Genomic DNA, 72,089 nt, shown 5'->3' with positions numbered 1-72,089 from the left:
CAAAAAAATCAGGAAAAATCATGATTAAATAATAGAGATCCAGATGAACACAATGCAAAAATTCTCATGAAAATTGGATTTAAAATGAAGGACTTATGAATTTTGTAAGATAGTGATCAAAAATGAAATAAAAAAATAAAACAACATGAAATCAATGGGACAAGGGGCACGGCCGGTGGCGTTTTTGTAATTATTTGAACAACTAAATGAAACGCGGCGTATTGGCTCATGGCTGGAAATGTTTTGATTGGCTGTTGGCTAATGGAACAGTAAAAACGCATGCACACCACGTGAACAGGAAACGGAAATGGCAATGAAGACCTAGGGTTTTGGCTACAGTAAACTTCATCTTCCTCAAGAAATCGTGGAAAAAATTTGTCACAAAAATGAGTAATAAGCATACCATTCGATACATCTAACATCAAGCATCACAACTACAACATCTATAATCATTGAATCAAGCTATCAAAGAAGAATCAAGCAAAAATAACTTTGAGCATCAAACTTAAAAATCAGATTTCTCACTCATCACTCAATCATTTTCATGGATTCAAAGTTCATAGTAATCAGCACGAAGAAATCTTTATAAAGCATATCATGGTTTTGAGAAAGGAGAGATTCGAAATCTTACCAACTTGGAAGTGCAGTTGTGATTCAATGGTTCTTTGGACATAAATGCTCGAAACAGATGAAGGTTCAAGCTCCAGATGATGAATGGTTAAGATGTTTTGGCTCAGCAACCTTGCCTTTAGCTCAAATCAAAAATTGCCATTAATGGAGCTTGGAGAAACAGAGCTTGAAGATGCTGTTAAAGCTGGAGATTCAGGCTTGAAATGTGCTCAAAATGGTGAGGAATGATGAAGCAAACAAAGGCCAGGTCGAGGTCCTTGCAATTTTTGGTCGAAAATCCAAATGAAGGAAAATGTGAAAATGAGAGAAACTGAGTTTTTCTGTTGGAATGAGAGGCTGCTAGGGTTTCAAAATGAGCAGAAAATGAGCTAATATACTTCTGTTTATGATTGGTTAAGTGTATGTTAATCACAATTTGGTTTAATGGTAAGTTTTGCTAATTGACCAATTTGCTCAAATGGTGAGGTGTAAGAGGCTGCCGCTCGAAAATGGGCTTGTAACACAACCAAAATATCATTTCTGAACTTATTTGAATGGCCAAAGTGGTTAAAAATGTTTAATTCAAAAGTTCACTTTTGCACCACACTTGAAATAATTCAAAGCCATTCCAAAAATGCCATTTTGATCTATGATGTTTTGATGAATGATGGTTACATATTTGGAAATAGGAGGTCAAATGTGACTTGTTGCAAAAAACCCCACCCAATTTGGCCAAATGGTTTGAGAGATATGGCCTTTTGAAGTTCAAAAATGTTTGAGATTGATTTGATCATAACTTGCCAACCATACATGGGAATTGAGTGTTCTTGGACTTTTTGGAAATGGGAGAACAAGATCTTCAACTTTCATGTTGGGCAAAAATTCATTTGAAGCTTGTATCATGATGTAAGTTTAGGATCAAGAAGTTTCCATTTTTGGCAAATTCCAATTACAGGTCAACTTTCTATTTCTGGAAATTTCTTGTCTGACTTTATTTTCTTCACTGTGGATGCTTGACATGATGTATGAGGCTTGTATAGACATGAATGAGACCTCTCAGACCAAATTCCACCATCAAATCACTGATTAAATGGACAGTTGACCAAGTTTGACTTTCTAGGGTTTTGGAGGACTGAACCACCTTCTGATGAATTCCAAACCCTAATTCCTTGAGATCTTGATCCAAAATGATGTCACAACATATAAGAACTCTTGATGATTGATCATGGTGCCCAAATTCTGCAAGAATGGCCACCATCCACTGCTTAATGACTGATTTGACTGTTTGACTGTAGATTGCTTCATCTGCAAGTAACATGGTTAGGTGACAATATTTTTGTACTTTTTGGTTAGTAAACATATGAAAAGAAAAGATATACAAATGCAAAACATGCTTGGTGATCAAGAACCACACTCACAAGGCAACCCACCCACTAGGAGGGAAGCTAGGGCATGCAATGATCCTTGAGGCCATGAGATGATATGATATGGGCCATGAGGGATCTTAGGGCCCAAAATTGGGGTCTTACAGATGCCCCTATTTAAGGTCATTCTAGCCGGAGAAGTGAAGTTTAGAAATCTTCATCTCGACGCGGTAGAATGGGCTTAAATAACAGTAATGAGACAAATTTTGGTCCCTAAGAGACCTCATGATGCAAATGTATGCATGCAAAAGACACAAATTCTGTGGGGAATATGATTCACACAGAAGAAAGGACGATCCATCGGAGTAATACACTCACCAGGAACAGAGACTCTAACAAGATTCTAGTTGGGGATAGTAAGAGAAAAAGAAATGCGTGAACAAGACACGACTCTGATTAGGGAATACAAAAATCAGACTGGAGACCTCACTGGGGAGTGAAGGACTCACACTGGGGAAAAGAAAATTCCGAAGGAGAATAAATCCATTGGAGAGACACAAGCTGACTCCTGGGGAGAAGCAAAAGAAAACTTCACTGAGGAAGCACCAAAGAAATGAGATGTTACCGGTATAAGGGTAACAAACTCAGGAAGAATGAATATCTAAGACCGGTATAAGGGTGAGAGATATCAATCAACCAAGCATCTGAGAAAGACCTGAAAAAGGTACATAAACTCAGGAAAGTCTGACTCCACAGGGGACCAAAGTCACAATAGGGAGCAGAAAGGAAGGAAACCAAGGATACCGAGGTATATAATAGGTGACCGACCGAAACGTGAATTGGTACATATGCCAAAACACTCATCATCCTGAAGAAAGCTAGAACAACAGACTTGTTTATAGGATGGATATTCAATTCCACAAGGAATATGAATCTTACTCTGCGGAGAAAACAATCAAAAGATTAATCCAAGAGTGCATGAGACATATTATTCATTACCGGCAGACCGTGAATAATATACTCGAAAGGAAGAGACACCAGGGATACCGAAGTATATAATAGGTGACTGACCAAAGACGTGAATTGGTATATATGCCAAAACACTCATCATCCGAAAGGAGGGCTTGAAAAAGCAAATCGACTTACAGGATGGACATTCGAATCCACAACGGGAAAACGAATCTTACTCAACTGGGGACACAAACCCAAAGAATGCATGAGATACAATATCCATTACCGGCAGACCGTGGATAAGAATACTCGCATGAGATATATTATCTATTACCGTCAGAACGTAGATAATAAACTCGCATGGTAAGAAACACCAGAGATACCGGTTACTGGGTATATAATAGGTGATCTACCGAAAACGTGAGTTGGCATATATGCCAAAACACACATCATCCAAAACACAAACTGGTTAAAGGATGGATATCCGATTCTACAGAGAATACGAATCTTGCTCAGCTGGGGAAAATCCACAAAGGATTCCAACTAAAGAGCGCATGAGATATATTATTCATTACCGGCAGACCGTGAATAATATACTCGGAAGGAAAAGACACCAGAGATACCGAAGTATATAATAGGTGACTATCCAAAACAGAGAGACAATCGATACCAAGCATCCGGGTAAACGAAAGACAACTCAAAGGGATAAATTGCAAGCATCCGGCAATTATCCAACAACAAAGAAATATTCGATTCCGCAAAAGGGAAATAACGAATCTTACTCAACAAAGAAAACACAACAGGCTTCGACTGAAGAGTGCATGAGATATATTATTCATTACCGGCAGACCGTGAATAATATACTCGCATGGAAGATTATCCACAACCGGTTACTGGGTTAATAAAGGATAAATCAACCGAAAAGAAGGGCATCGGGATACCAAACTAGGTATATAATGATGACCAATCAAAGGGAGCAACAGACATTACCAACAAAGGGGGTAAATGAAAGAAGACTCGCTGGGATGCATTGATGACACTCAATGATCCGGGGAACACAATCACTGACAAAAGGTGAAAGGACCCGCTGGGGATAAAATTGCTAGCATACGGCAATTATCCACAAAAGACTTGCTAGGGATATAAGTGCTGATCTGAGCAACTTATCCAAGCAAAGGAAAATCAACATCAAATACTAGATGAAGATAACCACAAGGGAAATTGTCATCGGTTGGGATGAACAACGAAGTTAACTCTGCAAGTGGAGAAAACAGGGTTTATAACTACCGATTTGTAAGTAGAAAAAAAAAACCGCAAAGATAGGACTTACGACTGCTGGTTTGTAGGCAGAGGGCCAAAAGGGTGGAGATAACCACAAAATTAGGGTTTACATCTACCGAATACGGGGTAGAAGACCAACAACTCCGCGTGGGGATAGAACAAATCACAAATCCGCACGGGAAACCAAGATAGGGTTTATAACAAACCACAAACTGCTGGAGAGCAGGAAAATAGGATTTACAACTACCGGTATGAGGGTAGAAAACCAAAAACTCTGGCTGGAGAATAAAAGGTGTATAACCACAAATTCTGTCAAGAAAGCCAGGAAACATAGGACTTATAACTACCGGTATGAGGGTAGAGGCCCAAAACTACTCCGCTGGGGAACAACCCACTGGGAAGCACAAGACATTTGACAAGTAGCCAATTCGGGAATAATCCGAAAAGACGGACTGAATCAAGACATGTCCTAATGAGGATGTAACTCAAATAGGAAAATCCATCCCAATATATGTGTTGGGAGGAAACGGAAGAAACCGTCATCCACGAGGATATATCTCAGTGGGGAACTGCAGAAGGAAAGGCAACATTTTCTGCTTATGGGCTGACTCTATATGGAGAGATTTTAAACACCCGACATCTGCTTGGGGAGATCTACAAAGAGATCTATATCACCCAAAAGCAGGGAACAACAAACAAAGGATATATGGCAAGAAATGCGACATGAATATCTGAATGTTTATGAATATGCATGAATATGCGTGATTTATGTTTGATGAATGCTGACAAAACAGACAATTTCTAACACAACAGGTTCAGGAACCAAACGTCCGGTATTATACTTCCAGGGGAAAACCAGCTGGAGAGCCAATCTGCGGAGATCTACATGCTGAGAAGCAAAGATCTGCGGGTACTGCTGAAGAAGCAGAGGATCAGAGATATCAGGAAACAAACCAATCTAGGTACAGAAAGTCACAACGGGCAAAGCAGCCACCAAGACAAATCCGTAGGGGAACAAGAGAAAACCCAAGATATCTGCAGGGGGTCCCAGTGTCAACAAAGGGTGCGTTGCACAAGCACGAACTACTGTAGAAGCAACTCCACACAACTCCGCTGGGGAACAACCCACTGAGGGAGAATGATATCATCCAAATAGAATCTAACTGCATAAGCAACTCTACTGGGGAAAACTGTCGGCTACTCTCTTGGGGAACAAACCACTGAGGGAGGACATATCAAACAAGTAGATTCTGCAACAAACCACTCTACTTGGGAAGAATACACAGCGAACTGATCACAACAAGTAGATTCTGCAATATAAGCCAACTCTACTGGGGATCACAAACAGTCAGGAAATCAATCCATTCTCGGGATGCTAGAGCCATCATCCAACCATACTGGGGATTGAAAGAGTATTCAACAGGCGAAACCGCCACAACAAACAACTCTGCAGGCTACGCTGAGGAAAAGATGGATGAAAACACTGGGATATCAAGCCAATCAACCATTGAATAGAAAAATAAATCCTGCTCTGCTGGAGAGACAACAAGCACTCTGATGGAGAGATAGCAACAAATCCGCAGACGACTGCCGGGGAAAGGGTAAAGTACTGGGTATCAAACCACTGATTCACCAAATCTTTAAAAAGAAAGCGATCGTGCTGAGGAAACAGACAATTCCGCTGGCAACTGCACTGGGAAGAGTGACAACAACTCTGTCTGCGACTCCGATGGGGATATCAATAACAGCTCTACTCATGACTGTGCTAAGGAGACAAATAAAGTCTGGGGAAGGCGACCCACTGGAGGAAGTGACGGGGCACCAAGATGATAAACCATCAACCGCCGAAACTTCTACAAGAAAAAGCACCCATGCTGGGAAAGATTGCTGCTGGAGAAAACAAAGCCTTCAACAACATTCTGCTTGTGACTATACTGGGGAACAACCCCACCAACAATTCTGTTTGAGGAACAACCCCGACAAAGATCTGAAGAAAGAAGATACAACCAAACCAGGAATATGAACAAATGTCTTACCTGTTGGAAATCATGCCACTCTCGGGAGAGCACTGAGATGTTCTTGAGTATCCTTTCAATCTTGTGAATGTTCACTTCGTTTAAAACAGTATTTTTTTGAAAAATTTAATTTGTTTAAAACAATGATATTTTATCAATTTAAAACATGCAAAACATTTGTTGAATTGAAACAAATAAGAGTGCAAACAATTGGATAAAAAGCTCAAATTGATTTGATGGAATGGTAGCCTGCAAATGGCAAGACTCCATAGATCTGTACAAATTTGAAATCAGTGATATATATTGGAAGAGGGCTATATTGAACATAATGATCCTTCCTCTACCAATTTGAATCTCGATGTATCCGAAGCTTCGGTTGACGACGAATCGAGGGTCTGCTGACGAAATGACGACTGGTGAACAGAAAGTCTTGTCAGGATGCAGTTACTTGCCAAATCCCTAATTTTTGCCTGAATTACCCTTGCGGGTTCTCCACCGAGACGCTCATTTTTGCCTAAGCCGCCCTTTCAGGTTTTCAACTTAGCGAGCTATTCTGTTTTTTCATTTGCATATACTTTTTTTTTAGGCAAAGTATCTCTTGACTGCATCTGAATTCACAGGACGAGTGAAATCCTCCCCATCCATTGTTGTAAGCATCAAAGCACCGCCTGAAAAGGCTCTCTTAACAACATATGGACCCTCGTAGTTTGGAGTCCACTTGCCCCTGGAATCAGGCGCGAAAGACAAGACTTTCTTGAGCACGAGGTCACCTTCTCGGAACACACGGGGCTTGACCTTCTTATCAAATGCTTTCTTCATTCTCTGCTGATATAGCTGACCATGGCACATGGCAGTTAATCGCTTCTCTTCAATCAAATTCAATTGGTCGTAACGACTCTGAATCCATTCAGCATCAGTCAACTAGGGACTTGAGGGTATACTTTTCTTCTTTCCTTTGGAAAAATTTTGAAATTTTTTTTCCTGATTTTTGACTTTTCTTCTTTTTCACCTTTTTTTTTTTTGATTGCATTTGCAATGCCCCAGTTTGACTGTTTTGCTGATTCTCAAGATACAGCTGAATGAGCTCCTTTTCGTGCTCAAGAAGGCGGGTAATCTCGTCAGGAATCCCTTTCAACATCATCTTCCTCTGCTTCAAATACAAGGAATTCAAGATTGGGAGATGGCGTTGGATCATTATGTTCAATGGGTTTTAGGATCAACCTGCATAATGATTTTGGTTAAGGAAAAACTTTAGAATTTAGACAAACAAACCATTATGCAGATGAAAAATGTTTGCTTTTATTCTTGTTTTTATGGGTTTTTTGTGATCACTGATTTCATGCAAAAAGCAAAAAGTGAAAACAAAGGAAAAACAAATGTTAAACAATGTGAAAATTGAATGAAAACATCATTGTATATATGCTTTGCCAACAATGTCATCACTTCTCCTTTTGGCATGGGAGAAGGGTTTTAAACAAAGTGAACAATTTACTCTGATCTATGGATGACTGTAGGAACATCTACAGCGACCCAATTGTGGCAGACACCACCAGGAATAACAAAATTGTTCATATCTTCTGCGTCTTCTTCAATGATAGCAGCAGCTTCCTCTTCTTCAGGTTGATTAGCATGGATGAATCCTCCACTTGTGAACAAACCTTGCTCATTACATGCCCCAGAACAGTAGCCAATGCCAGCCCGGGATCTGTTGTCTTCAAGTTCAAGCACTTTCCCTAATCCAGCAACTGCACCACATTCAATGGCCAGCTTAGCATCTCGGTAGGAAGTGAATGAAGGAGATTTCTTCTCGATTGGTTCATCAATAGATAAAGCTTGGAACTGAGTTCCAACTTCATCCTCTGCGTCAATGTACGAGAAAGAAGACAGATGGCTAACCAGGAGAGCCTTTTCTCCCCCTACTACGACCAATTTCTTGTTTTTGACAAACTTCAGCTTCTGGTGTAGGGTGGATGTCACGGCGCCAGCCTCGTGAATCCATGGTCTGCCTAAGAGACAGCTATATGATGGGTGGATATCCATTACTTGGAAAGTAACCTGGAAATCACTTGGTCCAATCTTGATTGGGAGATCAACTTCCCCAATCACGGTCTTGCACGACCCATCAAATGCCTTCACAACAACCCCACTCTGCCTCATGGGAGGACCTTGGTATGACAATCGAGAGAGTGTGGATTTTGGCAATACATTTAAAGAAGATCCAGTGTCCACCAACACATTGGACATTGCATCAGATTTGCAATTCATTGAGATGTGTAAAGCCATGTTGTGGTCTCTTCCCTCCTCAGGGAGATCAGCGTCACAAAAGCTCAAAGTGTTGCAAGCGGTAATGTTTGCAACAATACTATCAAATTGCTCAAGGGTGACGTCGTGATCGACATATGCCAGATCCAAGACTTTCTGCAGAGACTCCCTATGGGGTTCTGAATTCAGCAGCAGAGAAAGAATAGAAATCTTGGAGGGCGTGTGTAGAAGCTGGTCTACAATATTGTACTCACTCTTTCTGATGAGCCTCAGCATCTCATCAGATTCTTCATCAACAATGCCACTTGGGCCAACTGAAGAAACAGGAGTCTTTTGTACGGATGAGGAGGGTTTGGCAACATCAAGTGCCGGATTCTGAACATTCACAGCAGTCCCAACCGGGCGCTCAACAGTATCAGAAGCAATAGGGGCTTTAGCAGGTGCAGAAAATACACGACCACTTCGGGTCAACCCACTTACATCAGCGATAGTGGTCACGGAAGTGGAAGGCAAAGGCACTTCGACCCCATCCTGGACAGCAACAGGATTATATCTGAATGGTACCGCTTTATCAGATGAATAGGGCACAGGGCCTGCAGGCTTAATGATCAAAGAAGGGGAAGCCTTCGGCTTGTTGCTATTATAGCGAATAACAACCGGTTCTGGCAGCTTGAACACTGGTGATATGACATTCACTTCAGGCTCGACTATATCAACATTGCGATTCTGCAGAATCTCAATGGTACCTTCATTCAACAACTTCTGAAGTTCTCGGCAGACCTGATCACAACCCAAGCGATTAACCGAGCAAACACGGCACTTGTCGTGGTTATGCTCCAAGTAGCTGTACTGACACAGCATCCGATGTAATTCAACCAACGACTGCCTGATATGGCTGACATATCTGACCTTGTACTTCCCAAGGCATTCCTGAATCATATTCACAGATTTCCCATGCGCAGGCAATGGGTTCTTGGTGACGTTCGGGCTTGAGTCCTCAAAACTCAGAATTCCACTTCTCATAAGGTCTTGCACCTTAGTCTTCAGTGGGAAGCAATTTTCCACATTGTGGCCCGGAGCACCGGAATGGTAGACACAATGCTGGTCTGGTTTGTACCACCATTGTGGGTTTGCAGGAATGGCAGGAGGATCCCTGGGAGAAACCAATTTCCTTTCCAAAAAGGAAGGATAAAGCTCTGCATATGTCATAGGAATTGGATCGAAGCTGATCTTCTTCCTATCATAATTCATGTTAGCTTGATTGGTTGTACTTCCACGAGGCTGGTAAGCCTGTTGTTGTGGATGTTGTTGTTGTTGTTGGTACTGCGGTTGTTGATATTGCTCCTGATGCTGATATTGTTGATGTTGATATTGCTGAGCATTATCTTTAAAAACAGGTGCTATATGAGCCACCTGGTGCTGATGACCGGCATGTCGTGCAGGCTTCCTCTGAACAGAGGGTCTTCTGTGTTTTGGATGAGATTGCACGGCATGTGCTTCGCCTTCTTTCCTCTTGAACGCCCCATATCGTTTAGAGGAAGAACCATCATCTTTTGCCAACCGTCCTTCTCGGACACCTTCTTCGAGACGCATCCCCATGTTCACCATCTCGGTGAAATCAGAGGGAGCGCTTGCTACCATCCGCTCATAATAAAATGAGCCAAGAGTCTTCAGAAAGATCTTGGTCATTTCTTTCTCTTCCAGCGGTGGAGTGATTTGAGCTGCCAGCTCTCGCCATCTCTGGGCGTACTCCTTGAACGATTCCTTGTCTTTCTGCGACATGGACCTGAGTTGATCTCGGTCAGGCGCCATATCGACATTGTACTTATATTGCTTGACGAAAGCTTCGCCAAGGTCGTTGAAAGATCGGATATTGGCACTGTCCAGGCTCATGTACCATCTAAGCGCAGCACCGGATAGACTGTCTTGAAAATAATGAATCAGGAGTTGATCATTATCAGTCTGAGTCGACATCTTCCTGGCGTACATGACCAGGTGAGCTAGTGGACAGGTGTTCCCCTTGTATTTTTCAAAGTCCGGGACCTTGAATTTGATCGGTATCTTGACACCGGGAACTAAGCAGAGTTCGGCTGCAGACTTGCCGAATAAATCTTTACCACGGAGGGTCCTCAATTCCTTTCTCAGCTCAAGGAATTGATCGTTCATGGCATCCATCTTTTCATGAACGTCTGAGCCCTCAGATGGCTCAGAGTGATAGATGGTGTCGTCTACCCTGGGCATGGTATGCACGACAGGAGGAGCGGGAACAGGGACCGGGCTAGATGCCGGTATATGAGCAAATGTTGGAGCTGGCAGATCAGGCATAAAACCTGGAGGCATCCCCCAAGGAAAACCGGGAGGCATAGCATTGGGCATATGGGCGCTGACTGGCACCGTTGAAGTAGCCACTTCGGAGATAACCGTCCTCTGAGCAGGAGTTGCTGGCTGTTGAGCAGGCTGATTCTGAGCCGCGAGGAGTTGCTCCATCAAAGCGCCAAGTCTGGCGACCTCTTCCTTCAATTCTCTGTTCTCTTGTTCCAATTGCTCCATGACTCTTGCAGAGTTGACCCGCGTATAATACCGGTGAGTCAGCTTGTCTTCAAAATAAATGAAGAACAGAGGTTAGGACAAGAAGACCAGAAAAGGGGTACCTGTTTATGCAAAGATGATGCATGAAATGCTTGTGCAAATGCTTTGTTTTCAAGGAACCCTTAGGGTATTATTTGCAATATTTTGAATATTTAAACATTTTAATTTCTCATGGAAAATATTTCATTCAATATATTGAGACAAAGAAATACAGCATTTTTGATTCATTACAAAGAGAAAAGGTAAATGACATCCTATGGATCCCTAGAAGCTCGGGATGCTGGAAGACGAGAAGTGCACAACTTCTTGATCTCTCTCTCATAGGCAGCCTCCATATCAGCTTTCTCCTTTGCAAGTCGATCATACCTCCTCTTCCAGAATTTGGATGACTGAGGAAGCAGAGAAGTCCAAGTGTCGTTCGAATCATCGATCACTCGGTGCTCTAGGAACTCGATCATAGCATCCTTCTCCTTGAGCTGCTGCAGCAATTCCTCTCTTTCACGGATCCAAGCACGCGAAAGGTCTTCTTCTCTCAACTCCTCTACACGTTGGGTAGGGAGGGTTGAAGGCCCAGCCACATCCAACGGTGTAGGTCTCGGATGATCGTACGGCATCAGGTAGGTGGCAGCTCTCTGTCTGACCCAAGAGGTGTATGGCTCCAAAGCAATGCAGTTCTTTGGACCCAACTCGTTCCTACTCTTCTTGTGAATACTGCGCCAAGCACGGACGAATCTGGCTTTCAGGCCTTGGGGATCTTTACCCTCCTGAAAGAACACACCTTCTAACAGAATGCTATTAGGTTTATCCTTTAGGGGGAACCCAAGCTGACGTCGTGCGAGAATAGGATTGTAGGTAATCCCACCACATGTGCCAAGAAGAGGCACATTAGGGAATTCACCACAATAATCAATGATCTGGACGGTATCATACACGCGATCATACCAGGTGATATCATCATTGGTGAGAGACATGAGTCTCTGAGACCACCGTAGACATCCCTTGTTCTCCTTGAAAGCAACTGTCTGCGGCAAGTGCGAAATAAACCACTTGTACAGCAGGGGTAAACAGCAGACAATAACTCCTCCACCCTTTGCATTCCTCAAATGCAAAGAGACATAGGCATCGCCCAACAAAGTCGGAACGGGATTAAGAACTGAGAAGATCCTAATGGCGTTCATGTCCACGAATTTGTCGAAGTTGGGAAACAGCACCAATCCATAGATGAGCAGCACGAATAGAGCCTCAAAGGCATCCTCACTCATGGCCTTCCCATAAAAGGTAGCTTGGGCAATGAGGAAATCGGAAGGAAAACCCTGAATTCCGCCTTTGGTAGTCAGATTAGCTCTAATCAGATCTTCATCTATGTGCAACAGACTAGCAATCTCTCGAGCAGATGGAATACTCTCTAGGCCACTGAACGGCACTTGATCCAGAATCGGAATCCCAATAAGATGAGAGTACTCCTCCAAAGTCGGCAACAGCTGGAAGTTCGGAAATAAGAAGCAGTGATGCAACGGGTCATAAAACTGAGCCAAGAGTGCTCATCAAACCTTCATCAACCTGAGTGGTGAGCAGAGGCAGAAGCTTCCCATAGCGAGTTTTGAAACCCAAGGGATCTAATACATATGATGTCAGATTCCTTAACTCTTTTACGTCGGGTTGTTTGAAGCTGTACTTCTTTGTATGCCTTTTTGGTCTTTCCATGTCTGAAAATTTTGCAAATAAACCCTTTAAGTTCCTTGAAAATTTTCTTTTTCTGATGACATGAATGCGGATGAATGCGTGAATGTATGAATGCAACAATCACACTCAAGGATCAAGCAAGGCACACCAAACAAAGGTCGTGGGAAAGCTCTTTGTATCCCTAATATCAATCATCCATTTTGGTGGATTTAGGTTTTCACCTTATCGACACCCAAGTTCCATTGATATTAACGGTACATGAACCGGTTCTAACATCCTTAATATCAACCAGCCGCTTTGGTGGATTCTAGGTTTTTACACCTGATCCGGGATCCATTGATATTAACAATGTTTGAACGACTCAACCACGAATCACGGGTTTGTTGAGAGTCACGAGCATGGGGTCTCGGTTGAGAAACACCCAAAGGGAGTGTACTAGGGTTTAAACCTGCCAGACATGTTCTATCAGAGGTTCCCATAATCATCGTTCCATCTTTCGAATATTATCGGAGGAACGAATACTCGTATTCCAAGAATATTCTCAAGAGAAACTCTTATGAGTGTAGTATCGCGTAACAATCGTATCAGAACTTACATCTGAACGACCTCCGCACTACGTTCCTAAAAATAGGCCAAGATGGTTTGGTAAACTAAGGTCCTTGGCTTCTGCGGAACATGATTGAAAGAATAATGCCTAACCACAAATAACTTGTGTGACATTATTAATCCAACATGACCTCCACCAAGTGAATGGACTCGCAAGTCAACTGGCTAAGGAATACTCCACACCAGTCAACAAGACTATGCCATTCTCCTATCCTAGAGAGCACTCGAGTTCGGGTATAGAACTCATCTCACAGATCACCAAAGCAAACAACAATTGTATATCAAGCAATTCAAGCATTGCAATCAATACAGTGATCCCAAATTGTACAAAAATATGTCATATAACAAATAACAATATAGCACAACAAGGGTGAAAAGTAGGCAATACCACCAAGGATCGACTTATTTCCCCAGCAGAGTCGCCACTTTTCTGTAGCGGTGTATTCGTCGCTGTATGATTTATCGATTAAACCATAAGCAAAGCATACAATGAAATTTCGATTCGCCACCGCACTTTTATTTATCCAAAGGACTGGCTAAAAAGCGAACAAAAGCCTAAGAAGTTTTACACGTAGAAAACTAATAAAAAGATCAGAGAGTCTGGGTAAGGGGTAAATTACGCAATGGGAAGGTGTTAGGCACCCATCACGTCCTAGGTACTCCTAGGGAGCCCTTTTCACACTTGTTGTATAAAATTGTTATTTGTTATGAAATATTTATTGTGCAAACATGATTGGGATGATGAGAAAAGAATATACAATTTAATTATTTTTGTGTTCGAACGGATGAACCCGTTGCCTACGTACCTTCCATCAAAGGTAAGGATCAAAACGCCGTAGTTCGGCTAAAAGACTTCCAAAAGTTGGTGGATTCAATTTTAAACACAAGCCCTAAGGTCTTACGTTATCCACGGGAGAAAACTCAACCTTATACAAACAACAAGTCCACCATGTGAGAATAGCTTCAACTTGCTAGTGAGGGGTTAACCCTATAATAAGCAAGGAAGACTTACAATTCAATCAACTAAGGACAAATAGGTGAGATTAACATCAACCAACTAGGATAAATCAAACCTATAGCTCATGTATGAAAAGATTAACAATGGACAAAGACAAAACAATTGAATGGGTGAAGTTAATTGATTATGATTATGAAAGTGGAGTCAAAGTATGATTAAGACTAATTCAAAGAAGTATTATGAAATGGAGTTTGGAAAAAAGTCAAGGACTTGGGTCCAGGTTTTTTAATTTGAAAGCATGAAGATGTTTGCACAATATCTATATCAAGTTTGAAAGTAATGTGTGAAAAGGTTTAGGACATAATGGGGATGAATGGATGAAGATGGATTGTAAAACTTCTTAGAAGGTTCACCTCTTGAAATCATATAGAAGATGATTCAAGTGTGTCCTTTGGAATAAGCAATGGATAATAACAAACAAACAAAGAAGAAAGTCAACAAAAGCGGATACCGGATGCCAATCACTGGGCTTATACCAATCTCCTAAAACAGAACTGGATATCAGAGGCCACTCTATGGACTTACACTAATCTCCTCAAACAAAGAAATAAAAGTGGATACCGGATGCCAATCACTGGGCTTATACCAATCTCCAACAGCAAAAACAACATTTGGATGTCAGATGCCAATCTATCTGGGCTTACTCTAACCTCCACAGTATGATCCTAGGAATACAAATGCCAAATTACACGGACTTACAATTGTATCCTCACATACAAACAAACAAAGCAACATGTGATCATAGGAAAGCAAATGCCAACTTACAGGGACTTATAATTGCATCCTCACATACAAACAAACAAAACATGGATGTCAGATGCCAATCTATCTGGGCTTACTCTAACCTCCACAGTATGGTCCTAGGAATACAAATGCCACATCACAGGGACTTATAATTGCATCCTCACATACAACAAGCAAGAGCAAAGAAGATATGAGTGACCAATGAGGTCTTACACTCTATCCTTCCATATCATAGGAGCAATGGCCAATGGATGGTCTTACAATTGTCCTCAATGGGTAAACAACAATGATAAGTCATAAAGACAAATGAGATGATCATGCACTAATGAGCAATTAATGATGATAAATGCATAAAGCATGCAAGCAAACATGTGCATATGAAACAACAATCAATCAATGAAAGCAATCACCACATACTATAACCACACAATGAGGCTCATACAAAGGGTTAGGCATTGAAGCCAACTGGAATAGGTTAAAGGTGCTCTTAACCTTGCCATTGAGGGGCTAAGGTGAAGCAGATGAAAGGAGATGAGGGGTGTGCCTCATTGCTCTTATCCCTGGTCAGGGAGAGCATTTGAATATCAGAAGGTGTGGGAGTTCAGAAAGTAGGAACTCTCTCCACATATTAGACTCTATAGATCTTGGGTTTGGATCTCAATGCTACAACCATGTAATGGGAGCAAGGAGAAGACTCACAGAATAGTAGGAGATAGGTTACATATCTCTTTGATCTACCAATTGCCTTATTTAAAGGACTTTTCCTGCTTGGGACAAATGTAAACACACACAAGCATTGCCTCTTAAGGAGGACTTCAGACAGTTGCCTGGCCAAGTAACAGGCCAGGTCTTCCAGACTACATGAAGAAAAGGGATTATACCTTAATGCAAATTTCTATAAAGCAAAGCAAAGCAAGTTCAAAGAACTAAGCAACTAAGGTACCTGAAATAGTCAAACAGAATCAGTACACAATTCAAAAGTTAAAGCAAAAGGAGATAAGGATTAACAGTCAAAACAAACAGACAAATGTGCAATGCACAAGTCTCAAGGCATATGAGCCAAGCAACCTACAAAACAAAGAGGTTAGCTCATGATAAACAATCAAGCTTAATCAAATTTGTATGATCTCTTTGGAGCATTGTTGCTTAACCTGAAAACATGAAGTCAAACATAAGCAACAGGACCACTAGGACAAGCCTAGGGTCAAAAGGGGATGAGAAAGTCAAAACAGCAAATGAAATTCAACCAAAACCAAGTTTAAACAATCAAGAAGCAAAATCAATTGGTCCCATGTTCATATCATTCATCAATATGATTTCATAAACAAATTAGGTTAAAACATGGCAAATGAAAGCTCATAGAAGTCAACAGCAAGACTCAATTCAAAACCAATCATAAACAATTCAAAAACTTATCAAATAATTCATGATCAATCAAAATCCATAACATGACATGCATATCAAATTTCAGCTCATTTGGATCATGGGAAGTTGGTCAATAAAAATCAGAAAGTCAAAGCAAGCTTAAGCATGGTCAAAGAAGTCAACCAAACATGCATCAACTTGAATAATTCATAAAACAGTGATAGCATATGAGAAATGAATGGGATCAAAACCATGACAAAGCTTAAGATGTCTACTAATCACATGTAAAATTTCAAATTCATCCAATAAATTATGAGAATTTCACAAATGAAATGGGAACAAGTGTCACAAAAAGTCAACATTTGACTAAACAGGGGAGAAAATCTCAAACAATTAGGAAATGCCACAAATAATTCCACAAAAAATCACATGTAAACTAGACATGCTCAAGTACATTCATGCAAAAATTCAAAGCAATTTGAGTTCAATAAGCATGGTAATGAAAATCATGAAGTTAGACATCAATGGTGTGACACAAATTGCCACACCCTAATTCAAAAAATCATAACTCACAAACCAGATAAGATAAATTCATAAACTCTACACCAAAATCACCATGAATGTGTCTAGTTTATGCACAAAAAATTTCAAGGGCATTGGATAATGCATCATCATTTCACAAATGATTTGGCAAAGGGTACAAAAAATGGATACATGAATAAAACCCTAATACCAATTAAAATCCCCTCATCAAAAAAATCAGGAAAAATCATGATTAAATAATAGAGATCCAGATGAACACAATGCAAAAATTCTCATGAAAATTGGATTTAAAATGAAGGACTTATGAATTTTGTAAGATAGTGATCAAAAATGAAATAAAAAAATAAAACAACATGAAATCAATGGGACAAGGGGCACGGCCGGTGGCGTTTTTGTAATTATTTGAACAACTAAATGAAACGCGGCGTATTGGCTCATGGCTGGAAATGTTTTGATTGGCTGTTGGCTAATGGAACAGTAAAAACGCATGCACACCACGTGAACAGGAAACGGAAATGGCAATGAAGACCTAGGGTTTTGGCTACAGTAAACTTCATCTTCCTCAAGAAATCGTGGAAAAAATTTGTCACAAAAATGAGTAATAAGCATACCATTCGATACATCTAACATCAAGCATCACAACTACAACATCTATAATCATTGAATCAAGCTATCAAAGAAGAATCAAGCAAAAACAACTTTGAGCATCAAACTTAAAAATCAGATTTCTCACTCATCACTCAATCATTTTCATGGATTCAAAGTTCATAGTAATCAGCACGAAGAAATCTTTATAAAGCATATCATGGTTTTGAGAAAGGAGAGATTCGAAATCTTACCAACTTGGAAGTGCAGTTGTGATTCAATGGTTCTTTGGACATAAATGCTCGAAACAGATGAAGGTTCAAGCTCCAGATGATGAATGGTTAAGATGTTTTGGCTCAGCAACCTTGCCTTTAGCTCAAATCAAAAATTGCCATTAATGGAGCTTGGAGAAACAGAGCTTGAAGATGCTGTTAAAGCTGGAGATTCAGGCTTGAAATGTGCTCAAAATGGTGAGGAATGATGAAGCAAACAAAGGCCAGGTCGAGGTCCTTGCAATTTTTGGTCGAAAATCCAAATGAAGGAAAATGTGAAAATGAGAGAAACTGAGTTTTTCTGTTGGAATGAGAGGCTGCTAGGGTTTCAAAATGAGCAGAAAATGAGCTAATATACTTCTGTTTATGATTGGTTAAGTGTATGTTAATCACAATTTGGTTTAATGGTAAGTTTTGCTAATTGACCAATTTGCTCAAATGGTGAGGTGTAAGAGGCTGCCGCTCGAAAATGGGCTTGTAACACAACCAAAATATCATTTCTGAACTTATTTGAATGGCCAAAGTGGTTAAAAATGTTTAATTCAAAAGTTCACTTTTGCACCACACTTGAAATAATTCAAAGCCATTCCAAAAATGCCATTTTGATCTATGATGTTTTGATGAATGATGGTTACATATTTGGAAATAGGAGGTCAAATGTGACTTGTTGCAAAAAACCCCACCCAATTTGGCCAAATGGTTTGAGAGATATGGCCTTTTGAAGTTCAAAAATGTTTGAGATTGATTTGATCATAACTTGCCAACCATACATGGGAATTGAGTGTTCTTGGACTTTTTGGAAATGGGAGAACAAGATCTTCAACTTTCATGTTGGGCAAAAATTCATTTGAAGCTTGTATCATGATGTAAGTTTAGGATCAAGAAGTTTCCATTTTTGGCAAATTCCAATTACAGGTAAACTTTCTATTTCTGGAAATTTCTTGTCTGACTTTATTTTCTTCACTGTGGATGCTTGACATGATGTATGAGGCTTGTATAGACATGAATGAGACCTCTCAGACCAAATTCCACCATCAAATCACTGATTAAATGGACAGTTGACCAAGTTTGACTTTCTAGGGTTTTGGAGGACTGAACCACCTTCTGATGAATTCCAAACCCTAATTCCTTGAGATCTTGATCCAAAATGATGTCACAACATATAAGAACTCTTGATGATTGATCATGGTGCCCAAATTCTGCAAGAATGGCCACCATCCACTGCTTAATGACTGATTTGACTGTTTGACTGTAGATTGCTTCATCTGCAAGTAACATGGTTAGGTGACAATATTTTTGTACTTTTTGGTTAGTAAACATATGAAAAGCAAAGATATACAAATGCAAAACATGCTTGGTGATCAAGAACCACACTCACAAGGCAACCCACCCACTAGGAGGGAAGCTAGGGCATGCAATGATCCTTGAGGCCATGAGATGATATGATATGGGCCATGAGGGATCTTAGGGCCCAAAATTGGGGTCTTACAGAATCAAGCAATAATCAACAAGAAAGTAGCAGTATGAAGAGCAAGGCATCAAATAAAGATGGCCACATCCAAGCAAGCAAATCCATATCTAATAGTCTTCTTTGTCTTCTCATGTATCAGATTAAATATTCATTGATCAACTCAGAATAAGACATTAGGCACACGATCAAAATAACATTTGCATCAAGACCATGGAGCAGATGAACTCAAGTAAATCCAAATACTTGCATCAGATGAAATACCCAAATTACAATAACTTAGTCTCAAAAATGTTGGCATTGGCCAAGTCCTTTTGCATATGGAATGTTGCCTAATTCTAAGTCCAGAAGTTCAGATCAAACCCAACAGTCCACATAAACATTTTTTAGGGTTTTTGTTGTTTATTAAGTATTTTAAGGTCCTAAGGAAGGAAAAAAAGCCAAGTTTCCACACAATACCATGAAATATGGGAGACTTAAAATGTCACTTACTAGAATGTTATGCCTTTAGGGTCAAATTTAGCTCTATGTTAAGCAATCACAATTGGACTTATGTAGAAGTCGCAACTATCTGAGGTCGGGCAATGAAAATTTAGGTGCTAATGCATGTTAGAGATTTGGTATAATGAACCAAACTCCTTAAACATACCACACACTAAAAAAAGATCAAAGGGTGGACCTATCTCATCCATACTTGTATTGGTTCATCTAACACAAGGTTATTGATGAATCAATTAGCCTTAGGATTTTGAGATTTCATTGGTTAATAGAAGGGATGGAAAATAATGGGATTGAAGATGAAGAGGGGAGAGAGATGAGAGAAACACAAATTGGTCATGGGAGGAATTTTATCAAATTAAAATCATTCATTCATTTTGGGAGATAAAATGTACATTTCATCAATCCCCTAAATCCAATAATTTTAACTCAACAAAAGTCAAATCAACCTTGACCAAGGCCCAAACACATAGTCAAACATCACAAGTCAATAAAAATGGCTCAACATAATTTTTACACAATTAATCAATTAAAAATCAAATAAAAAATGCATTTAAATTCAATTTAATTTGGTCAAAACCTAAAATCTCTTCAAAATACCAAATAAATGGCCAAGAGATTTTCCTAGGTCAAACAAGGTCAAAGGACCTTAGACAAAAAAATTCATGATTTTTGAAAAGTCATAAGTATTTTTGAACAATTAAAATTATTCAAAAAAACAATTAATTCATGAAAAATATCAAAATTAATCCAAAAAAATAATTTTAATTCTGAAAATGAAAGAGGAAAATATTTAAAGATTTTTGGTGAAAGTCACATATTTTTTGGATTAAAAATGAAATTAATATGAATTAATAAGCTAATTAAAATATAAAATCAGAAATTAAATAAAATGAGAAAAAACAAGGGCCATCAGATCTCCCAAATTAATTGAGATGGCATATCTGATGGCCACACGCGCGCGTTTCACCATGCACCCAAGTCATCTTAATGTATGCATGGTAATGCAAAGGAATGGTCCAAATTATAACATCCAAACATGATTAGATGGCTAGGAGGTGTGCCAACACACCACCGGAGCTAGGGCTTCGGTCATCTTTTCTGGTGACCTGCACCGGACTGGCCCAAGTTCATTTCAATGGAAAATGATAAACAATGACATTATTTCAAAGAGAAAATGCCCAGGATCACGAATCTGACCTCAATTTTCTCCAATTCCAAGTATATAAAAAGATACAGGGATTTGAATTTTGAGGATCATGAACTAAGTTGCTTCGATTTGACCTCAAAGCAACTCAATCTTATTGCCTACATTGGTAGGAGTTAAGGAAACCAAAAATCACAAAGAATAGTGAAGAATTGAGAGAGAATCGAAGAGATGAAGTATCTGAAAAATCACCTTCGAGTTGATTCAAATTCACTTTATCTTGATCTGGATTTGCTTTATTTCTCTTCCTTTTGCTTGCTTAAACCAATTGAGATGAAAAGGGAAGTGAATTTCTGGAGTTTGAACTTCCAAATAGAAGATGAAGTTCAAGCTCGATTTCAAAAGAAATCTTCAGAAATTCTATGCAATTGAGGGTATGGATTGGTATGGCAAAGCTTGGGCAAGGTCATGATGAAGTTTTGATCACATTGCTTCTCTATTTATAACCAATGCATGTGTTGTTTACACACTTCCATTCAAAAGTTCAAAAATAGAAAGCTTCTTCATGAGCTAGCATGGGAGTGCACAAAGCCCAAACAATCATTTTCAAAGGTACCAAATTATGCATAGGTCATGCTGAAAGTGTTGCATTAAGCCATGCATTGTTGAATTGAATTGGATCATGAAATTCTTCCGAATGGTACCTCACATTGCACCCATGTGCAAGTCCTTCAATTTTGATCCAAATGGGTTGATCTTGGACTTTTTGGAAAGGTGAGATAAAGGGAAACAACTTTCATGTTGAATACTTTTTCATTTGAATCTTGGATCATGATGAATTTTGAAGTGGAAGTTTGGAAAATCAAACATGTTTAAAAAATTTCTAAGTACCAAGTCAAATGTTCATTTCTTCCACCTTGAATAACTTTTTCTATGGACTTAAAATGGAAACCGTTCTTTCATAAAAGTTGTAGATATTTCAAACCTCTTCAATTTGGTCACAAATCTGACCTCATTTGGATTCGGCATGAAGGAGTTATGCATTTTAGAAGTTGAGGAAAATCACTTGTTCAATGGTAGTGGCCCAAAATGACCTATAATGTTTCCTCTTGGAACATGCATTTGAAAGTTGAATTTGAACTTCCTCCAAACATAAAAGTTAAAGTAGACGTCTTGAATTGGATCATGGAATTTTAATGGCTTTCATATCATAAATATTAAGCAAGTTATCATCTTTGGAAGTTGATCTCCAAACTAGGGTTCAGACAAAATGACCTATAATCTTTAAACATGAAAGGTGTTTGGATTGTCACTTTGAGTAACTTATATCTTGGAATCATTTTCATATGACAAAAATTATAGGAGATAGGGTCTAGGGAATTTCAGTTTTGACCAGTTGACTTTCTCTAGTCAACCACCATGAACCAACTCGCAAACTTGATATTCTATGGATATTTGGGACTAATGGAGGATCATATATGCATAATATGATGTAATATTAAGTATCCCTTGAAATACTTGATCAATTGATGAAAAACTTGTTGAAGAAGTCATACAAGATACCCAGATGAATTAGGGTTTCCAAGGCAAACAAACTTCAGACTCTTGATGAATTCTTGATCAACGTTATATGTCAAGATCATGGGGATCCATATATGATGTCTAGAGTAAATGTAAACCACCTATTGATTGATCTCCTTGCATTGAGGGTCTCAAACCCTAGTTATGAGCTTGATTAAGCATGGGTGAACACACACACTACCTACAAAAGTAACAAACTATACATTGACATATTTTTGGTATTTTGGTTAGTAAATAATAAAAACAAAGTATGATACAATCAAAATTATGCTTGGTGATCTCTCTCAATGCATGTCCAATGAATGAGGGGTAAGGAGGATGCCAAGGTGTGATCCCAAAGCCAATGCATATGATGAGATAGCATGAGGGATCTTAGGGTCAAAATTGGGGTCTTACAGCTGCCCCTATTTAAGGACATTCTAACTGAGGATGTGAAGGTTAAAATCTTTGTATCAACTCAGTAGAATGGACTTAAATAACAACATATAGAATGTTTAAATAATCTTTATGGGGAAATATTGCCATAAAGGAAAAGAATCCGGAGAAACTGAAAATCCACAGAAGCATAATGCATTCCATAAGGAATACTCAATGGGGAAACAGAGACTCTGGGGATAAAAAGTTGTGTGTAGGCCAGGCTACGACTTAAAAAATTGCTGGAGACACAAGGGGATTCCATGAAAATAGATCAATGGAAGGACTCGACCGGGGATAAAGAAGAATCTGCAGGGGGAAACGGGTAAATAAGAACAAAGCTGAAATACTCGAACCAAATAGTGGATTGGTGACTTCACTAAGGAAATACACACTCAAACTCAACCGGGAAAGAAAAATCTTCAACACAGGAGTACCAAAAGTACATTATCTATTACCGATTACTGGGTAGGAAGATAGCCTACTCTGACCGAGAGGCATCCGTTACCGATTAGGGTAAATATATCAAGGATGACTCGTTGAGGAAAAATGAGGTGTATTCATTACCGGTTACTGGGTAAGAATAGCCTACTGGAAAAATATCAAATAGGGCTTACAACTATCAGTTACTGAGCAGAAGACCAAAGAAAGAGAATATTTGTCACTAGTTAAAGTGAACATATCAAGGATAGACTCAGAGGAAGAATATCTGTCATCAGTTAGGATGAACATATCAAGGATAGACTGCCGGGGAGAAAATAGGAATTATATCTATTAGTTATTGGATAGAATACCAAAGAGAGAATATTTATCACCGGTTAGAATGAACATATCAAGGATAGACTCAGCAGGGGAGAAAATAGGAATTATATCTATCAGATATTGGATAGAATACCGAAGAGAGAATATCCGTCACCGGTTAGGATGAACATATCAAGGATAGACTCAAAGGAAAAGTAGGATTTACAACTATCGGTTATTGGGTAGAAGACCTCAAAGAGAAGAAAACCTGTCATCGGTTAGGATGAACATATCAAGGATTAACTCTCTGGAGAATAAAATAGGGATTACGACTACCTTTTCACTGAGTAGGAAACTGCAAAGAGAGAATATCCGTCATTGGTTAAAATGAACATATCAGGGATAGACTCAAGGAAAAATATTTGTCATCGGTTAAGATGAACATATCAAGGATAGACTTCCTGGGGAAACGTAAAACAAATCCACTAGGGAAAATAAGAGGAAGGGGGTTACTATTACCAGGTATTAGGTAAAAGTAAAGTACCCGCAAACCGAAAAGAATATTACCAGTTACTGGGTAATAAACTTTTGAGGGACCAGAAAGAAATGGTCAAACAAAGACTCGATCCGATGAAGATATAACTCAGGGGGAGTGGTTCCATCCAGACCAACAAATGGGAAGGAAACTGAAATAATAATCATCCATGAGGAAATAACTCAGTGGGGAATGAGAAAGGTCAAATTCTTTCTGCTTAAAGGGCTGACACTCTACAGTTGAGGGAGGACAGACGCACCAAATCTATATGGAGAAACAATATCACCATAGCAGAGGATCGGAAAATAAGGAATCAGATGCAATATCATGCATGGTGAAATATCTGATGTATGAATGTGTATGTATATATGATTGATGATTGTGCTGACAAAACAATCACAAAGGATACAAAATGTCACTGGTTTGAATCATTGTTACAACACTCGGCTAATCTCGACAGAATGGAAGCACCAACTGGAGAAAAAAATGTTGGGGATGAATATAAGTCATCCATCTCTGAATATCTCAAACCTGGCTGAGGAAGGAGAAAAGACATGTTAAGGACCTGAAATGTCAACTTTGCGGGGAATTTTAGGTCAACACCATACCAAATGGGAGACAACCTTGCAGAGGATCATAAACACTGCTCAAGAATCAACGCTCGCGGGGATTAGGATTGAATTCCACTATGCAATTTGCGAGGAGTGAAACTCTGTGCTGGATCCATGCAAACCGTTGAGAATGTGAGCCTACAACTCAGTCGGGGAGGAAATTACTACTTAGTTGGGAAAATTGATTTTCCGTTGGGGAGGAAAAAGCGACCAACCAACTGCTTGGGCAAGACCAACAATGTTTTGCATTTTAGGACTCACCTGTTCTCAGACTGTTGTTGATATTCCTTACTGAAACCTATTGCCTTTTAAAGTAATTGCTTTTATTATTTTAAGAAAAATGATTTTTATTTTCTTATTTTAAAATTCCAAAATTATCATCATAAAAATTCAATTCTATCTGGCTGAAAAATAAATAAGAGTAGACACAATTGGATTAAAAGCTCAACTTTATTTAATAGGATGGTAGTCTGTAAATGACAAGACTCCACAGATCTATACATAAATCGAAAACTTGTAATTTACATGGAAAAGTGCTACATTGAATACAATGATCACTACTTTCCCTACCAACTTCAATATCCACTGTGCTCTTGGCTTCAGTTGAGGATGATGAATCAAAGTTGACATACTTGCTCAAAATTGCTCTTAAGACTGGAGATCAACCGAATGCAATTACTTGCCATAATCCCTAATTATTTCCTAGATTTCCCCAAGGCGGGGTACTCAATCTACCGGGATAAATTTTCTATTTTATATCTCTAATTTTTGCCTGGATCGCCCTTGCGGGTGTTCAATCCACCGAGACGCTCATTTTTTCCTAAGTCGCCCTTTCGGGTTTTCAACTTAGCGAGTTGTTATTTTCTTTTTAGGCAAAGTATTTCTTGACTACATCATCATTCACAGGACGAATGAACTTTTCACCATCCATGGTTGTAAGAATCAAAGCACTGCCTGAAAAGGCTCTCTTAACAACATACGGGCCTTCATAATTAGGAGTCCATTTGCCCTTAGCATCAGGTTTGAAAGATAGAATTTTCTTGAGCACAAGGTCACCTTCTCTAAACACACGAGGTTTGACCTTCTTATCAAATTCCTTCTTCATTCTCTGTTGGTATAAATGACCATGGCACATGGCAATCAACCTCTTCTCTTCAATTAAATTCAGTTGGTCATATCTGGTCTGACACCATTCAGCCTCAGTCAACTTGGCTTCCATCAAGATACGCGATGATGGGATCTCAACCTCTACTGGGAGCACAACTTCCATACCATAAACTAGTGAGAAAGGGGTTGCCCTTGTTGAAGTGCGGACAAATGTATGGTACCCATGCAAAGCAAATGGGAGCATCTCATGCCAATCTTTGTATGTCACAACCATCTTCTGAATGATCTTCTTGATGTTCTTATTCGCAGCTTCAACAACCCCATTCATCTTAGGTCTGTAGGGAGAAGAATTATTGTGTGCAATCTTGAAGTCTTTGCAAAGAGCTTCCAACATGTTATTGTTCAAGTTAGATCCATTATCAATAATTATCTTACTTGGCACACCATAACGGCATATGATCTGATTCTTGATAAACCTCACAACAACTTGCTTGGTCATATTTGCATACAATGTCGCTTCAACCCACTCTGTGAAGTAATCAATAGCCACCAAAATGAAACGATGTTCGTTTGAAGCTTTAGGCTCAATCATGCCAATCATATCAATTCCCCACATGGAGAAGGGCCATGGAGAGGAAATAACATTTAACAGTGTCGGAGGAACATGAATCTTATCTGTATAAATTTAACACTTGTGGCATTTCTTCACAAATTTGCAACAGTCAGATTCCATTGTCAGCCAATAGTAACCTACTCTTAACATCTTCTTTGCCATAGCATGTCCATTGGAATGGGTACCAAAGGAACCTTCATGGACTTCAGTCATCAATAAGTCTGCTTCGTGTCTATCCACACATATGAGCAAAACCATGTCGAAATTTCTCTTATAAAGCACGTTACCATTCAGGTAGAAGTTGCCAGCTAATCTCCTCAGAGTCTTCTTATCTTTCAAAGATGCCCCAGGCGGTTGAATATGACTTTGGAGGAAACACTTGATATCAAAATACCACGGCTTCTCATCCTTAGCTTCTTCAATGACAAACACATGAGTTGGATTATCAAGACGCATCACAGTCAAATTAGAAACCTCATTCCAGAATTTCACCACAATCATTGAAGCCAACTTTCCAAGAGCATCTACCATCTGGTTTTCATCTCGAGGGATGTGATGAAACTCAACCTTTGTAAAGAAAGTTGAAATCCTCCTCTCATAATCTCTATATGGTATCAAACCAGGTTGATTAATCTCACATTCACCTTTGATCTGATTTACAACCAAAACTGAATCTCCATAGACGTCAAGATATTTGATTCTGAGATCAATGGCCTCTTCAAGCCCCATAATGCAAGCTTCATACTCAGCCATGTTTTTTGTACACTTGAAAGTTAATCTAGATGTGAACAGAAAATGAGTGCCTTGAGGAGTAATGAACACTGCCCCAATGCCATTACCATATTGATTAACAACTTCATCAAATACCATGCCCCAATGAGAGCCAGGCTTTGGCCCTTCTTTAAGCATTGGTGTAGCGGGGTGTAACACCTTAAAATTTGTCCTCCTCTCTTGGGACTAGCATTAACATATTACATACATTTTTAGGTCATTAGGCATTGCATGTTGCATATCATGTGGTTACATTGTGCAAACCATTCTCCCAAGTCTTGATCAGAAGATAAGGAAGGCAAAGTGCAAGCTAGGATTTATTGGACTGATCATTGGCCATCTGAGGATTGGGCTGTGAATTAGGGTTTTATGATTCTCCAAGGGTATTGGTCTTCATCTTGATTGCAATAATACATCATCATCATCATGGTTGGGTATCATCAGGACATTGAAGCTCATTCCTTGAGATTAGGGTTTTGACCACTGGTCAACCCTAATCAGTTGCATTGGGCCAATCAGGGCATGATCAGGAGATGGGGTTTGTGATGGCTATGGGGTTCATTATATGATTATTTTGAGCTAATTGAAGCTAGGGTTTCACCCTTGGGCCATTTCATCAGGAGATTGGGGCTCAGATTGATCAGTGTTATGGCCAACTTCATCTGTCAGTTGAAAAAGTCAACTGTGGTCAACTATGCATGATTTGATGGATTTGGAGGTGGAAATGAGTTGGATACACTTCATTCATGTTGGAACAAGTGTTATTTGACTTTTCAAAGCTTAAGAAGGGAGAAAATCAAGTCAGGACAAGAATTGCCAAAAATAGAAAGTGACTTGTAATGGAAGTTTCCAAAAATGGAAAGTTTTTGACCTCAAAATTACATGTCCAAGGAAGCTTCAAATGAAAAATTGTTCAACATGGAAGTTGTAGATCTTGTTCTCACCTTTCCAAAATGTCCAAGAACTTGAAAGTCCCATGTATGGTTGTCAAGTTATGGTCCAGTGAATTTCAAAAATGACCCATAATCAGGAGGGCATAACTTCCAAATGGAATGTCCAAATTGGATGTTCTTTTTATGCACAAACTCCATTTGACATGTACTTTCATGGTGCATAATTGGATTTCTTCAAAAGTGGTCAATGCAAAAAGTCAAATTTCAACTGGACAGTTAAAGAACCAGGGGCAAAATGGTCCAACTTGAGAAATAATGGGAATTTTTGGATGGGGATTTTTGCAACACTTCACAAATGGCATTTGAAACTTGTTGGAATACTCATAACATGCCAAGGATTCATGGTTTGAAAATTGGCTTTTAAAATGAACTTGAACAAATGAACACATAGCCATCACATGTGGAAAATGCAAAATACTTGTCCAATCAACATGTAACAAGTGGTAACAGTTCATGACAGGTGTTTAGGGCTTGTATGAGTTGGCAGTGAACTGTCATTAGCTGGCATGTGAAAATACATTTTTGCCCCTAGCTTGAAATTAACAATTTTGCTAATCATGTCCATTTTGATTAATTGAGGTAATTAAGCATGGATTAATGAGAGGTATATATTGTTAATCCTAACTAACTTCAGATCAATAATCACAATTCACCAAAATCACAAGAAAAATCTCCAAATTCATCACATTCTCTCAAGAACAAAAAAGCCAAAAATCCAAAGAACTTTCTCAATTCTTGATCAATTGGTGAAATTCTTTTTGGTTCGATCTTGATTCATCATCTTCTTGAACTGTTTTTGGTATTCAACATCAAAAACCTTGCAAATCGCGACTGTCCAAGTTTGCTCCATCAATGGTGAATCGAGATTTTGTGCACTAGGAGCAAAATCAACCGAACCTGAGCCTTGCATTCAACTTCTTGGAGCCTATGCTGCATCTGTTTTGGATCCAAACGACTTGAAAGCTCCAATTTCGACGCTGCCTTCGAATTAAGGTCAGAACTCGAGTTTCATGATTTTTCAATTGGTCATATGCGTTCTGTAGCTTGCTGAACATAGATCGTCGTGATGCTTTTGGTTTGTAAGATAGTGAACTGTAGCTCATGTTATTGTGATTAGAAGTTAGGTTGTGGAACCCTAATTCCTTCGATCCGTGAGATTTAGAGACAATTAGGTTAAATCATTGTGATATTTGGATTCTACGTGTTGAAACCGTTCCAATGACTATACGCACGTGAATTTTGGTGATGGTTCGATGTTCATGGTGTTCATGAGATTCTGGAAAAACGCGTGAAGGAGGAGAAGAATTTCTGGAAAATAATCTCATTTGATCCATATTTCCGTTTGAAAGTTTGAAATGGATGTTTACCGCGCCACTGTTGCAGTATTTACGAAATTGCTATTAATGAAACTTAATTAATTATAATATATTCAAATAATTATTAAAAAATCATAAACACGTTAAAAAATTCATAAAAAATATTTTAAAGGTCAGAAAAATATGGGAGTTTTTTTGTTGACTTCCAAATTCCCTGTAGAATTTTATTGACCTATTTTTAGAAGTTGTGCTTGGTGGAAATTAGGTTTGACCTAGGGTTGTTTGACATGTATGCAATTTTGACACATTTTGCCATTTCCATTGTGAAATCCTCATGCTTTGAAAGAAATTCCTGAAAATTTTTGTGGCGATTGTGGACTTGCTAATGGTGATTTACATGTAAACTTTGTGAATTTTGGATACCTGATGATTGAGTTATGAATTTTTGAATCTAGGTGTGACAATTTGTGTCACACCTAGCTAGGTCAACTTTCTGGATTTATTTTCATGACCTAGGGATGTTGGATTGGATTGAAATTTTGTATGATGGATTATGGACATGTTAAGATGCCATGTGAATTTTTCTGGATTTTTATGTTGCATTTTCAATTTGATTGGTATTTTTCATCTCTGTTGGTCAAATATGCAAGCTTGTGTGACATGTGTTTGGAATATCTTTGTGAAATGCTCATATGGTATTGAATGAACATGAAATTTGGTATGATGGCTGTAGACACATTGTAGGACATCCCTGTTTTGGTCCCATTCATTTCTTTATTGTTTTCATTGACTTATGAATTTTTGAAGTGAATGCATGTGTTGATGTTGTGGTTTGGATCATATAATTGTGTCTGTTTTTCTTGATTTTCATTGACATAGTTCCCTTTGCCCAATTGAGCTGAAATTTGACATGCCATACCTTGAATAGGTCCTGTTTAGGTGTAAATTATTTGAGGATTTTTGGAATTGTTTTGATTTGGATTTGGTTGAAGTTATTCTGTTTGGATGTTTGGTGTTATGTTTGACATAAGTTGACATGTTTTGGTCATGAAATGAGTATAGTGAATGATATAATCATGGGATCAATTGCTTTGGTTTTATATTTGTGTTAATTTGAGTTTGGTTGAGAATCCTTTGCTGTTTAGACTTTTTTCTCCCTTTTGGACCCTAGGCTTGGCCTAGAGGTCCAGTTTCTCACATTTGCTTGATTTTTCAGGATGAAATGCATAATGCCTAAAGGGATTGAGCCAAGTTGATTAAATTGGATGTGTTTGATGTTGAGAACTAACATGAATTTGTTTTGTAGGTTGTGAGGCTTGGGCTTGAGCTTATAGCTTGCTTTGTTGTGTAATCTGTATAGTCTGACTGATTAACATTTGCTGTTTATGTTTGTCTGTTTGAGCACTGATGATACTTGATTGTTTTCAGGTACATTTAGTCGCTTCTAGTTCTTTTAAGAACTTGCTTGCTAGCCGCTGCTTGGTTGTGTAAACCGCTTGAGGTAGGTCCTCTTGACTTCATGTAGTCTGGGAGACCCGGCCTGTTATTTGGCCGGGCAAATGTCTGAAGTCCTCCTTAAGAGGCAATGATTGTGGTTGTTTAATTTTCGTGCCAAGCAGGTGAAAGACCTCTAAGAGGCAATTGGTGGAAGCCAAGGGATATGCAATCTATCCCCCACTATTTTGTGTGTCGTCCCTCTGCTCACACGGCTGTGTGTTGATGCATTGGGGCACAAACCCAAGATCTGTGCCGTTGCACAATCGAGTCAGAGTCTTTGAGCGTAGAAGGGTCCCTCCATTCTGGACCCACGCTCCCTTGTCTAAAGCTCTCCCTGGTTAGGGATAAGAGTTGTGAGGTCTAATCCTCACTTCACCTCTCATCTGCTTCACCTTAGCCTCGTAATGGCAAGGTTAAGAGCAAACACAGCCTGTACAGATGACTTGCTGAGGCAGTCAAACCTATTGTGTGAGCCCACTTGTTTGGTTATAGTGTGTGCTATGTGAATATCTGTTTGAGATGCTTGTTCTCATTTGATGTATGCTTGAATTATTTTGTATGCTTGTATGCTTGCTTCTTTCCTGGATAGGAGTAGTTTGCTTATGCAAGTAGGATAGAAAACTGAACTTAGGGTAACGATGCATGACAACACTAGGCTCGAGTCCAGCTCCCTGGTAGTGTGTCTTCCCCTGGTTTCTGGCTAGTAATTCAGTCCCTTTCAGGGGAACTACATCGCCCTGATCCTCGTTCCAGACGAGGTATGTAGGCAGGGGGTCGTGCGAGACCTCTCCGGGCACCTTTTTCTTTTTGTGTGTGTTTGCTTGTTATCTTCTTGTGTATGTTTGGGTTCGGATGCTGACATAAGCCTAGTGATTGGCTGTCGGGCTCCACGTTTTCCGTTTTATGCATGTTTTGGTTCGGATGCTGACGTAATTCCATCAAGTGGTTGTCGGGCTCCACGTTTGCCATCTGTTTGTGTGTTTTGTGTTGTTTGGCGTGCGTAAGCCGAACTACAGTGGCTATGATTCTCGTTCCAGACGAGATATGTAGGCATAAGATGCGATGTCTTATCGAGCTCCCTTCTCTTAACCCCACCTGCGTTCCCCGTGTGTGTGTGTGTGATGTTGTAGCAACCTATTCTTTATTCTAGGACGTGGATCCCGTCGAGTACGACGGACGTGAGGGGTGCTAATACCTTCCCTTTGCGTAACCGACTCCCTTACCCTTTCTCTTTGGTCGCGAGACCATTTCCTTTCCAGGTTTCTCTGAGCGTTTCCTTTCCCTATTTTGGGATAAATAACGCGCAGTGGCGGCTCTGTGTGTGTTTTGTTTTTAGCTCGCCGGTTGTTTTTCGCGGATGCGACAGCTGGCGACTCTGCTGGGGAAAACCAGATGTAGACCTGTGCTGGTCCATCGTCCCTAAGCGAGTCTCTCCTAGCGTTTTAGGATAGTTTAGGTTGCTTGTGATGTTTGATTTATTGCATTTATTATTCTAATCTGTATATATTTGCATTAATGTCTGCATGCATCATACTATCATGTTGTTGCCGTCCTCTGTGCAGGTGGTTCCTCTGTTTTGGGGTGGGTGTTCTGAGTGGGGCTAAAACCCAGGCCCGAGTATACACCTAGGATTAGCGTGGTCTCGCGTCGCTCACATGTCGGTTGGGCATGATGTTGCGATGTGACATACCACAAGCTGGACGAGGTTCATCTGAGAAGTGCTCTTCCAGTGGGGTTTTCCACTTTGGTTGGGTTATCTCTTTTGAGCCGTTGACTCTGGTGACCGATCATTTCCCGGATCTTTGGTTTAGACGATCTCAGGAGAGCTACAATGGCACACCCGAAAGGGCAAACCCATTGAGTATCTTTGCCCGATTGTCGAGGCTATTATCCGCCTTAGGATGACCTGTTTAGAATTTACCTGTGAGGGGAGGGTTGATTATTTCAGATGCATTGCTCAGATGGTGACTTTTTGTTCCCTGGATCAGAGTCGTATTTATAAGTCGGATTTATGGCCGTTTATTTCTGAGACGCCGGAGTGCTGTCCGTGGTATTCATCAGTGGGGATCCGTTTATTTCAGGATTCCCCGGGCCGAGTTATTTATCAGTGGGGATCCGTTTATTTCAGGATTCCCCGGGCCGATTCAGATGGTTTTGGGTATCTGCTCAGAGATGGTTTGGTGATGATGATGATGATGTATCTGTCTTCCGTTTATTTCGGAACCCTTAAAGTCGGACTTATGATTGCTCAGTACCTCAGATGGTTATGATCAGTTCAGAGACCAGGTTTCAGTGCAGATGATCAGATGGCTTGGAGGATGGCAACGCATTGCATTCATTCATCAGCATCATTACATCTTGCATTTAATTGCATCTAACACATGTTTATCCATATGCAGGGACCCTTTTGATCGAGATCCTGGTTGAGAGACTTTCTGCCCAGATATGAGAAGACCCGGTTTGAAGGATGATGTTGCCTACAGTTTTTTCGACCCAGAGATCAGTGTGCTGAAGGATATGATAGCATTGATTGCACCCGACCATGTGGGGATGTTCAGAGAGGCATACGGTAGTATCCTGAAGATGGTTTTCAGACTCACTGACAGAGACAGGAGTGCTATTCATACTCTTCTCCAGTTCTATGATCCTGAGCTGAGGTGTTTTGTCTTCCCAGATTACTTACTCGGGCCGTTGATGGAGGATTATGCTGATATTTTGGGTATTCAGATCAGAGATCAGGTTCCTTTCTATGCTACCAAGGAGGAACCCGACATTGGAGGGATTGCTCGTGCTCTTTATTTGAGTCCGGAGATGGTGAAGGGTAATCTGAAAGAGAAGGGGAAGTTGCCTGGTTTTCATCTGAGTTTCTTAGAGGCTAAGGCTAAGGAGCAGGCGGAGTTGGGTAACTGGAAAGCTGTTTGTGCTTTGATTGCTGCGGGCATTCATGGGATCATTATGTTTCCTAACCAGAAGAACTTCGTGGATATTAATGCCATTCGCTTGTTTGTTCGAGGAAATCCTATTCCCACCTTGATTGGAGATGTTTATTACTCGGTCCACAACCGGAACGAGAAGAGGCGTGGGGGATTGATCCGATGCTGTGCTCAGTTACTATACAAGTGGTTTATGGGTTATTTGCCGTCTAAGGGTGCTTTTGTTCTTCTGGGTCAGAATGTTAATTGGGCGACCAAACTGATGGGCTTGAGGGCTAAAGACATAGATTGGACTCACGGTAGTGGGATTGGACAGGATTTCATTTGCAGTTGCAGAGGTTTACCCAATGTACCGCATATAGGAGTTCAGGGTTGCATTAATTATAACCCGACACTTCTCAAGAGGCAGATGGGATTTGCTTTGGAGCTTCCACCATATAAGAGTGATGTTCAGGAATCTGTGTACTTCCCAGTTGAGGGCAATCAGGCCAGGGTGAAGCAAGTAGCTGAGGCATGGCGCAGCCTTCAAAGGAAAGGCAAGGTTTCTTGGGGAAGAGCTAATAACAGATCTTTTCCTCCGTTCGATGACTGGCTCAGTAAGAGAGTGGAGCTTACTTGTCTACTATTTCCTATGGTTGATCCTTGGTATCCGTTGGTTGAAGAGACTCCTACTACCGTTAGTATGGACGAGTTCTTAGAGATGAAGCGGGAGAGAGATCAGTTGCTTGCAGAGAAGACGGAATTGGAGATGAATGTTGCTCGGGTTAAGAGGGTTAACCAGGAGATCAAAGTGAAGATGGAAGATCAAGACAAACGACATGCCTTGGAAGCCAAGCGCTTCGAGATGGATACTGCCTATTATGGGAAGATTAGTCAAGCCTTAGCATCGTCCAACAGGGAGCATGACATCACCAAAGAGAGATTGGCTAGAGCTTCAAAAGTCATTGAAGATGAGAAGAGAAGGCAAATCCTGGTGAAAGGTCAGAGGGATGACAGGGTCCGGGTTCTTATTGCTGAATGGGAGGCAAAACTGAGGGTTAAAGAGTCAGAGAATCTGAGGATTGTTGCTGAGTGGGAGACCAAGCTGAAGGTCAAGGAATCAGAGAAGCTGAAGATCATTACGGAGAGAGATCACTATATGGCTGAGAGAGACCATTACTTCAGGCAGATGAAGATTCATCAGAAGGAAGTGGGGAGATTGCAGCAGGAGAACACCGAGCTCAGGTTCGCCGCAGAGTTCATGAGGATGGAAGATGAGATAGGGCCATCTGTGGGACCCTCATCCGGCTAGTTCTTTCATTCGTGTTGGATTACCGTCAGGCTTGTTGACGGAATTCACTTGCTTGTATTTCTTTCCAATTCTGGAGGATTGTATTTGACTTTATTTGACTTGATGTATGACTATGGCACTGTTTGTGCACTCTTGGTTATGGGATGGTTATTTTCATTCAGTGATTGATCTTCAAGCTTTATTTGCTTTACCGTATGCACTCACACAAGCACACACACGGTTGGGGGTATCATGCTAAATCACATATCTCCGATCCACACGATGAAATCAAGTGTTGGATGTCAAAATATTGATGCCAGATTGTTATTTGTCTCAATGATGTCAGGATCGAGAGACAAAGTGTCCTTCATATGGATAGACACTGCATTCATGCATAATCATAATAACTGTGCTTTATTTTGTAGGTGTTTGTTACTAACGTGCTTGGTTGTGACAGGAATCATTGCTCGCGCTCGGAGAACGGTACCTTTGCACTCAACACGCCCTCACAGATATTATACCAGACGCAATACTCCCAGACTCATGGAGCTTCCTAGCGCAGATATGCTCGAGCTGAAAGATAAAATGAACGAGCTGATCAACATCATGCAAGGCTTTGCAGTTGGTCAGAAGGCTCTGGCAGATAAAGTTGAAAAGCTCGAGCGGGCTTCTGCAGCAAATAGCGGGGTTAACCTGGATGGAGTCTCCAACCAGGGGCTGGGGTCTCGAGACGGCGGAAAGAGGACAACTGTGGGTCTTGTGAATAATGCTGGTGGTTTCGGCGGTGCTGCTGGTCAACCTGGGCCGGGTCAGAATCAGAAGGATAATTTTGTGCCTCCATTCTACGGATTCGATGAAGATCAGGAGGAAGACAGGGAGGCTGACCAGTTCTCAATGCAGAACGAGCCGTTTGTGCCTTACAATGCTCCACCTCAGAATAAGGAGATTCGGCTGCTGGCTGAGAAAATCAAGGTGCTTGAGAGCTATGCCACTCCCGGGGTGGTAAATATGTCTAACATGGGGCTGGTAGAGGGGATTGTGATCCCACAGAAGTTCAAGGCGCCCACGTTTGACAGATATAATGGGAGTTCTTGCCCAGAGACGCACTTACAAGCTTTTGTCCGCAAGATATCTGCGTACACGATGGACCAGAAACTGTGGATGTACTTCTTCCAGGACAGCCTGTCCGGAGGCTCCCTGGAGTGGTATACTAAGTTGAAATCGTCCGATATAAAGAATTGGCAGGATCTTGGAGACGCGTTCTTCAAGCAATATCAGTTTAACGCTGACATGGCTCCGAGTCGTACCCAACTGCAGGGTATGTCTCAGAAAAATAATGAAGGATTCAAGGAGTATGCCCAGCGGTGGAGAGAACTGGCTGCGAGAGTTCAACCTCCTCTGGTTGATCGTGAAATGTCTGATTTGTTTATGGGGACCCTGCAGGGGCCGTTTGCGGAAAGGATGGTGGGTTGTCCTGTTACTAATTTCTCTGACATTGTGGTGGCAGGGGAACGAATAGAAAGTTGGTTGAAGCTGGGTAAGATTCAGGGTAATGCATCTTCTTCTACTTCCGGTTCAAAGAAACCGTTTGGTAATGGTGGGCAGAGGAAAAAGGAAGGAGACACCAGTGCCGTTTATACTCAACGAGGACCCGGTAGGGACCGTTACTTCCAGCACACTGCTGCGGTAACTATACCTGCCGAGCCTCAACCTGCACCGCAACAGCAGCAGCAACAGCAACAGAGGCAACCCTTTCAGCAGAGGCAGCAGAGGGCTGGTTATCAGGTCAGGGGCAGAGCACAGGACAGGCAATTTGACAGGCCTCCGGTGACCTATGCTTTCTTGTTCAAGAAGCTGCAGGATTTGGGCCTTGTACAAACCAGAACTCTGGCACCTTTGAGACCTGACCAAAGGCCAGCCAGCTATGACGAGAATGCCAAATGTGAGTTCCACTCAGGTGCGCCTGGGCATAATATTGAGAACTGTAAAGCTTTTAAGCACACAGTTCAAGATTTAGTGGATTCCAAGGCGATCAACTTCGCACCATCTCCCAACGTAAATGCAAATCCCATGCCCGCGCATGGTCAGAGGGGGGTGAATGCAATCTCCGTGGAGAATAGAGTTGGGCTATCTGATGTTGATCAGCTGAAGACGCCTCTGGCTGAGGTCAAGAGGCAGTTGTTAAAGAATGGGGTTTATCCGGGCTGTGGCCACGTGTGTGCTGAGTGCACTAGTTCTGTCAACGGTTGTGAGCTTCTGAGGAAGTGTGTCCAAGGGCTGATGGACGAAGGGGTTATCTTGGTTGAGAGGGCTGACAAAGAAGGAAAGGAGGAGGTCTCCACCATAACGATTTATTACGACCCGGTGGATTTGTCGAATCTTAGTGAGGAGGCTCCAGTTACCATCACGGTACCTGGGCCGATTCCCTATGACAAAGATGATGCCGTGCCATGGCATTATGGTGGGGAAGTGTATTGCAATGGGGAGAAGTTGGAGGAACAGTCTGCAAGTGAAACCACCGTGCTAAAGGTGGATAATGCCGGTCCCAGCGGTTTCACTCGCAGTGGGAGGTTGTTTGCTCCTGATGCATTGAGAAGAGGTGAAGAAGAAAAAGATAAAAAAGAAAAGGCCGAGGCTTTAGCCAGGGCGAAAGGGAAGGCTGTGGTGGATAATGATAATACTCCTGTGGTGACACCGGCGCCTGCGGGGTCGGAAAATAAACTTGATGATGATGCTGAAGAATTTCTGAGAATCATCAAGAAGTCAGAGTATAAATTGGTTGATCACTTACAGCAAACTCCTTCCAAGATCTCAATTATGTCATTGCTGTTAAGCTCAGAGGGGCATAGGGAGGCCTTATTGAAAATTCTGAAGAAAGCTTATGTTCCTCAGGAGATCACCATCAATCAGCTGGAGACGGTCGTATCCAATGTGCATGCTAGCCATGGGTTGGGCTTTACGGATATGGACCTGACAGTGGACGGTAGAAATCATAATCGGGCGCTACACATAGCGATGGAATGCAAGGGAGCCGTGCTTTCGCATGTGCTGGTTGATACCGGCTCTTCATTAAATGTGTTGCCAAAGAAAGCCTTGGCTAAGCTGAACTGTGATGGGCTGATTTTGACCCCGACTGATTTGATAGTGCGGGCATTTGATGGGTCAAAGCGGGCCGTATTCGGGGAAGTTGAATTGCCGGTGAAGATTGGACCTGAGGTGTTTAAGTCAACATTTTATGTCATGGATATTCAGCCGGCATACAGTTGCCTGTTGGGTCGCCCATGGATCCATGCTGCGGGAGCAGTCACCTCGACTTTGCACCAGAAATTGAAGTATATCTGGGAGGGCCAAGTCGTCACTGTTTGTGGAGAGGAAGACATTTTTGTCAGCCACTTGTCCTCGTTTAAATATGTGGAGATGGATGGAGAAATCTGGGAGACGCCTAGCCAGGCTTTCGAAACCGTTAAGGTGGAGAATGCTCTGTTCGCAAAGCAAGAGGAAGAGAAACCATCCATCGCTTCCTACAAGCAGGCTGCTGAGGTGGTTAAGAGTGGAGAAGCTCCTGGTTGGGGCAAAATGATGGAGGTCCCTGAGAAGAAAGACAGATTTGGGGTTGGATATCATCCGGGCCGAGGCTCTGGACAAGGAAGAGGACGTCGTACGTCAGTAACCTTCACAAGCGCTGGAATGCTGGATCCGGATCACATCTGCATGATGAGTGAAGATACTGACAGTGACTGCGACATCGACCAGTGGATAAAGCCGTGTACACCAGGGATGGAAATCCAGAACTGGAAGGCCGAAGAGATCATCCGGGTCACTCTCCTTGAAGAGTAATATTTTTCTTGTTTTCATTTTATTTGCATGAAAGCCATGCGTGTTGCCCGACACGTAATGGTCCATTGTAAGGGCCACCTCATGTTTAAATTTGCAAGATTTTGCATCATGAATAAAAGAATGTTTTTTCAATTAAAAGCGGTGTTCCCTGTTTTTCATTTATTTTTGCAGTTTAAAAATAAAAACAAATAAAAATGGCAATGTTTTCATTTTTCTTTTTGTTTTGTCACACCGGTTCTAAAGCAATGCATGAATCAACATTCATGCAGATGCGATTCTTCTCCGGATCTCATTGATAACAATCCTGTTACACCCTTGTATGACTTCGACAATCCGATCTATCTTGCTGAAGAAGAAGATGAGGAAGATTGTGAACTGCCAGGGGAATTGGCCAGGTTGTTAAAACAAGAGGAGAAGGTGATTCAGCCGCATGAAGAACAAATTGAGGTTGTGAATCTGGGTACCGACGAAGTCAAAAAAGAGGTGAAAATTGGGGCTGCTTTGGAGGAAAGTGTCAAGAGCAGAATGGTGGCATTGTTAAAAGAGTATGTCGACATCTTTGCCTGATCTTATCAAGATATGCCAGGGTTGGATACCGATATTGTTGTGCACAAGCTACCATTGAGAGCAGATTGTCCTCCAGTAAAGCAGAAGTTGCGCAGAACTCGACCTGATATGGCAATGAAAATTAAAGAGGAAGTGCAGAAGCAGTGGGATGCTGGTTTCCTAGCTGTCACTAATTATCCGCCATGGGTTGCGAATATTGTGCCAGTCCCGAAGAAAGATGGTAAAGTGAGAATGTGTGTGGACTACCGAGATCTGAATAGAGCTAGTCCGAAGGATGATTTTCCATTACCTCACATTGATGTGTTGGTAGACAATACAGCTCAATTCTCGGTGTTTTCCTTCATGGATGGCTTTTCTGGCTATAATCAAATCAAAATGTCGCCATATGATATGGAGAAAACAACGTTCATTACACCGTGGGGTACTTTTTGTTACAAGGTGATGCCATTTGGTCTCAAGAACGCCGGTGCTACTTATCAGAGAGCCATGGTGACTTTGTTTCATGATATGATTCATCATGAAATTGAATGCTATGTTGATGACATGATAGCAAAGTCCCAGACAGAAGAGGGGCATTTGGTAGATCTGGCTAAGTTGTTCGACCGGCTGAGACAGTTCAGACTGAGGTTGAATCCGAACAAGTGCACGTTCGGAGTGCGGTCCGGTAAATTGCTGGGGTTCATTGTAAGTGAGAAAGGAATCGAGGTTGATCCTGCAAAAGTAAAAGCGATAAAAGAAATGCCTGAACCGAGAACAGAGAAAGAGGTTCGTGGTTTCTTAGGTAGATTGAACTACATCTCACGGTTCATATCTCATCTGACAGCCACGTGTGAACCGATATTCAAATTGTTAAGAAAAGATCAAACGGTCAGGTGGAATGATGATTGCCAAGCGGCATTTGAAAAGATAAAAGAGTATTTGCAGGAGCCTCTGATTCTGATGCCTCCTGTGGAGGGAAGACCGTTAATTTTGTACCTGACAGTCCTCGAGGGGTCTATGGGGTGTGTATTGGGGCAGCATGACGAGTCTGGTCGAAAAGAGCATGCCATATACTACCTTAGCAAAAAGTTTACCGACTGTGAAACAAGATATTCACTGCTCGAGAAAACTTGCTGTGCTTTGGTCTGGGCTGCTCGCCGACTAAGGCAGTATATGCTGGTTCATACCACTTTATTGATTTCCAAGATGGATCCAATCAAGTACATTTTCGAGAAGCCAGCATTGACCGGAAGGGTTGCGAGGTGGCAAATGATTTTGACGGAATATGATATACAGTACACCTCTCAGAAAGCAATTAAGGGGAGTGTATTGTCTGATTACCTCGCCCAGCAACCTATTGATGATTATCAACCGATGAAGTTTGAATTCCCTGATGAGGACATCATGTTTCTCAAATCGAAAGATTGTGAGGAACCGATCCCGGAGGAGGGGCCTGACCCTGAATCCGAATGGATTCTGATGTTTGATGGGGCCGTTAACGTGAATGGAAGCGGTGTTGGTGCTGTTTTGGTTACGCCGAAAGGATCCCACATTCCTTTTGCTGCCCGGCTAACATTTGAGTGTACCAACAACGTGGCTGAATATGAAGCTTGCATACTGGGGATTGAGGAGGCGATTGATTTGAGGATCAAGAACCTTGTGATTTATGGAGATTCAGCTCTGGTGATAAATCAGGTTAACGGGAAATGGTATACGCATCAGTCTCATTTGGTTCCGTATCGAGATTATACGAGGAGATTGCTGACGTTTTTCACCAAGGTGAAGATGCATCATGTGCCTAGAGAGGAGAATCCTTTGGCAGATGCTTTGGCTACTCTGGCTGCCTTGATTAAGGTGCAGAGGTGGAATCAGTTCCCCAGCGTGGAGATTGGTCGTCTGGATAGACCGGCTTATGTGTTTGCTGTTGATACGGCGCCTGATGATGAGAAGCCGTGGTATTATGATATCAAACGCTATCTAGAGACGCAAGAATATCCTGAGGGAGCATCCAAGAAAGATAGAAAGACTCTGCGGAGGTTAGCCATGGTGTTCTACCTGAATAAGGATGGGGTTTTGTACAAGAGGAATTTTGATTGGGTCTTGCTCCGGTGTGTTGATGATAAAGAAGCAAGCCAATTGATGAAAGAGGTTCATGAGGGGTCGTTCGGTACCCATGCCAGTGGGAATGCAATGGTGAAGAAGCTGCTGAGAGCAGGTTATTATTGGATGACAATGGAGGCCCAATGTTTTAATTTCGTGCGGAAGTGTCATAAATGCCAGATTTATGCTGACAAGGTGCACGTGCCTCCAAATCCGTTGAGCTTGATGTCGTCTCCATGGCCGTTTGCTATGTGGGGCATTGATATGATTGGAAAGATTGAACCTACGGCTTCGAATGGGCACAGATTCATATTAGTGGCTATTTATTACTTCACCAAGTGGGTTGAAGCAGCCTCTTATACGAATGTGACGAAGCAGGTCGTTGCCCGATTTCTGAAGAGCGACATCATTTGCAGATATGGGGTTCCCGAGAGAATCATTACTGATAATGGTTCTAATTTGAACAATAAGATGATGGCAGAGTTGTGCCGGGAATTCAAGATCGAGCATCACAATTCTTCTCCCTATCGTCCGAAGATGAATGGGGCGGTTGAGGCAGCCAACAAGAACATTAAGAAGATTGTGCAGAAAATGGTGGTAACCTACAAGGATTGGCATGAGATGTTGCCGTTTGCATTGCATGGGTATCGCACGTCGGTACGTACATCTACTGGGGCAACTCCTTTCTCGTTGGTATATGGGATGGAGGCTGTATTACCCGTTGAGGTTCAGATTCCCTCTTTGAGAGTCCTGATGGACGTAAAGTTGCAAGAGGCTGAATGGGTAAGGACCCGGTATGAAGAGTTGAGCCTGATTGAAGAAAAGAGGCTAGCAGCCATCTATCATGGGCAGTTGTACCAGCAAAGGATGAAACGTGCTTTTGACAAGAAGGTGCGACCTCGGGTATATCACGTAGGTGATATGGTGCTGAAAAGGATCCTTCCTCCTCAAAACGATCGAAGGGGCAAATGGACACCGAATTATGAAGGTCCATTCGTGGTCAAGAAGGTTTTCTCTGGCGGAGCCTTGTTGTTAACGACCATGGATGGAGAGGATTTTCCATCCCCTGTGAATGCGGACGCAGTTAAAAAATACTTCGTATATATGGACCCGCTGGACGAAAAGAATAAAATAGTCCAGGCAAAAATGGGCATCCCGGCGAACCAAAAACAGAAGAAAGGTTCGGGCAAAAATTAGGGATAAAAATGAAAAATTGTACACCCGGCAAGTCGAAAACCTGAGAAGGGCGACTTGGGCAAAAAAGGGTATCCCGGTGGACTGAAAACCCGAAAGGGCGGTCCAGGCAAAAGAGGGATTAAAACGAACAACTGCGTCTAGCATGATTGTTTGCGCTTTGGTTAAGGCATCATGGAGAATACCCGGTAGGGATCAGTTGGAATCGTCTTGTTCAGAAGGCAGAAAGCATGGAGAGTTTGAGGACATATGGGGTGTAACCGAGTTGGAACTTGATGAGGTCACGGGTTTCACATTGCCATTAGGACAGATTTTTCCTTTTGAGCGCAATTACCTCTTTTCAGGAATTGCTTCCTTTTGTATTGCTCATTTGAGCCACACTTTTCCAATCAATAAAATGCATATTCAGTCAAATAATTTTGTTTTTGTTTTTCATTACCGCTTTGATTGCAAAAACATCCGATAATTTTGATAAAGAATCTTTGCATTTTAAGACATACAGGTTCCTTCCAATGCATGTTTATAAGATTGAAGGCTTGAAATCTTATTTGGAAGGATGAGTGACCCCAGTGTTGAAATCTTGACACGCCTGGGGCACGGTTTTATCTAACGATCTGTTTTGCAGGAACTGTTAGATATTTTCACTCACTTGCAGGTTGTGATGTGGAAGCTTTGACAAGAGAAATCCCCAGAGAGTTCGCTCAGGAACTAATATATGAAGGAAAGAATGAAGAGGCGTTGGGACGTCCGACGACCATTGAATTTAATCAAGAAGACTCTTCAAAGTCGGAAAATCGAATTTCTGTATTAATCCCAGGAGTACGTCTCTCGTCGAGCGCGGAGCGACTTGGAATATAAGATGATGGAGCAGAAAAGGTCCAGACGAGTCTGGGAATTCTCAAAAGTGGAAAGCTGATACGAGACTGGAAGGTAGATACCGTGGTTCGACGAGTCGATGGGTGTTTTATACCAACTTTTCTCATTTCCCAGCTAGGTCCCCGAGCAGAGTTATAGGACTAGCTCCCCAGCAGATTCAAGGTCTGTGAACTTCTCCAGCCGAGTTCCCCGAGTGGAGCGGGTTTCAATGAAATATATCTCCAGCGGTGTTCATCCTACCAGTGGATTGGACAAGTTCCTGTAGCGGACGGATTTTTGCATCCCCAGCTGAGTTGATTCTACCTATGGATTGCATGGGTTGTCCCCAGCGGAGTAGTATGCGTTTCCCTAGCAGGGTCAGGATGGTTGCCCAGCAGGTGATAGAGTGATGCATCCCCAGATGAGTCTGGAGATTGCTATTTCCCCAGCGGAGTATCTGTGAGTATTTCCCCAGTGAAGTCGTCAGGTATCTGTGAGGGTTTCCTGGAGCAGAGTCAGGTTTGATATTCCCCAGCAAGTCAAGAGCTATTGTATCCCCACAGAGTGTTGGTGGTGTTTATCCCCAGCAGTTTCTCGAGTAGGATTGGGTGCAAAGGAGGTTCTTCCCCAGCAAGGGTTGCCTTCTTCCCAGCAGCAGTGCTATTCCCCAGCATGGTGGGAATCGAAGCAGTGACGAGTTCCTCAGCAAAGTGTCTCGTACTCCCCAGAAGAGTCTCTTGAGGGGGATATTTCTTTTTATGCATTCATCATGAAAAAATAGCATGGCATATTGCATAGAAAAATAATAATCGCGTAGCATTTCCATGTTTATGGAGCATTACGCAGAAAAAATCAGTCATGCATCATTGCAAGCATAAGCTAGTCTCAGACCGTGGTTACCGTTTGAGAGTTGGTTTTGCCAGAACATGAAGGTGTTACTCTGATGAGTTTAGCTTCATGATTTGATCAAAGGTATTTCCCCAGTAGTGCGATATTGGAGGAAATTTTTCCGTCGGACGGAGATGGAAATAAAATCAGAGGACGTTACGCGATCAGCGCGATTACGGGGTTCAAATGGAGAAAAGGAAATGCTGAGGCATTTTCTGGGGTTCAAATGGAGATGGAGTTGAAGATTGTATCCGGGATGAGGTCCTTAGGATTATCTTCTGTTCATGTGTCATCTTAGACTCTGGCTAAGGCCAATGGAGGTCGTTATAGGTGTCTTCTGAGGAAGAGATACACATGCTACCTTCTGTTATGAAGGTGTACCCTCTGACATGTCGCCCTCAGAGTGGTTTGGTGTTATTTCCGGCGTTGCCAGCGGAATTATCACGGAGAAAGGGAATTGCTGAGGCATTTTCCGGGGTTCAAATGGAGAAAAGAAGATGTTGAGGCATTTTCTGGAGACGGGGTTCAAATGGAGAAAAGGAGATGTTGCGGCATTTTCTAGAGAACGGGGTTCATATTGGCGATCGCAAGTTATCGTCAGGCGACTGGGGTTCAAAATGGAGGTCGGGGTTCATTATTTTGGCAAAAAGGAGTGCTGAGGCATTTTCTGGGGTTCGAATGCAGAGATCCGAGGATCATTTGTGCAAGAGAAAATTTCGGGGTTCAAGAAAAGCATAAAAAGAAGTGAGAATAATAATCCCGAGCGGATGAGTGGTGATCAGACCATGGTTATCCATGCGTTACCATTTATTTTGGTATCCAGGTCGACATTTCTGTTTCGGCATTTCCGGCCGACTGTCTCCGTACCAGACGGATCCTGGTTTCAAGATTGTTTCTTCGCCGATGCTGACAGGCGTTGTTAATTATTATCCCATCAGAGTACAAATTGTTCGTCTGTTCTTGGTATTCAATCACTTTTCACCCTGATCATCCGAAAGCCGAGGCTATTCGTATCGACAGGTTCACAGTGGATTGAATAGGGGCAGCTGTAACACCTCAAAATTTGTCCTCCTCTCTTGGGACTAGCATTAACATATTACATACATTTTTAGGTCATTAGGCATTGCATGTTGCATATCATGTGGTTACATTGTGCAAACCATTCTCCCAAGTCTTGATCAGAAGATAAGGAAGGCAAAGTGCAAGCTAGGATTTATTGGACTGATCATTGGCCATCTGAGGATTGGGCTGTGAATTAGGGTTTTATGATTCTCCAAGGGTATTGGTCTTCATCTTGATTGCAATAATACATCATCATCATCATGGTTGGGTATCATCAGGACATTGAAGCTCATTCCTTGAGATTAGGGTTTTGACCACTGGTCAACCCTAATCAGTTGCATTGGGCCAATCAGGGCATGATCAGGAGATGGGGTTTGTGATGGCTATGGGGTTCATTATATGATTATTTTGAGCTAATTGAAGCTAGGGTTTCACCCTTGGGCCATTTCATCAGGAGATTGGGGCTCAGATTGATCAGTGCTATGGCCAACTTCATCTGTCAGTTGAAAAAGTCAACTGTGGTCAACTGTGCATGATTTGATGGATTTGGAGGTGGAAATGAGTTGGATACACTTCATTCATGTTGGAACAAGTGTTATTTGACTTTTCAAAGCTTAAGAAGGGAGAAAATCAAGTCAGGACAAGAATTGCCAAAAATAGAAAGTGACTTGTAATGGAAGTTTCCAAAAATGGAAAGTTTTTGACCTCAAAATTACATGTCCAAGGAAGCTTCAAATGAAAAATTGTTCAACATGGAAGTTGTAGATCTTGTTCTCACCTTTCCAAAATGTCCAAGAACTTGAAAATCCCATGTATGGTTGTCAAGTTATGGTCCAGTGAATTTCAAAAATGACCCATAATCAGGAGGGCATAACTTCCAAATGGAATGTCCAAATTGGATGTTCTTTTTATGCACAAACTCCATTTGACATGTACTTTCATGGTGCATAATTGGATTTCTTCAAAAGTGGTCAATGCAAAAAGTCAAATTTCAACTGGACAGTTAAAGAACCAGGGGCAAAATGGTCCAACTTGAGAAATAATGGGAATTTTTGGATGGGGATTTTTGCAACACTTCACAAATGGCATTTGAAACTTGTTGGAATACTCATAACATGCCAAGGCTTCATGGTTTGAAAATTGGCTTTTAAAATGAACTTGAACAAATGAACACATAGCCATCACATGTGGAAAATGCAAAATACTTGTCCAATCAACATGTAACAAGTGGTAACAGTTCATGACAGGTGTTTAGGGCTTGTATGAGTTGGCAGTGAACTGTCATTAGCTGGCATGTGAAAATACATTTTTGCCCCTAGCTTGAAATTAACAATTTTGCTAATCATGTCCATTTTGATTAATTGAGGTAATTAAGCATGGATTAATGAGAGGTATATATTGTTAATCCTAACTAACTTCAGATCAATAATCACAATTCACCAAAATCACAAGAAAAATCTCCAAATTCATCACATTCTCTCAAGAACACAAAAGCCAAAAATCCAAAGAACTTTCTCAATTCTTGATCAATTGGTGAAATTCTTTTTGGTTCGATCTTGATTCATCATCTTCTTGAACTGTTTTTGGTATTCAACATCAAAAACCTTGCAAATCGCGACTGTCCAAGTTTGCTCCATCAATGGTGAATCGAGATTTTGTGCACTAGGAGCAAAATCAACCGAACCTGAGCCTTGCATTCAACTTCTTGGAGCCTATGTTGCATCTGTTTTGGATCCAAACGACTTGAAAGCTCCAATTTCGACGCTGCCTTCGAATTAAGGTCAGAACTCGAGTTTCATGATTTTTCAATTGGTCATATGCGTTCTGTAGCTTGCTGAACATAGATCGTCGTGATGCTTTTGGTTTGTAAGATAGTGAACTGTAGCTCATGTTATTGTGATTAGAAGTTAGGTTGTGGAACCCTAATTCCTTCGATCCGTGAGATTTAGAGACAATTAGGTTAAATCATTGTGATATTTGGATTCTACGTGTTGAAACCGTTCCAATGACTATACGCACGTGAATTTTGGTGATGGTTCGATGTTCATGGTGTTCATGAGATTCTGGAAAAACGCGTGAAGGAGGAGAAGAATTTCTGGAAAATAATCTCATTTGATCCATATTTCCGTTTGAAAGTTTGAAATGGATGTTTACCGCGCCACTGTTGCAGTATTTACGAAATTGCTTTTAATGAAACTTAATTAATATATTCAAATAATTATTAAAAAATCATAAACACCTTAAAAAATTCATAAAAAATATTTTAAAGGTCAGAAAAATATGGGAGTTTTTTTGTTGACTTCCAAATTCCCTGTAGAATTTTATTGACCTATTTTTAGAAGTTGTGCTTGGTGGAAATTAGGTTTGACCTAGGGTTGTTTGACATGTATGCAATTTTGACAGATTTTGCCATTTCCATTGTGAAATCCTCATGCTTTGAAAGAAATTCCTGAAAATTTTTGTGGCGATTGTGGACTTGCTAATGGTGATTTACATGTAAACTTTGTGAATTTTGGATATCTGATGATTGAGTTATGAATTTTTGAATCTAGGTGTGACAATTTGTGTCACACCTAGCTAGGTCAACTTTCTGGATTTATTTTCATGACCTAGGGATGTTGGATTGGATTGAAATTTTGTAAGATGGATTATGGACATGTTAAGATGCCATGTGAATTTTTCTGGATTTTTATGTTGCATTTTCAATTTGATTGGTATTTTTCATCTCTGTTGGTCAAATATGCAAGCTTGTGTGACATGTGTTTGGAATATCTTTGTGAAATGCTCATATGGTATTGAATGAACATGAAATTTGGTATGATGGCTGTAGACACATTGTAGGACATCCCTGTTTTGGTCCCATTCATTTCTTTATTGTTTTCATTGACTTATGAATTTTTGAAGTGAATGCATGTGTTGATGTTGTGGTTTGGATCATATAATTGTGTCTGTTTTTCTTGATTTTCATTGACATAGTTCCCTTTGCCCAATTGAGCTGAAATTTGACATGCCATACCTTGAATAGGTCCTGTTTAGGTGTAAATTATTTGAGGATTTTTGGAATTGTTTTGATTTGGATTTGGTTGAAGTTATTCTGTTTGGATGTTTGGTGTTATGTTTGACATAAGTTGACATGTTTTGGTCATGAAATGAGTATAGTGAATGATATAATCATGGGATCAATTGCTTTGGTTTTATATTTGTGTTAATTTGAGTTTGGTTGAGAATCCTTTGCTGTTTAGACTTTTTTCTCCCTTTTGGACCCTAGGCTTGGCCTAGAGGTCCAGTTTCTCACATTTGCTTGATTTTTCAGGATGAAATGCATAATGCCTAAAGGGATTGAGCCAAGTTGATTAAATTGGATGTGTTTGATGTTGAGAACTAACATGAATTTGTTTTGTAGGTTGTGAGGCCTGGGCTTGAGCTTATAGCTTGCTTTGTTGTGTAATCTGTATAGTCTGACTGATTAACATTTGCTGTTTATGTTTGTCTGTTTGAGCACTGATGATACTTGATTGTTTTCAGGTACATTTAGTCGCTTCTAGTTCTTTTAAGAACTTGCTTGCTAGCCGCTGCTTGGTTGTGTAAACCGCTTGAGGTAGGTCCTCTTGACTTCATGTAGTTTGGGAGACCCGGCCTGTTATTTGGCCGGGCAAATGTCTGAAGTCCTCCTTAAGAGGCAATGATTGTGGTTGTTTAATTTTCGTGCCAAGCAGGTGAAAGACCTCTAAGAGGCAATTGGTGGAAGCCAAGGGATATGCAATCTATCCCCCACTATTCTGTGTGTCGTCCCTCTGCTCACACGGCTGTGTGTTGATGCATTGGGGCACAAACCCAAGATCTGTGCCGTTGCACAATCGAGTCAGAGTCTTTGAGCGTAGAAGGGTCCCTCCATTCTGGACCCACGCTCCCTTGTCTAAAGCTCTCCCTGGTTAGGGATAAGAGCTGTGAGGTCTAATCCTCACTTCACCTCTCATCTGCTTCACCTTAGCCTCGTAATGGCAAGGTTAAGAGCAAACACAGCCTGTACAGATGACTTGCTGAGGCAGTCAAACCTATTGTGTGAGCCCACTTGTTTGGTTATAGTGTGTGCTATGTGAATATCTGTTTGAGATGCTTGTTCTCATTTGATGTATGCTTGAATTATTTTGTATGCTTGTATGCTTGCTTCTTTCCTGGATAGGAGTAGTTTGCTTATGCAAGTAGGATAGAAAACTGAACTTAGGGTAACGATGCATGACAACACTAGGCTCGAGTCCAGCTCCCTGGTAGTGTGTCTTCCCCTGGTTTCTGGCTAGTAATTCAGTCCCTTTCAGGGGAACTACATCGCCCTGATCCTCGTTCCAGACGAGGTATGTAGGCAGGGGGTCGTGCGAGACCTCTCCGGGCACCTTTTTCTTTTTGTGTGTGTTTGCTTGTTATCTTCTTGTGTATGTTTGGGTTCGGATGCTGACATAAGCCCAGTGATTGGCTGTCGGGCTCCACGTTTGCCGTTTTATGCATGTTTTGGTTCGGATGTTGACGTAATTCCATCAAGTGGTTGTCGGGCTCCACGTTTGCCATCTGTTTGTGTGTTTTGTGTTATTTGGCGTGCGTAAGCCGAACTACAGTGGCTCTGATTCTCGTTCCAGACGAGATATGTAGGCATAAGATGCGATGTCTTATCGAGCTCCCTTCTCTTAACCCCACCTGCGTTCCCCGTGTGTGTGTGTGATGTTTTAGCAACCTATTCTTTATTCTAGGACGTGGATCCCGTCGAGTACGACGGACGTGAGGGGTGCTAATACCTTCCCCTTGCGTAACCGACTCCCTTACCCTTTCTCTTTGGTCGCGAGACCATTTCCTTTCCAGGTTTCTCTGAGCGTTTCCTTTCCCTATTTTGGGATAAATAACGCGCAGTGGCGGCTCTGTGTGTGTTTTGTTTTTAGCTCGCCGGTTGTTTTTCGCGGATGCGACACGGGGTATTCGTTACCTTTAGATTTATTGACTAAATCAAAAGTAAATCATACAAATCGATTCGCCGCCGCACTTCTATTTATCCAATGGAAAGGTTAGAAAGAGAACAAAAATCGAGAAGTTTTATCGAATCAAAAACTAATAAAAATGTCAGAGATTGGGGTAAGGGGGTTGGTTATGCAATGGGAAGGTTTTAAGCACCCAAAACATCCTAGGTACTCCTAGGGAGCCCTTTTCACAATGTTGTAAGGTAGGTTGGTATTTTGTGAAAATTATTTGTGCAAACATGATTGGGGAGATGAGAGAAGAATGTACAAATTATTTACAATTTTGTGTTTTAATGGATAAACCCACTGCCTACGTACCATCTTAAAAAAGATTAGGATCAAAACCTCGTAGTTCGGGGTAAAAATCTCAAAAAAAACAAATTGGTGAATTGATTGGTCCAAAAGCCTTAAGGTCTTTTGTTATCCAAGGGAGAAAACTCGACCTAAAGCTACAAATCCACCATATGAGGATAGCTTCAACATGCTAGTGAGGGGTTAACCCTATAATAAGCATGGAAGACTCATTCTCCATCACTAAGGATATAGGTGATTATTATATCAACCTCAAGGATAACTCAAACCTAATAGCTAAGGGTTATAAAAAAAACTTTGGCAAGAAGTGGCTATTGAAACCACAAAAACATTTGAGTGAGTTATATTTACCAATGAAAAGTATTTACAAAATATGGTCAAAGTTGACTTAGGATTCAATTCAAAATAAGTGTTATGAAAAGAAAGTTTGAAAATCAAAAGCATAATGCTTAGGTTTCTAATTTTGAAAGCAAATGTTAATGTTTGCACAAAAGTTTTGCCTTGGGTTAGAGTGGAGGGAAGAAGAAGAATGGCTAAGTTCTAAACATACAAGAGGTGAAGGAAGAGAAATAAAACCACAAATAGAGTTCCCTTCTTGAGATCATAGTGATGATCCAAGTAGCTCCCATCCTTTGGAATAAGCAAGCAAATAAGCAAATACTCAAGAAATCAAGCACACAATCAAACAAAGCTCCTAGGAATCCTCCAATGGCTTTTGTATCTCTCACTTTGGGTGCTCATGACAATGGTTCTTCAATTAGGCTCAAGTTGGAATCCCTAGCACAAGAACACACACATCAAAAAGTTTTATAATGCAAATAAAGAATGGGCAAGAGTGAGTTTAGAGATTAGGCCCTTTCAATTCATCTTCAACATTAAGCATTCTAAAGGCATGAGGCCTAGTTGCTCTTTGACATTTATAGCACTCTAAAGGCATGAGGCCTAGTTGCTCTTTGACTCCATTTTGCATAGGGAATGTCCTAAAGTCTAAGTCCTTTTGTCCATTTGCATTTGGTTCACAACAATCAAAACAAAACACAAGCACAATAGTATATACACAATTATATGCTCAAATGAGCAAAAGGCAAATTGCATTAACATAAACATGAGCTCAAGTGAGCAAAGGGTAAAAGCAAATGAATAATGTACAAGAATATTAAATTGAATTAATGTAAAGTGCAAGAATTAAAAGTTAATGGTCAATAGTTCGAGTTAGTGTGCCATAAGGCAATTTAGCGTTATGTTAAGCAATCGTAAGTGGACTAATGTAGTAGTCACACCTATCTGAGGCCGGTCAATAAAATATAGGCAACAAACACAAGTTAGAGATCTTGATTAGTAAATCAAGCTCCTACAACTTGCCATGCCAAAAGAAAATGAGAATGATCTTGTATTGATTTAGGTTTTTTGCTTGATCAAGAAGCAACCTATCCTTAATGCAAAGCCATTCACTTGATCTATGATCAAGATGAATTAGATTTGAATCAAGGAAGGTTAAACCTCCCATACATCAAGGCTAACCACCAATCTTTAACTCATTGATCAAAAACAGAAAAAAAAGATGAAGAAGAAGATGAATAAGAATGTACATTAATGGAATTCAAATGAAGTAAGTAAAGCAAATTGACCAAAGATAGATGGAATCAAGGTCAAACAATAGTAAACAAAAGCAAAATGAAACTTAGAAGTCAAGAAACAAATAAAATATTTTTGGTATTTTTTCAAAATTAAAATAATACTTGAATTAAAGTAAACAATTAAAGGTCAAACTTCAAATCCATTTCAAACCAACTTTGAAAAGCCCAAATGGACCATCCTATGTTCAACAAGGTCAAACAAAGTTTGACAAAAAATTTCAGGATTTTTAGAAACCAGAAACTATTTTTAATCAATTAAAAATGCATAAAAAAATAACCTAATTGAACTAAAATCTCAAATAAATCTCAAATCAATTAATAAATTGATGAGAATATTTTTCATGGATCCATCATCATTCAAAGAGGTTAGGAAAATATTTTTGTATTTTTTGAATATCAGAAACTATTTAAAATGAATTAAAAATAACCAGAAAAGAGAAAATTCTTAAAAAATATCAAATGATAAAATAAAAAATATTAAAAACCATTTTTAGAAACTAGAAATTAAAAGGGAAATAATGCAATTGGTCCCATATTTTTTGGAATTAAAATGAAAGAGTTATGATTTTTTGAAATAAAATGAAATAAAAGAAATAAAATGGATTAAATCACAAAATTGAAAAAACCACGTGCGTTGGATGGAATATCATTAATTGACCTGGCACATCTAATGGTCCACAGGCGCGCGCTCACCATGAGTCCAAGTCAATGAGAAACACCTTGCGTTTAATAAAATCATAAGATCTGATGGCTATGATATAAACTAGAGATCATATCCAAGGGCTCACAATTGATCTGACAAAGAGACGGTGGTGTACACCACCGTCTTCTCCGGCGAGCTTGTATTTTCCGGCCAAAGTTGCAGACAAAAAATCTTAACCAAATGAAGCGATCCTCATATCATTGGAAAGCTGGGGTGATGTACATCACCCCTGTACCATTGGTTTTCCTTCTAGATCCCCATAGGAAGATAAATCAGAAGAGGAAAATAATGGAGTTCAAACTGAACTTGATGATTTTGAAAAATTAAAAGCACAATTCAAATGCCTTTGATGAGAGGACTTCAGCCAAACCAATAAACACAAGAAACAAGCAATAATCAGTGAGTTTCGAAGAAGAAAAGTTTGTGCATCAACCTTGGAAATGTGGATCTGTGAAGCACGATTCCTCTCAACTATTGATTGCAGTTTACTCTGGAGGTGAAGGTGAAGCAAAGCCAAGGAATTTTAAGTCTAATAATCAAGCAATAAAGTTGAAAATTAGATCTGAAATTTTGAAATGAAAGAGAGAATTTATTTAGGTATGGTTATGGATTCAATTGTGCAACATATCAGGCGCCTTCAGGTTGGAAAATAGTGAAAGTATGCACCTCTATTTATAGCAAATGCAAGCTGCAAGCATGAGAATTTCCGTGTGCATGAATGGTAAGGGCCTCAATGCATGGGCCTGTATAGGCGCATGGAGGGCCCAAATCTAATTGGAATGGAAACCTGAAGTCATTTTGATCTGAAATGGACGTTCAGATGTGAGGTAATTGGAGTGTGCAATGAGTTTCAATCAAGTTTCCATAATTGCACCAAAATATTCCCCTCTCCAAAAATACCTCTTCCAAAAATAAAACATGGCCTTGTGGGTAATGGTTGGAAAGGTCTTGTCATGAGGATCAATTGTTATGTTGAACAAAACTTCATTTGGAATTTGGAAATTAGTGAAAATTGGTCATAAAGTTCAAGGTGCAAAACATGTGCATCTAAAAATTTCCAAAATGGACAACCTTCAAGCCCTTCTATTTCAATTATTAAATCTCCAAATGACACAAACAACAATATCAAAGTTGTAGATCGTTTCAAGACAACCAATTTGGAATCAAAGTTTGCATCATTTGGAATTTTGATGAGAAAGTTATGGGCACTTGAAGTTGGACTTTTTCACATTTCAATGGCTTTGGTCCAAAGTGACCTATAATGTTTTGCATTATCACATGTATTTCTTTTAGGATTATGAAAATTTGTTAAACATAACAAATGAAGTAGACATCTTAAAATTTCCAATGCATTTTATCCCACCTCAAAATCATGAAAAATGAGAGAGTTATGTCTTTAGGAACTTGAACTAAAATTAGGGTCTCTGTCAAAATGACCTATAATGTTTTGAAATGGATGATGACCTTACAAGCTTCAAATCAATTTTTGATGAACATGAAAGTTGTTAATATGGTTCTGAAGAACATTTTGTTCTCTTTGGTTCATCTTCATTTGACAAACACATTAAAAGGTAGGTCTCAGTAGATTTCAAATTAGTCAAATGAATTGACTGATCAACTTCTCAAGTCCATACCTCAAATCTTGATGCATTGATGGTTGAGGACACTCAAATAAGCTCAAACATGCATGAAATGATGAGTGAAAGAACTTCCCTTGATTTTATTTGATCATGGGTTAAGGTTGCTTCATGAGCAAGGCACGGTTGATGCACGAATGAATTAGGGTTTCCTTGGGAAACAATCCTCAAGCCCTTTGGTTTGCTTTGATCAAATTGACAAATTGAGATACTTGGGAGGCATATATGATGAATGATAGCTTTGGGAACCATTGTCATGCTTGCTTTCATCTTTACCTGGCCATATCAATGAGCATAGGGTCTCCAATGAGCCTCAGATCTTATGATTGCTTAAGCTACAAAACAAAAGATGTTAGTGAAATATTTTTGTTCTTTTGGTTAGCAAACAAAAGAAGAAAAGCAATAATATACAATTCAAGCATGCTTGGTGATCTCAAACCAACTCACACAAGTCCTACCTTAGGGTAAGGAGCCAAGATGATATGATCCTTGAGGCAATGCAAAGTTCAAATGATATGATGCCATGAGGGATCTTAGGGTCAAAACTAGGGTCTTACAGATGCCCCTATTTAAGGTCATTCTAGCCGGAGATATGAAGGTTAAAATCTTCGTCTCGACGAGGTAGAATGGGCTTAAATAATAACAAAGAGACGAATTTTGGTCCCTAAGAGACCTCATGATGCAAATGTATGTATGCAAAAGATAATAATTTGTGGGGATATATGTCCACAAAGGAAAAAGAAATCAGGAGACTGAAAATCCACATGAGTAATACACTCATAAATGGAGCAGAGACTCTAGGGGACTCCAATGGGGAGTAAAGGGGATAGAATGCGTGAGCAGGTCACGACTTAAAACTTGCTAAGACACGAAGGATTCCAGGAAAAAAAATCAATGGAAAGACTCGAGCTGACGCAAAGATGCATGTATTGGGGAATATGCCAATACAACAAAACTATCCACAAAGGATACTTCGGATAAAAATCTGGACTAAGGCTGGGAAAATACACTAAGAGACTCTGATGGGGAATGTCCAAAGAGGACTCAGCTGAGGAAACAACAAAATGAGGTATTACCGGTTACTGGGTAATAAGCTCAAAGAGACATGTGATCAAAACACCGGTATAAGGGTGAGAGAACAACACGCTCGGGGAGAATGAATATCTAAGACCGGTATAAGGGTGAGAGATATCAATCAACCAAAACATATGAGGAAGACCTAAAAAGGTATATTTCAACTCAGGAAAATCTGACTCCATAGGGGACAAAAAGTCATAATAGGGAGCAGAAGGAAGGAACACCAGGGATATCGGTTACTGGGCATATAATAGGTGACCAAACAAGCGTGAATTGGGGGGAATATTTCCAAAACACTCATCATCCGAAAGGAGGGCTGAAAAAGCAAACTCGATTATAGGATGGACATCCGATTCGATAAGGAAATACGAATCTTACTCGACTGGGGAAGAAAAAAGACTTCGACCGAAGAGCGCATGAGATATATTATCTATTATCGTCAGAACGTAGATAACATACTCGCATGGAAGATTATCCACAACCGGCTAATGGGTTAATAAAGGATGAATCGACCGAAAAGAAAGGACATCTGGATACCGGCTACTGTGTATAAAACGATGACCAATCAAAGGGGAAAAACGATCATTACTAACACCAGGGGTAAATGACAGATGACTCGTTGGGGATACAATGCTTTATCAGAATAATTATCCAAGAGATATATCTCCGGCTACTGGGAGATATACTCAAAAGGTGAAGGAATATCAATACCAAAAATTGGATAAAGATAACCGTCAAAGAGGGGATTACATCTACCGGTTACTAGGTAGAAAACCACAGAAGAGTAACCGTCATCGGTTAGGATGAACAAAACCAAGGGTTAACTCTGCAAGGGGATAAAAACGAGGTTTATAACTACCGGTATGAGGGTAGGAAACCACATAAATAAGACTTACAGCTACCGGTTACTGGGTAGAAGGCCACAGATTCTGCCGGGGAAAAGATGGACAATTACTAGTTACTGAGCAATCATTCATCTAAACTATGGGGAAGTGCAAAGAGAAATAACAAGAGGAGTCAATCTAGGAACGAACTAGAGAGACATAATGAAACAAGACTCAACCCTATGAGGATATAACTCAAGGGAGAAAAATTCCATCCCAATACATGTTTTGGGAGGAAACCGAAATAATAATCATCCACGAGGACATAACTCAGTGGGGAATATGGAAGAAAGGGTAGACACTTTCTGCCTATAGGGCTGACTCTAAAATGAGAGATCAGACACAAACATCTTCTTGGAAATATATATATATATATATATATATATATATATATATATATATATATATATATATATATATATATATATATATATATATATATATATATATATTATATATATATATATATATATATATATATATATTATATATATATATATATATATATATATATATATATATATATATATATATATATATATATATATATATATCACCAGATAGCAGGAGACAACGAACAAAAATATATGGCAAAGAATGCAACATGAATATCTGAATGTTATAATTATGCATGTATATGCGCAGTTTATGTATGATTAATGCTGACAAACAGACATATTTAACACAACCAGGTCCAAGGAACGATGGACAAACATCCGGTACTACATCTCGAAAGAGAAAGCCAGGCCCATTGGGGAAACTCCCAATCTGATGGGGGCAACAAATACCAGGAAATATCAATCTCTGCAGAGGAACAAGGCCAATGCTGAGAATCAAATAGAGTCGCTGTCGGGAACGAAGACTACCGATAGGGGAGTGAGTAAGATCACCGGGAATCAGAGACTAATGTTGGGGAAAGAGCAAGGGATCCCGATCACCAAAGCTGGGGGTCTTCCAACAGAATGCAGAGACAAGGATAAGATCGGTCAGAGATGAAACCACTAGGGATCTTGTCGGGAAGTGATGTAGAATTCTGTGGGGGAAAAACCACCAGTCAGAAGCACATCCAGCAATATTCACTTCTAATCACTGAAGGAAATACCTCTACTAAGGAGGAAGAGAAACAGTCACTCCGCTGGGGAAGGATTCAACACATCTTCCTCAAAAGTTCCAACGCCAAACTACGATCAGGCAACGTCTTGGTTAGGGAGCTAAGCACGGATAAGATCCGTCATAGAAGCAACTCTACTGAGGAGGTTATCCAGGGAAAGGATGAAACTCTATGGGGAATAACCACCAAGCCAAAAGTTCCAAAACCAACACATTTCCTCGCACCGTTGGAGAAATCAACTCTGCCGAAGAGAAGAGAAACACCACTCTGTTAGGGATAGAAAAATAAACGTTTTCAATACCCACTCTGCCCATAAGGAATCAACAAACAGGTTCTGATCAGACAACTCCATTGGGGAAACACTGCTGATGACCGTACTAGGGAGTTACATGGGGGTCAACCCTGCTGAGGATGAATAAAATGCAATTGCTGGAGATTAATGTAGGCGAGTCCACAGGGGATAAGCTACACATCAAATGTTGAGAATTCCACTCATGCTGGGGATTCCCTGCTCACTCTGCGGGAGAATCCCAATCTGAATGAGGGAATACCGACTTCCTCGAGAAGATAGCATGTCAATTTATCAATCTATAAGGGATTTTAGGCCAATCCACTCAAGGGATGACAACCATATAATTGATAACACAAATGCTAGATCCATCCTTAATTGGGGAGCTAGAATACTGAGACCAAATTCTAGACTTTCTGGGGATTTGGTGGGGGTTAGAGAAATACTTCTCAAAGCAAAAACAGGACCAAAACTCCAGACTCCCTGGGGAATTGGTGATACATATTCTTCTTCTGTGCTCGTGGAGGAGACAACCTGAAAGATAATGAAGAGGATACATGTATGCCAGGAATTTGAACAAATGTCTTACCGTTTTGGAGATCATACTATCCTTGGGAGAGCACTGAAGACGTCCCAATTATCCTTTTTGTCATAGTGAATGTTCACTTTGTTTAAAAATAGTTTGTGAAAATTTTATTTATTTAAAACAATGATATTTATCAATTAAAACATGCAAAATATTTGTTGAACATAAACAAATAAGAGTGCAAAGAATTGGATAAAGGCTCAAATTTATTTGATGGGATGGTAGTCTGCAAATGGAAAGACTCCACAGATATTTACAAGTTTGAAATTGGTGATATATATTGGAAAAGGGCTACATTGAACATAATGACCATTTCTCCACCAACTCTGAATCCGATGTATTTGAAGCTTCAGTTCACGATGACTGAGCGAAATTCTTTGACAGAAGACAATTGTAGAACAAAGTCTTGTCAGGATGCAATTACTTGCCAAATCCCTAATTTTTGCCTAGATTGCCCCAGGGTGAGGTACTCAATCTAGAGGGATACATATTCATTTTTATGTCTTTAGCTTTTGCCTGGATCGCCCTTTCGGGTTTTCAATCCACTGAGACGCTCATTTTTGCCTAAGCCGCCCTTTCGGGTTTTCAACTTAGCGAGCTATTATGTTTTTATTTTAGGCGAATTATTTCTTGACTGCATCTGAATTCACAGCACGAGTGAAGTCCTCGCCATCCATAGTTGTAAGTATCAAAGCACCGCCTGAAAAGGCTCTCTTAACAACATATGGACCTTCACAGTTTGGAGTCCACTTGCCCCTGGAATCGGGCGCAAAAGACAAGACTTTCTTGAGCACAAGGTCACCTTCTCGAAACATACGAGGCTTGACCTTCTTATCAAAGGCTTTCTTCATCCTTTGCTGATATAACTGACCATGGCATATGGAAGTTAATCTCTTTTCTTCAATTAAATTCAGTTGGTCATAACGACTCTGAACCCATTCAGCATCAGTCAACTTGGCTTCCATCAAGACTCTCATTTATGGGATCTCCACCTCTACTGGGAGCACAACCTCCATGCCATAAACAAGGGAGAAAGGGGTTGCCCCTGTTGAAGTGCGGACAGATGTACAATACCCATGCAAAGCAAATGGCAGCATCTCATGCCAATCTTTGTACGTAACAACCATCTTCTGGATAATCTTCTTGATGTTCTTATTAGCAGCTTCAACAGCCTCATTCATCTTGGGCCTATAAGGAGAAGAATTATGATGTGTTATCTTGAACTCGCTACAAAGCTCTTTCATCATCTTGTTGTTCAAGTTAGATCCATTATCAGTAATGATCTTATCTGGCACACCATAACGGCATATGAGTTGATTCTTGATAAACTTCACAACCACTTTCCTGGTCACGTTAGCATACGACGCCGCTTCAACCCACTTGGTGAAGTAATCAATTGCTACGAGAATAAATCTATGAGCGTTGGACGCTTTCGGCTCTATCATGCCAATCATGTCAATTCCCCACATGGAGAAAGGCCATGGTGATGAAATCACATTCAGAAGTGTCGGGGGAATATGAATCTTATCCGCATAAATCTGACACTTGTGGCATTTCTTCACATATTTGCAGCAGTCAGACTCTATTGTCAGCCAATAGTAGCATGCTCTCAACATCTTCTTAGCCATGGCATGTCAATTGGAATGAGTACCAAATGAACCCTCATGGACTTCAGTCATCAACAGGTATGCTTCGTGTCTATCCATGCATCTGAGCAGAACCATGTCAAAATTCCTCTTATAAAGCACTTCGCCATTGAGGTAGAAACTGCCAGACAATCTCCTCAAAGTCTTCTTATCTTTAACAGATGCCCCAGGCGGGTAGATCTGACTCTGAAGAAGACATTTGATATCATAATACCATGGCTTATCGTCCTTCACTTCCTCAACTGCAAATACATGAGCTGGTCTATCCAAGTGTATCACAGTGATATTGGGGACTTCATTCCAGAGTCTCACCACAATCATAGAAGCAAGCGTAGCAAGAGCATCTGCCATCCGATTCTCATCTCGAGGAATATGATGGAAGTCAACTTCGGTAAAGAACGTTGAAATTCTCCTCGCATAATCTCTATATGGGATGAGGCCAGGCTGATTCTTCTCACATTCACCCTTGATCTGATTAACAACAAGGTCGAATCACCATAAACATCAAGATGCTTGCTTCGAAGATCAATACGCTCTTCCAAACCCATAATACAGGCCTCATACTCCGCCATATTATTCGTGCATTTGAAAGTTAGCCTTGCTGTAAAAGGAAAATGTGTGCCCTGAGGAGTAATAATCACTGCCCCAATACCATTTCCATATTGATTTATAGCGCCATCAAATACCATACTCCATCGGGAACCAGGCTATGGCCCTTCATCGAGCGTAGGCTCATCGCAATCTTTCATTTTCAAATATAGAATCTCCTCATCTGGGAAGTCGTACTGAACTGAATGATAATCCTTAATTGGTTGAAGTGCCAAGTGGTCAGCCAAGATACTACCTTTAATAGCCTTCTGAGCTCGATACTCAATATCATACTTAGACAACAGCATCTGCCAACAGGCAATCCTCCCAGTTAGAGCAGGCTTCTCAAAGATATACTTGATTGGATCCATTTTGGATATCAACCAATTCGTATGATTCAACATATACTGGCGTAAGCGCTTAGCAGCCCAAGCCAAAGCACAACAAGTTTTCTCAAGCATTGAGTATCGAGACTCACAATTAGTGAACTTCTTACTCAGGTAGTAGATAGCATATTCTTTCTTTCCTGACTTATCTTGTTGACCTAGGACACAACCCATAGAGTCTTCAAGAACTGTCAGATACATAATCAAGGGTCTCCCTTCCACAGGCGGAGACAAAATCGGAGGCTCGGACAGATACTCCTTGATACTGTCAAAGGCCTTCTGGCAATCGTCGGTCCAATCATGACGCTGATCTTTCTGGAGGAGCTTGCATATAGGTGCACATGTGGCAGTCATGTGGGATATAAATCTCGAAATGTAATTCAAGCGGCCAAGACAACCTCAGACTTGCTTCTCAGTTTTGGGCGCAAGCATCTCTTGTATTGCTTTGACCTTGGCAGGATCAACTTCAATACCTCTCTCGCTGACAATAAAGCCCAATAATTTGTCGGAACGGACTCCAAATGTACACTTGTTAGGATTTAGACGAAGCTTATACTTCCTCAAACGCTAAAAAAGTTTCAACAAGTGCCCAACATGTTCAACTTCCATTCTCGACTTTGCGATCATATCATCAACCTACACCTCGATCTCCTTGTGCATCATATCATGAAACAAGGTAGTCATAGCACGTTGATACGTGGCTCTGGCGTTCTTCAAACCGAAGGGCATCACTCGATAACAGAATGTTCCCCAAGGTTTGATGAATGTTGTTTTCTCCATATCCTTGGGTGCCATTTTAATCTGGTTATAACCGGAAAATCCGTCCATAAATAAGAAGACATTGAATTTAGCTGTATTATCTACCAACATATCAATATGTGGTAGCGGAAAATCATCTTTCAGACTAGCCTTATTCAAGTCTCTATAATCCACACACATTCGGACTTTTCCATCTTTCTTAGGCACGAGCACAATATTGGCCACCCATTGAGGATATGTAGAAGTCACCAGAAACCCCGCATCAATTTGCTTCTGAACTTCTTCTTTAATCTTCACTGCCATATCAGGATGAGTTCTTCTGAGCTTCTGCTTCACAGGCACACACTCAGGCTTCAAAGGCAGGAAATGTTGCACGATATCAGTATCTAGACCAGGCATGTCTTCATATGACCAGGCAAAGACGTCGACGTATTCTTGTAGCAACTCAATCAACCCCTTCTTCACAGACTCTTCCAGGAGTGCCCCAATCTTCACTTCTCGCACACAATCCTCAGACCCCAAGTTGACTATTTCTATATTCTCAAGATGTGGCTGAATGATCTTCTCTTCGTGCTCGAGTAGACGGGTAATCTCATCAGGAACCTCTTCAACATCATCTTCTTCGGCCTCGTATACAAGGAACTCAAAGTTGGGAGATGGTGTTGGATCATTATGTTCAATGGGTTTGATCAACCTGCATAATGATTTTGGATATAAAAGAGCTTTTAGAATTCAAACAAGGCAAATCATTATGCAGATGAAAAGATTGGTTTTATTTTACTTTTAGGGTTTTATGTGATCATCGATTTCATGCAAAAAGCAAAAAGTGAAAATAAATTGGAAAAACAAACATTTAACATGAATTTATTGAATGAAATATCATTGTATTTATGGGCCAATAATGTCATCACTCCTCCTTTTGGCATGGGAGAAGGGTTTTTAAACAAAAGGTGAACATTACGTTGACTTATGGACAACTGTTGGAACATCAACAACGACCCAATTATTGCAGACCCCTCCAGGGATAACAAAGTTGCCAGAATCTTCCTCTGCATCATCTTCCACAACAGTAGCAGCTTCCTCGTCTTCGACGGTGTGGATGAACCCACCACTCTGAAATAGCCCATGCTTGTTGAAAGTGCCTGAAGAGTACCCTATGCCAGCCCGTGATTTATTGTCTTCTAGCTTGATCATTTGTCCTAAACCAGTAGTTGCGCCATGCTCAATGACCAACTTCGCATCATTGTAGGACGCAAATGAAGAAGTTCCTTTCTTAGAAGGCTCAGCAATAGACAAAGCTTGGAACAGCGTCCCAACTTCGTCCTCAGCATCGATGTAAGAAAAGGAAGACAGATGGCTAACCAAGAGAGCCTTTTCTCCCCCTACCACCACCAACTTTTTGTTCTTGACAAATTTCAATTTTTGGTGTAGGGTGGATGTCACGGCGTCTGCCTCGTGAATCCATGGTCTTCCCAACAGACAACTATATGATGGGTGGATATCCATGACCTGAGAAGTGGTCTGGAAATCACTTGGTCCAATCTTGACAGGGAGTTCAACCTCTCCAATCACAGTTTTGCGGGATCCATCAAAAGCTTTGACGACCACTTCACTCTGCCTCATGGGAGGCCCCTGGTATGAAAATTTAGCCAGAGTGGACTTTGGCAGCACATTCAGTGATGATCCAGTGTCTACCAGCACATTAGACATGGCATCATCCTTACAACTTATTGAAATGTGAAGTGCCAAATTGCGGTCTCTTCCCTCCTCAGGGAGATCAGCATCACAGAAACTCAGATTGTTACAAGCGGTAATGTTTGCAACAATACTATCGAATTGTTCTATTGTGACGTCATGATCTACATACGCTACGTCCAACACCTTCTGCAGAGCTTCACGGTGTGGTTCTGAGTTCATTAACAAAGATAGCACGAAGATCTTTGATGGTGTTTGTAGAAGCTGATCTACAACATTGTATTCACTCCTCTTGATGAGCCTCAGTATCTCATCACAGTCCTCTTTCATCACGCCATTCTGGCCAGCGGGGACAGGAGTTTTTACACCGGTAGCAGGTTTGTTAACAACAAGTGCCAGATTCAGAGAAACAACAGAATTCCCAACCGGACGAACATCACTATCAACAATATCAGCCCTTCTGGTGTCAGCTTGTGGTTTCGGTGGTGCCGAGAAAACACGACCACTACGGGTCAGGCCACTGACATCAACGATATTAACAACAGAGGTAGAGGGTAGATGCACCTCCTTCCCATCTTCCAATGCCACGGTATTATAACGATAGGGAACAGCCTTATCAAAATAATAGGGCACAGGGCCAGCTGGTTTGATTATGAGAGCAGGAGAAGCCTTCTGCTTGCTGTCATCGTATCGGACGACGACAGGCTCAGGGATCCTGAATATTTGTGATATCACATTAACTTCATCCTCCTCATCGAGATTCCGAAGTATTTCAATTACACCTTCATCCAGCATTTCTTGGATGTCTTTTCGAACTTGACGACATCCCCTCTCATTGACAGTGCAAACATGGCATATGTCATGGTCATGCTCATAGTGACTGTATTCACCCAACAGTCTGTGCATCTCGACCAAAGATTATCGGATATGGCTGACATATCGGACCTTATATTTACCAAGGCAACCCTGGACCATGTTGACAGCAGACTTCCCATGCTCGGGCAATGGGTTCTTCTTGACATTAGGACCTACGTCCTTGAAAAACAATATACCGCTTCTCACAAGGTCTTGAACCTTGGCCTTCAACGGGTAGCAGTTCTCCACATCATGTTCGGGAGCACCGGAATGATAAACACAATGAAGCTCTGGCTTATACCACCACTGAGGGTTGGTAGGTATAGTCGGTGGGTCACGTGGAGTGATCAGTTTCCTTTCTATCAAAGAAGGATATAACTCTGCGTAGGTCATCGAAATAGGATCAAAACTAACCCTCTTCCTATCATAGCTTGTACTCGTCTGATTATTGTTTCGAGGCTGGTAGGCCTGCTGTTGAGGATGGTGTTGTTGTTGTTGATATTGTTGATGTTGTTGTTGTTGGTTCTGATTATTATGCTGATAGTGCTAGTTTTCCCTAAAAACAGGAGCTATATGAGCCACCTGATGCTGATTACCGGCGGGATGCACGGTCTTCCTCTTCACAGAGGGTCTTCGAGATTTTATATGGGAGGTCACAACATATGCCTCACCATCTTTCTTCTTCCCAAACGCCCCATATCGTTTGGCAGAAGAGCCTTTTTCTCTAGTCAGGCGCCCTTCCCTGACTCCTTCCTCCAGACGCATCCCCATATTCATCATCTCGGTGAAGTCAGAAGGAGCGCTGGCAATCATCCTCTCATAATAGAATGAGCTCAAGGTCTTCAGGAAGATCTTGGTCATTTCTTTCTCTTCCAGCGGAGGCACAATCTGTGCAGCTAATTCTCGCCACCTCTGGGTGTACTCCTTGAAAGTTTCCTTGTCCTTCTGGGACATGGCCCTCAATTGATCCCTATCGGGAGCCATATCCACGTTATACTTGTATTGCTTGACAAAGGCTTCGCCAAGGTCGTTGAAGGAGCGGATGTTCGCGCTGTCCAAACCCATATACCATCTCAGAGCGGCACCAGATAAGTTGTCCTGGAAATAATAAATGAAGAGCTGATTATTATCGGTCTGAGTCGACATTTTTCGGGCGTACATAACCAAGTGGCTGAGAGGGCAATTATTTCCCTTGTATTTTTCAAAGTCGGGCACTTTGAACTTTACAGGGATTTTGACATTTGGAACCAGGCAAAGCTCAGCAGCAGACTTGCCAAAGAGGTCCTTCCCTCTGAGAGTTTTGAATTCCTTGTGAAGCTCAAGGAACTGATCGTTCATAGCATCCATCTTTTCATACACATCTGGTCCCTCAGATGGCTCAGAGTGATAAATGGTGTCGTCTACTCTTGGCATAGTATGCACGACCGGAGGTGGCACAGCTAGGACCGGGCTAGATGCCGGCAGAGAAGCAAACGTTGGGGCGAGACCCTCAGGAACAAAATTCGCGGGCATCCTCCAGGGAAACCCGACTGGCATAGCAGTAGGCGTGAAGTGGACACTGGAAGCAGGCATAGTTGAGGAGGCAATCTCAGAGATGATTGTCCTCTGGGGAGGAGTTGAAGGCATTGGAGACGACTGGCTTTGGGCGGCCATGAAAGACTCCATTAGGGCAGTCAATCTGGCCACTTCCTCCTTGAGTTCCCCGTTTTCTTGCTCTAAGTGATCCATCAGTCTTGAATAGTTGGCTCTGGTGTAGTACCGGTGAGTCAGCTTGTCTTCAAAATAAATGAAGAACACAGAGTTAGACCACTGAACAAGAAGCCTGGAGCAAAACCTGCTTATGCACATGATGCATGCAATGCTTGTGCATATGATTTTATTTTTAATCAGAGGAACTTTAGAGATTTATTGGCAAATATTTGAAATATTAATCACTTAGACATATATGGAAATATCATATCAATAATATCTGGAAAATATCTTTACCCCAAAGGAGTACAGTCCTGGTAACCAAATAATACAATACAAGAGAGAAGGAAAATGAACATCCTATGGAACCCTAGAAACAATCGTCTAAAGCTCTCAAGACCGGAAGATAAGCTGCACAAAGCCTCTTCACCTCCCGCTCATAGGCTGTCTCCATATCTTCCTTCTCTTTGGCGAGTCGATCGTACTTCCTCTTCCAAAACTTGGAAGACTGAGGAAGAAGAGAAGTCACCACATCATCAAGTTCGTCGATAACCTGATGCTCAAGAAACTCTATCAATGCATCCTTATATTAAAGCTCCTGAAGTAGCTCCTCTCGCTCACGAATCCAAGCACGCGAACGGTCTTCATCTCTCAACTCCTCTACTCCTTGGTCAGGGAGGGTTGAAGGCCCAGCCATAACCATAGGTGTAGGTCTCGGGTAGTCATAAGGCATAAGGTACTCATAAGCTCTCCTCCTAACCCATGAGGTATAGGGTTCCAAAGCAATACAATTCTTCGGACCAAGCTCTTTCCTTCCCTTCCTATGAATCTTGCGCCAAGCGCGGACCATCCTGCCTTTCAAGTTTTGGGGATCTTTACCCTCTTGAAAGAACACACCTTCTAACAAAATGTTATTAGGTTTATCCTTTAAGGGGAACCCAAGCTGACGACGTGCCAAAACAGGGTTGTAGTTAATTCCACCACATGTACCAAGAAGAGGCACATTGGAGAATTCACCACAAGAGTCAATAATTTGCACATCATCATATACACGGTTTTACCAAAAGATATCATCATTAGTAAGAGACATAAGTCTCGTGGACCACCGTAGACATCCTTTGTTCTCCTTGAAGGCAACCGTCGGTGGCAAGTGCGAAATAAACCACTTGTACAACAGAGGTAAATAGCACACAATGGTACCACCACCTTTGCATTCCTCATATGCAAAGAGAAATAAGTGTCACCCAACAGAGTAGGAACGGGATTAAGAGTAGAGAAAATCCTAATAGCGTTCACATCCACAAACTTGTCGATGTTGGGGAATAACACTAGCCCATAGATGAGAAGTACAAATATGGCCTCAAAGGCGTCCTCACTCATGGCCTTCCCATACAAAGTAGCTTGAGCAATGAGGAACTCAGAAGGGAGACCTTGAATTCCACCTTTGGTAGTCATATGAGCACCAACCAGAGATTCATCTATATGCAACATATCAGCAATCTCTTGAGAAGTAGGAACCCTCTCGAAGCCATTGAACGGCAACTGATCTAGAATAGGTACACCCACAAGATAGGCATACTCCTCAAGCGTAGGCAAAAGCTGGAAATCCGGAAATGTGAAGCAACGGTACAAGGGATCATAGAACTGCACCAATACACTCATCAGACCTTCATCCACCTGAGTAGCAAGAATAGACAGAAGCTTCCCATGACGAGCCTTGAACTCCAAGGGATCTAATACATAGGATGTCAAACTCCTTAACTCTTTCAAGTCGGGTTGTCTGAAACTGTACTTCTTTGTATCCCTAAGTTGAGGTCTCTAATCAGAACCTAACTCGCACAGGAAACAAGCTAGCTCAAACAGCAAGTAATCAAGCACAGGTGAACAGGTATCACACATTATATGCAAACAAGCGGCTCATACAAGGCTGGGCTTTAGTCAAGGGGTCATATCAACCTCGACAAACAAGCCAACACTGGAAGGGTATGATGAAGCTCTTAACCACTGACATTGACCGTCAGGGTGAGCAGATGAAAGGTAATGAGGATTAGACCTCATAGCTCTTGACCCTGGCCTGGGTGAGCTTGAATCAATGAAAGCGTAAGGATCCAGAATGAGGGACCCTACTCCACTTGACTGACTCTATATACAAGGATCTTGGGTTAGGTTCAAGAGCATCAGCACGTAGTGCGAGCATAATGAACGACTCAACGAATAACAGGGGATTGATTGCTAATCCCTTCTATCTGTCAATTGCCTCTTCACTTAGGAGGACTTAACAAGTATCCGTGCCTCGACAAGGAGGTCTTCGGCACAAATATAAACAAACACAGTCATTGCCTCTTAAGGAGGACTTTAGCCAAATGCCTTCCAAAACAAACGACAGGGCTTCCAGACTACATGGAGTTAGAGATTGATTACCTTAGGTGTTACACCAACCACAACCAAAGCAAAGCTCAAGCAATGAGCTAAAAGCGACTAATGTACCTGTACAAAAGTCAAACAAGTCAATATCATATTCAGACAAACCAAACAGACAATCAACAGTGGGACATTTCCAATATGTGCACAATACAAGTCCTATGTGTAAACAACTCAAGCGAGTTCATCACCCAGGAACCTACAACACAACAAAGGTTAGTGGACAAAGTAATTTGCATCTCAAGTAATGAGATCACATCAACCACTAGAGCTAATTGCTTGAACCTGAAATACAAAGCTCAAATGGTGAGTACAAACCACTAGTGCAAAGACTAGGGTTAAAGGCAAAGGAAAAAGTCAAAACAGAAGTTGATATTCAACATGAAGCACATTTAATCAAGTAAGAACATGTCCTAAAAAGGATCAAACTCAAATCATAAGGTAAAGGCTTCAAGTGAGCAAGATAAGGCAAAGGCACACAATGTGATCAACAATTGGATATGTAAATGAGAAAATGCACATTAAATCAGAAACACATCCAATGATCATGAATTTTTTTATATGCACACAACATGTTAAACAAAACCTCATGCAAAAAACTAGGACCAGATGATATCAAATGGCATGTCAATGAAAATGCACAAGAGCAATATCCAAATGTGTGACACAAATTGTCACACCATGTATTCATGTGTCCAAAACAGAGATGGAATATGCTAAAAATGCCAAACAAAAGCCAAAAGATCATGTCACATGTATAGGATAAGCATGTCAAATTTCAAGGCAATTGGATCAAGTATGAGCATTCCACAAATCAATTGGTACAACATGTCACATTTTGCATCATGTTCAATCACTCAATCACATTTAAAATCCAGCCACAATAAAATCCAGCAAATGTCATCAAAAAATAAAAGACATCACAACAATCATGTAGAAAAAAAATTGGATTAATTTGGACTCATTTTCTATGTTTTAGGATTTTTTCAATTTGAAGAAAATAAATGGATTAAATGTGAAACAATTGGAAAATGTTATTTGAACTGAAAATGGAAACTGCTTCAGCCATGGTTCGAACTCAGGACATGTAGATCAAAAGAAGCGCTGAAAAACAAATGAAATAATCCATAATAGCGCACGCAAGGATCGAACAGGTGAGCCTTAGGTTGCAAGCGTGTTCAACATGAAACGTTGCGTTTGGCCTGGTGAAATTAAATGGCATTTTTCAAACGCCTGGGCCAAGGATCGAACAGAGGACGGAACGGTTAACGTGCATTACACTAAACGCTGCGTTTAAGGCAAGGGACATCAGAAGTGGAAAATAAAATGGCTTCGCACGGAATCGAACCGAGATCTATTATGTTCATGCGTGCGCTACAGTGAACCCTAGGTCACTTTTACAGACGGCGGCGCAAGGCTGAAAAAGCCTTCTTCTCCGGCGAGGTCGGCGGCGCTTATGAGCAAATTTCCCAGAATTGAGCATGCAATATATGGTTGGAAAGGTCTCGTTGAGAGGAACACGAATATCCTAATCAAATAACCTAAAACTCCATAGATTCTCTGGATCGTACGAAAGAAAATTCATGCATCAAACTTAAAATCCATGTAACTCACTCAATATGCATCCATTTTCAAAGATCTTTATATCAGAATCATCAGTGACAAAAACTCTACATGTTCATGGCAATAGAATTAAGGATAGTGAGATTCGATTTCTAACCTTCTTGAAGAACAGAATGATGAAACAGTGGATTCAAGCTCCCTCTAGCTCCAAATCTTCTCCTCCAACCTTGATATGAAGTCTGGTACACGAATTGATGCTTGAAAAGGCTTGGATCTAGCTCAAATTGCAACTTCCATGTTCATGTTCAAGCTTGATGTATGCACAATTCTTCACCAAATTCTCCAATCCAATGCTTGATTTGTACTCAATGATTATCAATGAACATGATTATGCAGTAAAATCAATGAGTTATGTGGAGAAAATTCAAATTTGAGATGAGAGCAAAAATGGAGGGAGATGAAAAATCTAGATTTAGAATGTGTGAAACTGAGCAATTCTGTTACAATTAAGCTTTTATATGTTGTGCTAATCACTTTGCTAATCCAAATTTGCAATGGTTAATGGAAAGTTAATGAAATATGGAGTGTAATGCAAAATTGGTAATTGCACCTTATGCATGGCAAAATGGACGTGAACAGTGCCATGTGAATGTGTAAGATCACTTAAAATCATTTCATGAACACAATTGGATTGGAATTAAGCATGTATGATGCACCAAATTTGAATTAGGCATTTTCCCTCCAAAATACTCATGCGTGGACAAATGATCATGTAATGTTATTTCATGCAATGCAATGATGGATTTGGAAAATATAGGTCATGAGAAGCATTTTGCAAAAAGGGTGGCTCAAATTGGAGTTTTGGATCAAAAGTTATGGCACTTTGAAGTTCCATGTACACTTTGCAATCATTGGATCATAACTCCTCAACCATTCATCAGATGCTCATGATCTTGGACTTTTTGGAAAGAGGAGAGAAAAATCTTCAACTTTCATGTTGACCAAAAATTCATTTGAAGCTTATTTGATGTTGGAAAGTCAAGTTGAATGTGGTCCAAAAACTTGCCATTTTTGGAAACTTGAAATTACAGGTCACTTTCCATTTTTGGAAACTTTTGATTTGACTTCAAAATCTTCAAGGTAGATGTTTGTCATGATGAATAGGCCTTGTATGAACATGAATGAAGTGTCTCAAACCATTTCTCCATCTCATAGCCCTCAGTTGACTGCACAGTTGACTTGTATGGGCCTCAGATGACCTGGGAATACACTGATGACTTTGGGCCTCTACCACTTGGCAAAGTTACCTCAAAATGACCCTTGGCTCATATAAGCTCTTTAGAGTAATCATGTGGTCTTCATCTCAAGGAAATACTTGCCCTTTTGTACTGATGAATTCTCTTGATGTCAATTCTTGTTGATAA

Source organism: Lathyrus oleraceus, chromosome 2, assembly GCF_024323335.1.
Source record: "Lathyrus oleraceus cultivar Zhongwan6 chromosome 2, CAAS_Psat_ZW6_1.0, whole genome shotgun sequence".
Lineage (NCBI taxonomy): Eukaryota > Viridiplantae > Streptophyta > Magnoliopsida > Fabales > Fabaceae > Lathyrus > Lathyrus oleraceus.
The sequence above is the reverse complement of the archived record's forward strand: the minus strand, read 5'-3'. Positions refer to the sequence as shown.